Here is a 63,833-nt window from a genome sequence, read left to right on the forward strand (position 1 = left end):
CGGTGGGACGGTGGAAGTAAGTCTCGCCGTAAGGAAGGCGGCCGATGTTGGTTCCTTTGGCGTAGCTGACAAAGTTTCCGGTGTCGGCGAGGGAGTCTCCAAAGCTAAAGATGGAGTTGAAGCAGCTGACGGCAGGGTTGGCATAGAGAACGAGAAGGAGAGCGAGGAGGTGGGGAAGTGGAAGCAAGAGATAGGAGGTGGAGGAGGCCATGCGAGGGGGAACGTGGATCAGAAGGGAAGAGAGGCTGCACCTCGATACAAAGGAGGGCGTATGCCAGCCGCATATTATAACGGGCCGGCATTGGATCGAACGCCTCCCTAATATATGGCAACGCCAACCGGGACAATGAAGAACTAACATTTTGATCACTATGATACCTTAAGTTCCCAAACCTTTTAGGAAATTAATTACTCATCCGATATGCCAGCATTTGGCATCACAGAACAAAGATTCGGGCACAATAAGTGCGCGCTCGAAGTCCCAGGTGCATTGTATATTGGCCAACAAAAACCAATAATTCCATGAATTTGACCAATTTAGTACAAACATAATAACATATTGGCCAGTATTCTAAATAATATTTTTCCTTAAATAGATTGTTTGTAATCGATGACTAAATTTGGTTAGTAATTTTCGATTTTCCATGCTGATCTGAATTTTGACATCTTGGTCATATGTGATGCAGGAAAATTTGAATTCATTCCAAACTCAGACACCTACCATGTAGGTCAGAATAAACCCAAGAGCTAGGTTCATTGGCCCTCCATTACTCACCTGGATTACTCTATCTCTGCAGGGGTTTGTCTATCAGCACTAATTTTTGAGCGAGCAGAATATGCATTGGAGCTTCAATCCAGATCACATATTATGGTTTAAAAATTTTTATGTTCCGTCTCATCCTAATTTTGATCTGATTAGGAAAGAAGTAATTCTTTCGATCTGCTAACTTAAATCTCTTGAGAAGAATTTTAACCAAAATAGAAAAATTAGCAAAATTAGGGCTTTCAAAAGTTAGCCAAAAAAGGCATCTTTCGATATCAAATGGATGAGTTATGACTTCCGAAAGTGGACAAGCGTCATCTTCAGCACGAAAAAATGACTCATCTTCCTTCGTCTAATGATTAATGTAGTTCCACGATGAATGTAAAAGTTTGGAGTGTTTCAAAATTTGTGCAGAAAATAATCTACGGTCATATTTGTGCATTTTGAATCCATGCTTGTGGGGTGGAGAGTTTTTTTTTTTTTTTGCTTGAAAAATCCTGACCAGTGTCAATTCAGGTTTGATAGGTTCTTGTTTCCAAATGATATATAAAAGCTATCTTTCTTCGTCTTTCAATTTGTATATATATATATATAAGCTATAGTCAGTCAATTTGGAATTTGCACAAATATTGGTGGCCATCACAACCATTAGGTCCATTACCTCTTCCAACAGGAAGGTCCAAGCTATATATGTAGATGTTGGGGAGAAACATGTTTCAACTACAATAGGGAGGTAATGCTCCCTCCACAGAAAAGGAAAATCAAAGTTAGAGGACCTTTGATTTTGCTCTCGTCAAGGCAACTGAAAATGCTCCAAAGTTGTTTGGCCAATGTCAGACCATCCCAGACTGATGATGTTCCTTCATGAAAACTCACCAACAATAATTCGTTTTCTATTATTTCTTTTTATCTTTTCATCAACAATGGTGGGCTAGCTGATTTATTCATATCAAAATTCTTTGGAAGGCCGCTATTCCAAAAAAAGTGAAAATGTTTCTATGGCTGCCTTCCATCACAAATTTCATACGGAGAAGTTTTGGCAAAGGTTGGCAAGTCAGTATGGGATGTATTTTGCATAGAGCAAATTCGGAATCTATCTCACCTCTTTTTTTTTGATTAAATGCCATTTTTTTTCCTGCATTTGGATGGCATTGAACATCAGAGGATAGCCCTGAAGCTCGCATGGGATTGGAAAAAGGTTCATAGTTCGATCAAAGAGAGTAGCTGATCAACTAATGCAGTTCTTTATTGAAAAATTTGGCACAAAAGGAATGCAAGGATCTACATGCATGAAGAAGAGCTACTCTAAATATGCTGCTGTGCAAAAAGTTCTACATTCTTTCCAGAGCTGGGGTCGGCTCTATTCTCTCAAGATGCATGGCCATAAAAAGTTGTGGAGATTATAGGGGGGCTAGGTTTCTGTAAATGTTAACAGATGGTGGTGTTGATGTTAATCTATTGTGAATTTTTCCCCTATACTGTACTGTTATTGTATTATGATACATTCAAGGCGGCAACTTTTGCCTCCCTTTACAATAATATATATATATATATGGAGGGGATCGCTGAGTGGGCAGAATTAAGTTTTCCTCGCATGTTTTCAGGTTAGCAATGTGGCTGTGCATGCCCGCGTGTTTGCGTTCGTGCGTGTGTGCAAGCATTAACTTTCTTGAGGCCTTTGTCTTTGAACTTCCTCGACTTTTCCATACGTATGAAGGTCCCTGTGAACTTTAATTTCCGTACTGATGGAGCTAGAAAGTATCACCGTTTTCTTCCAACCCCCACCCCACAAGTCCTTTATTATTAATTTTTAAATTGGCAGCTAGAACCATAGTTGCTGGGATTCCTATTCCCAGAGGAGTTTCAAGGGAATCCAAATAAGGGAACATATCTTTCTTTTTTTTTTTTCTTCTTTTTTTGTTGGTAAAACGACAAACAACTCATTGAGCCAGGAAGTGCGTCTCCTACTGGATGAGAGAGAAAAAGAGGGAAAACAATTAAATAATCTCTCTCCGCGTTTGTGTGTCTCATTAATGAGTTTAAATAGACATTTCAAGGGCTTTGTAAAATCGTTCTTTATTCTCGCACCTCATACGTTTTTTTGCCTCTTAATGATAGAACACGAGCAAAAGCTGAATAAAGAATGGATTTCTATGTATTAAATATTAAATCACTGTATGTTTGATAAATTCAATAATGTAAATTTGATTAAAAGTAATTCTTTCTAGGGATTTTTCATGGTTTTTTAAAATTTTTTATACATTTGTTTTAATATTCTTGATTCTTTGTAACGATCATGTTTTCTTTCTCAGATAAGCTTCCTCCAACCCTCCCCCCCCAAGAAACCAAAACCCCACAAAAAAAAAAAAAAAAGGAAAATCCTTTTGCAACGTTTTCTACATCAGTTTTCTTTCAGGGCAAGGATGGGTGGAACAAAGTTTTTGTTTTTTGCTATCGAAGCTCTCTGCTGAAACCTCTCTCTTTCCTCTTGTTCTTGTCTCATTGTATGTCTGCATTAGAAGGTTCTGAGATGAAGAAATATAAATGTTATTTGAATTTGGAATTTTGCTGCACCAAATCCATGGTAGTTCTATAACAATGACCAAGAAGAAATGTTCTTAGCTGTCCTAAAAGCCACATGGTAATAGTAAAATAGGATACCAGGCAAGGAACCTGAGGTCGTATATGTTGATCTGGTGGGTTGGTGAGAAGGACCTAAGGGACTTTTGATGGGCTTTATATTCGATTCATCGCCATCATGCTTCAGGTTGCCTTTTTAAATCATTAATTTGTTCTATAAATACATTTTCTAGTCATTGTGTCATGGGTGCATTAGAACTCTTACATTCATTCATTGTTTTAAAATCCAGCCATTGGGCCATCGGCCCAAAAATTGCCCCGTATCATTTTCGTGCTGACGTGCTGTACACCATTTGGATATAAACTTGCAGTGTAGATCACCAAACTGACACCATGCTTTAAAAGTTGTGCAAAGCATGATCCAATGATTAAGATCGTGAAAGAAAATCAATTTTTCTTTTGCATGAAAGATACAATCCAAACTGCTGGAACAGCTGCTGTGCTATAAATTCAAAGTAGGTAATTTTCTATAGTGGGTTAGACCGGTCTAACAATTAGTGTCTTTTTTTTTTTGGCTTTTCAAGTAAAGGTCTAACAATTTGTTTGTTCTACGAGTTGTCAAAGGATGGGCCGCTCAAGTTATTTCATGCTCTCATTGATTAATGGAGCATAAGATAGAAGAGGACAAAGACTGAAGACGTAATCTTTCTACCGTTGACATATGCGATTATGGTTATCTCTTTTTTATAATTGATGTTATATGATTGTGGATATGCATATATGATGAATAATTTTATTATGCTTAATGGATGATGATATTTCTCATTATATTATGATGGTATTCTTTCTAGCAAACGGCTTTCTCATTAGATTACAGATTTTTACATTGTAGAGTTATTGACTTGATATAACGATATTAAGGGGAAGATATTTTTTTAAGAAACTTTTTGAATTTGATGTCAAGTATTTATTTTTGATCCTTGATAAAGAAAAATATCCATATATATTAGTAACCCGCTTTGGGAACATGGTGCCCTCTCCCCCTCCCCAGGGATATCTCTTGGTACATCGGATTCGTTTACAAGTTTCTTTTTGTTGAGGAATTCTCTCTAGATTTTGTGGCGTTTCTTCATCAGAAGAGAATGACGCTTTCCATGGCCAGCTCCGTCACCGGCGCAAGCTCCACTCCCTGAACTCACAGGTCCCAAAAGTGAGACAATAGAGTCTCCCTCTCTCTCTCTCTCTTTATACATGTATATAGCTCGTCCCCATCTATCAGCTTTAAATCTGCTGAGGGTTGAGTTTCCGGTCACTTTGGTCTGAAACCAAACAATGGCTTGCATGGACCTAATTCAGTATTGGTGCTAATGCTGTAACTTGTATAATTGCTGGGATTATAATAGCTTATAACTCTGGTACGGTTGCTCACTAATGCTGTTAATAAATAATTAATATAATTTTACTAGAAAATTTGTAGTCAATGATCAACAAGTGTTTGCATGTCTCTTATACTTGTTTCTGAGCTTAGTGATCCCCTACCTTTATTTCTATAGTCTGTTAAGATCAATGAAATTCAACATGGTAGAGGTGCACTTAGTTTAGATGCTGAAAGATCATGTTGAATCCTTAGACTCGAAGCTGTTTATAAATCTAATAAAAAGTACAAGACTTTGGAAACCATGGGCGCACTTCTATATGAGATTTGATGGATAGCTTGATGAGAAAATGACAAATATCTGAAGCTGACTAGGAATTTTAACTTGTTGACACAGACCAAAGATTGTTTTGCTGGAATAATTTCTAAGTTACTCATGTGTCCTAAAATAATGTTTTAGGTCAAATATCTTGATTATATTGTCAAGATTGTGATTGATCATGTTGAGGGAGCTGCACAAGTTTTGGCACGCTACATATTGTTTGGGTCCGCTATTTATTTGCACTAGATTGCATAGTCTATAGTCTAGATTGGTTCCTTCTTGGTTGTGATGGATTGATGAACACTAATTTCAAAAAACAGTCGGGTAATTGATTTTGATGGCAACAAATGTATTTCAAAAAACAGTCGGGTAATTGATTTTGATGGCAACAAACATTTGTGCTGGATGTGTGTTGCTGGCGTATACTGTGATGGAATTTTTACCATGATGGGTTCAAAAGTTTGAACTTCGCTGACTTGTTTTTCTGGAGTTAGGCCTGAGAGAAACCAAGCGAGAATATATCTCTGTATGCGGTTGACTTCCTTCTTGGCAGTGTTCTCAGCATTGCTATTTCCTGTAATTTATGCATCCAATGGTCTATGTAATGAATCCCTTGGGATTTGCGTGCAGGTTTGCATGTGAAAAGTCAGAAGTGGGATCTACTCTATTGTTTTGGTGCTTGTAAAATAATTAAATGGCATTATCGAGTAGGTTTCTTCTGCTGTCTTTGTTTAGATGCACCCTTCGGACCACAATATTTTGTGGTTCAAATGTTATTTAAAATCATAAATTATAACGCCAATCAAATCACATAAAAATGTTAGTGATTATAATGTAAATTTTTTTATAGATGGATAAAATTTTTATAATCGAATCGATCATGAAAAAAATTATGATCAAACATGATTCAAAAATATCCATCAAAAAATTAAAAAATAGGTGATCACGCACGCTTACACGCATGCATTAAAATACTAAGAAAAAAAAATGAATAAATCTTAGAGGTATTTGAACAGTTTAGATAAACATCACATAATCATCATTTTTTTTTTTTATGGATGTTTCAATATGTGCACGTGACAGATAATGACAATTTAATCATAATTTTTTTCACGATGGATCTGGTTATAAATTTTTTTCTCCATATTAATGGCTGCTCATCGCTTCATTCCCTTGTGCTACACGTCAATACATGACTGGTTGATCACATCCGCGGCCTTGGCTGCAACCATCCACCCTTCGATCTTTTGGTGCGCCAATCATTGACCGTCATATCTGGTCAGCGAAGTGAACGGTTGCTCCTATACGATTTTTCAGTCAAAAAAACTATCATGATTTTTCGCACGCATGACTCCTAGCCGCTGGACATACGTGGCCAAAACACCCACAAAATCCAGGCCTTCGACTTGAAAGAGCAAAGGAAAAAAAAAAAGGGATAAATTATTGCATAGACCAGATCTAATATATCCTTCCAAATCGCAAAGCATATGTACAGAGGAGAATAAACACCTCTCATTTGATTTTAACTCGTTTAAATACAATGAAGTAATATGGCGAGTGACTATTAGACTGACCAAGGGACCTGATCTACCTAATAATTAGACATATATCCCAAGAGAATAGATGGCAAGATGCAAGTCACAAGACATGACTTCGTAGTTGCCAATGAACTAACCTTTTATATATATATATATATATATATATATATATATAGCTCATGTTCAATGATCTAGTATAGTTCCCATATGGAAAGATGTTTGTTCAAAAATTTCTATCTTCTGGAGTTGTATGGCTTTTAAAATGAGGAATGACGGCTCGATCCGATTTTGAAAGAATATTTGAATCGATATAATTTCTTTTTGTTCTTATTTCGAAGAGCTTTATGATTGTGTTTTGAAATCGAATAGGCCGATTTCATCGTACTGGAGCTAGAGGAATTTAAGATGGTGTATCAAAGTTTAAAAACTATTGACTGTTCTTTAAGAGACCCAGTTGTCTGTCTTGCCATCCATTCTTCTCTCTCTTAGGCTATCTCGTATTATAGATGTACTGGTTTGGAAGCTTACACAAAATGACTTATTCACTGTTGACTCCTATAAGTTCCTTAATTATGGTGGTCTGAAATGTCTCTCCTCAAAAATTTTTTGGCAAGCGCTAATACTTGAAAAAGTGAAAGTTTTCTTGTGGTTGGCCACAAAGAATAAGCTACATACAGAAAAAATTCTTGCGAGAAAAAGTTGGAATATCAGCTCTGGATGTGTTCCATGTGGCTCAAGTTCAGAGTCGGATATCCATTTATTTTTCAGATGTTCTCTTGCAAGGAGTTTGTAAACAATAATAAATTTACAGCTGAATTTAAGAGGTAAGCCTTCTTTGTTTCTTGACATGTAGACCATTTGGAAAAGAAAAAATAAGAATAAACTTAAGAGCAAGGCAAATGATCAATTATTGGCCACAATATGTTGAAAAATTTGGAGGGAAAAAAATAATGGGATATTTCTAAAGAAGAAAAGATCTGTTTTCTTTGTTTTGTAGAATATTTTTTCAACTTTTTATGATTGAGAACACCTTTGTTCTATAAAGAATCAAGATAATCATAAGAGACTTTGGATGAAGCTAGAAACTTTAGCTACTATTGTAACAAAATGTAGATAATCTTTTTTTTTTCTTCCTTCTACATCTAATTTAATTTTTTTAAATTACTTTTTTTAAAAATATAATTTTGATTTTTATTAGTAATAAAAAAGGACAGCATCCTGCTACCTCTGTTTTCAGTCAAAAAAAATTATCATCCATTACACATGAAAACGAACCTCCACCTCGCTCCAAATGGATGATGTGGTAGTCAGTTGCCGCGCTAAGGAATAGTTTGCTCATAGAGAAGTTTGGCTGCCGTCACAGAAGTATGAAGCCATGGACCTAATAATTCAAGAAACAGAATCCCGTCCAACCTCCAATTAAAATAGCACGCATCAACACTAGATTGCACGACATGGATTGTGTCGAGTAGCTACAACAAAAATTGAGTTCCTCGCTAACAAATATCAGGATCAACAAAATATTTTGTAAGAAAGAGATTAGAGAATGAAAACAATACAAAAAGAAGGTAGTTTTCTTGATATGGAACAACACAATCGGCAATAATCCGTGCCGGGCAAGGATCCGATTGCCGTCCAGTTGAAACGCAATTATCTTCTTTCGGCTAAACCACACGCTGGAGTTGAGAGACGCCTCGCTCCAGCTGAAGGCAAGCTTGAGCTATTGGAGCAGTGGCATATGATCCTTCTAACAAGCCACGGGCAATAATCTTGTAAACCGCGTCAGTTAAGTGCATTCCATCCCAACATACATGCTTTGATGGATCGCTGCAGACCGTACCCCCAGGAGCTCCACACATTACAGCGAGGTTGAAATTATAACGACCACCACCTCCACAGCATGCAGCTAGAGGTGCATCAATTCCTGCAACCACATCAATCCCATTCACTCAGCTTCAAAACCACCATAAGGGGAAAAAAAAATGCTGAATATGTTAACTGTCACATATAGTCCACTAATATTATTTGCTTCATATATTTAAGTATTTGCTTAATTCATCCTGCTGTTGAGCAATTTGCCACTGATTACTGATCACAATTAATCACCAGTGCTCTCAAAATTCCAAACCAATATGACAACTGCACCGACTCTTAGGTGTTATCTACAAACATAATAACCATCAATTGTTGCACAAGTATAACAGATATTGTTTTTTTTTTTTTTAAGTTATTAGATAACATATAACACAGACCTACAAGCACAAGTACTTGAAAGCCACATAAAGTACAAAGTAATCATAGGTGCTTGCAAGATATACTGCATGTCCTTTATCTCACTTATCCATTATTTATTAATCCCTAGCGCTTTTTCATGAAACTCTATAATCAATTTTCCAAGAGGAGAAAACTAAGGGGTCAAAAATCACCAAAGACCTCCTCTGCTCATGAAAATCTCTGTTTCTGTCATCCTGCCTGAATTTCTTTCAAGTCCTGTAAATTTTCTTGATTCTGAATAAAACATAATGGTGGCTGGGTACAGCCTCCATTATAATCAGAAAAGAAAAATCACCGAAGACAGAGAAGTCATGGAGGCCTAAACGTTGTGCTGGAACAAGACTGAAGGACGAAAGTTATGCCAGATTTACTTTTATTGCATGTCTTGCTTTAGTTTTCTGCCAGGTAACTCTAAAGTTTGTGCTAAATACTTCAGCATGCATCATTAAATTGATCACAATATGTACTAGAGGTATCTACTGAAATCGCCCCTTAATCAAGATTTATTTGGGAAAGCCTACCTCACATTATGTAATACATGGCCTACCAACCTCCTTTAAAGGAAAAATTTTCCAGTGCATAGACTGCAGAATTCTAACACTAGGTGCAAAGACAAAAAAAAGAACACTCACCGTATTTGAGCGGATGACGGTAGATATCCATCGCGGCTTCGTAATAGTCGGCATAGATGATGGTGGTATAGGGGTGAAGACCTCGGAGCCGATCCACCTCAGCCTTGAGGAGGTTGTTGTGGTACTCCGAAAACTCGTTCAACCGCTTGATACAACCTGTCTGTGGGTCGTAGTCTTCTTTTCTTTGGCTCTGGTGGATCGTAAGATACGCCGAGACGCATCCAAGCGGGAATATTCCCGGTACTACCAATGTTTTGGCCCCGAGCTCGATCAAGCTCTAGCAATCAAATTGAGGGCCTCAGTACAAAATTCAGAGGCTGTGCCACCACGAAATCTCAAAATGGATACAGATCTAGTGACAGAAAGAAAGATTGAGAAAGAAGTATGCTCACATTGATAGCCCAACCAGTGATGTTGATGACGCTGGGAACATAGGTTCGTATCTCGTCTAAGGTTCTGAACTGGGCGAATGGTTGGTTGTAGTCATTCCCTCCAATCTCTCCCATGAGGACAAGGGACTTGCTTAAGAAGCTTTCACAGTCTGCCGATGCGTGCAAAGAGCAAGACTCAATAGATCAATCTCTCTTTGCTCAAATAGTTGGATAGACTCACTTCAAAGAGAGCATCAATATAAGAAATTTTGATTCATAAGATATAATTTGGAGTGAAGAAAATACTAATCATCACCTGCCAGATCACTGCTCTATTCACTCGGGACGTAGAAAATACTAATTTGGTGCGGGTTGTATCTTTCGCGCGAAAGAAAGATGGATCGATATCAACTGTTGGATCAAGCCTTACACAGCTCTCAAAGCACTATAAAATCTTTCTTTCATCTACCTGCATAGGTCTCGAAGCTGCTATTGAGTGATCCAACAGTTGACGTCACGAAAGAAGGTGAATCATTCTTTCGCACGGAAGATACAACCCGAACCCCACTAACACCACCAACCAGCTATGTATGGCACCAATCACGACTGCCATGTCCCAGATGATCTAGCTATGATCATTAGCAGGCGACTAGTACCAGCAATCTAGGCACGAAGGCGGGAAAACTTTATAGCAGCGAAAGAAGTGGGCTCAAAACAGGTGACTTTAGCATTTTAAAAACTTTGGATCTTGAGAAGGTCAAGTCCTCCGATCACAACCATCTTATGCAGGTACCATTATTGAGTAATCAGATCTCTCTAGTTAAATTCGAAGAGGTTTGTATTTGAAAAACTTGCCTTGGAGTGCTCCACTAGACAAGCATGTTAGCTTTGAACCCAAAGGAAAAAATTAAAAAGAGAGACATGACTAGTAGGGCATATTTTAGCTCTGGATCTTCTGGGGCAAACCCAACTTGAATATTTGGCGAATCGGTTGCTTTCCCGGTTGGTTTAATTAAAGAGGTCCAGTTAAGATCATCTTTTAATTCGGTACGCATCGTGTCCACACCTAATGCAGGAGACTTAACTTCAGAAATTAATCAGAAATATGTTTATATGTTACATGTAAAAATCATGGTACACCTTTTTTATCTTTCTATTTCTAGATATTTTTTTTGTAAGACGACTAAATATATAAATAAACATAATAGCCATTTTAATTGATTTTGAAGTCGAGACCGTGGATAAGAATATACTAGAATAAGATTTTATTTGTTGGTAAATCCAGCTGGCATTACATGAATTTTAAGAAATAAACTAATGGGTGTGAATTTTAAGAAATGAACTAATGGGTCGCTTCCTCCACCGACGCGGGCCTTTCTCTTCCGCCTTTGCATGTGATGCTTGGCACCGTTTAGGTGTGGAAGGCACCAACAAAGAGCCAGTTTCTTAAAAGAACAGGCTGCATTACGTAGCCCGTCTCTTCTTTTTGGGTGCATCGAGTAGCCTGTCTTTTGAAAGAAGAAGGCACCAACCGATCGTCGGCTACTTATCCGAGGGATTAAGTAGCTTGTCTTCAGCTATCATATCATTCAGCTAGCTGTATCAATGATTATATTCAGGATATCCCTCGGATACCATAACCGGATGTCTAGACACACCGAAAATTGCTTGCGGTATCCCGCATATTGGTGTGTTAAAAGAAGGGAGACTCTCAGACTCCCGATCCTAATCCGATTTTCGCGGACGCATAACCCTCCAATAAATCATGCAACCGCATCCCCTAGTTGTATGATTGGGATATCAATTGATCTCGTATCCTTAGATCCCCCATGGATGCCCAACGGTATCCAAATTTTTGGGAACCAAGCCAACAAAATAGAGCATGGAGAAGAGAAGACTTGCCTGATTTGTAGGAGCAGAAAGAAGGCAGCAATTCCTTAAACCACTGGATCTGCGTACCCAACGAGTACTGGGGCCATGTGAGAGCCATCCCTTTGGCCTTAAAGAATTCGCCGTCGAGGGCCGTAACCCCGGCCACCGCGAAATTTACCCCATTCCGGAGATCCTGATTGCTGGTTCTCGCAAGATACGGCGGCACGGGCGGCATCCCCATGGCCTGAGCTGCACCCACCATCACAATTTGCCAATTCCAACCAGGATTAATCGCTCTGTGGATAAAAATTGGGGGAGAGAAAGGAAAGGAGTGATGAGAAGTGCATACCAATGAAGTCAATGATTACTCGCCCATCGGAGAAACGGCCAGTGGGGCGGCGGAAGTAAGTATTGCCATATGGAGGATGGGCAACTGGACCTGCCTTCTCGCCCAAGGCAACGAGATAGTTCCCGGTGTCGGCGATGGAATCCCCGAAGCTGATGATGGAATTGTAGCAGCTGGTGGCGGGTTTGGATTTTAGAAGGATGAAGATAGTGGCAAGGAGGGGGAGTTGAAGCAAGATCATCGCTTTACAGAAGACCCGGGCGGTGGATTTGTTGGCGGTGGAGGCCATTGGAGAGGTGGAGTGGATCGGAACGGAAGGGGGGTGATTAGATCCAAACAAGAGCGATGTTTTATAACACAGCCCGTTAAAGGGCTTAAGGATTTCCTTATTATTTTTCACCCAACAACACCTACTATAGAAGACGGTAACTCTTGTGGTTCGATTTTGTTGTAAAATAATCCGATTCGAGCGCAGTGCACGACAGACTTTTTTATTTACTTTAACATGCAATTGACTGCATGATCCTATCACAACCGGTAGCAGTCGTTTTCTAATGGCCCAAGGGCTTGCCAATTTGCAAAGGAAAATGCTTTGTCTACCAACCAGAGTATTGAAAACGTGTTAAATTTTTCCTTTATTTTGGAGTCATCAAGGGTAGAGATGGATCAACTCACCTCGTATATTGTGTTTTTTTTTTTTGGTAAACACCTCGTCTGTGATGTTAAAAACCAGATTTACACTTTCTTTCTCGAAAAATAATGCATAAGCTTCATGCAAATGGATGTTTTTTGTTACAGCGTTGCTTTGCGTACCCTAGCGTGCCGCTGGATGAGATCCAAATGCTTTTCAGGGGAATTGGAGGTTTTAGTAAGGGGTTTGATTAAAAAGGGTACCAGGTGGCATCCTATATGACTAGCTGTTTTGTGGACATTTGAGACAACTTATCTTCAACCTTTCATAATTTCGGATTATCTTGTATTTGAATCTATCTACATGTATCTACTTTAGGATGATTTAATTTATGTATCTCACTAAAACAAGCCAAAAGAAAAAATAGAAATCGAGATTTTGATATCTTTGTTAAGCCCATTGGTCTAGCAAATATCCAATCTAGTCAGACATTTCATATATGTAATAAGATAAAGGTAAAAAAGAATAATGACTTAATTGATATTATTTTTTTATTTTTAAAATATAAATAATATTTTTATTTTTATTATTAAATATAATATGAATTATTTATAATAAATAATTATTTTTAAAATATGAATATGACGATGATGATGAAAGCTTGAAACTAGCAGCGCACTCTAGAACTTCTAACTTCAAGCAATTCTGGATTCAAAAATGATTTAATTTTGGATGGTACATACTCGTTTCAAAATTTCACATAATTTCAATTATTTTTTTATTATAATTAATTATCTTCGTGAAAAAAGGTATCCACGTGCTAAAAGCTTAGTGGTACTCTTCCATGATTTGCGAATGAATCATTTCAAGGTCCAAATCATAACACCGTCCTTTTGTCTGGTGCCCAGGAGGAATAGTCCGAGTTACCTAATACCCAACTTATGGAAAAATTATTGGTCAATGCGTCATTTTTGGACCATTTCAATCAAAACCAGACAATCATAGGCTCGTGGAGGAAAAAAACTCCTCAATAGAAAAAAAAAAAAAAAAAAATTATAATTTTCATAAATTCATTTACTATAATTTATTTTTTTTGTCTGTTTTTTCTCTCTTTGAAGTCAGCTTCTCTAAAAAGAGATGACGCCTCCCTTCTCCTCTTTCATCTCTTCTGAAAAACATCTCCTCGTGTCCTCTCAAAGGTCCACTCGAGCCCCTACTACCGTCGCCGGCAACTTCGAGCTCCATAAATTATCTGCATTCTCTCAAGACTTCATCAACCTCCAACTCTCACTAAAAAGGCTTATCGATAAAGATGAAAAGCTATAGAACAGCTCCAGTGAGGAAAGGACGGCGCACAAGAGGCCAACGAAGTAGAACACTTGTGCAAGTAGATGCAAAAAGGCGAATCCTCTTAGCTGACAAAGAAGAACTCCTCTTTTAGCTCCGGTTTTGATTGCACGCTCTTATTATTGAATTCACTTTCTCTATTTTCATTGGCAATTTCTTTTTTCCTCCAAATTTTTGATGTGGCGGAAAAATTATCAATTGAATGAGGCCCACCACATTATTTTTGGATCAGCGTCACAAGCTTGATGGTTCTTATAAAAATATGATGTGGTGGATTTGGTTGAACCAATACTTTTTCCAACTTATGAGAGAGGGATCCTCTGCACTCTGCTTTTCCTTGGTAAACATACCATAACTTGAATAATATAAAAACTAATCTGTGAACTGGATATTAAGCAGCATTGTCAACTAACTTTTTAAATAAATATCATGTGATTCTAAGGAAAATGGTATATCCTGTTTTGGAACTAGAAAAAGAAGAAAACAATATCAAAAACTTGTCATTAGACTCATCACTGGCTCTCCTGAGAGCAATGTTAACTGGTGACCACCCTCCCGGCCGTCTTGAATGGTACTAAGGGGAGAGGAGGTCACGATACAAAAGCTCTCAAATGTCATAAGCGCTCGAAAAGATCCCATTATTCCGAAGGCCACAGTAGAAAGGCCCCTTTAGCAATCTATCATTTAAGTACGGGACACCATAACAAAGCTATTCTGAAATGTAGATTTCATTAAAAGAAAAAAGAAGGTAAAGACTAAGATATCAAAAGATTGGTCCATATATTTAATTCCAAAATCCAAATCTAGTTAATATTTTCAGATAAAACATTAATATTTGATAATTATTAGTTTATTTAAGATTGCAAAAAACAAAAAAAAAAAGTTTTAGAAATCTTGGTCAATATAGTAATATCAGATAACATTGATGAGTGGCATGTATCTCATAAATTCTGGACTGATCATTATTAATTAATTTTCTAATTTTAATGATTGCACATTAACTATTGGAGCCAACAAATCCCTAATTGTCATCCTTTGCAAGAAGATGGCAGCATTTAACCATACTATCTAGGTTGTATATAATGTGTTCCCCCGGGAAGAGATAGGAGGATTGGAATTGCCCTACTATTTGGTGACTTGACCTCAATCTGTTCGACAATTATAACTGAAAAGCTAAAGTAAAACTAAAAGTATTATAATTTTGATTCTATGCTCTATATTGTATATTATGATGAACAATAGCCTAATTTATCAACAAACTCTGAAAAAAAAAAAAAAAGAAATATTTCAATATGGTCATTGACTCCCTTCTTTGTAGAATCATTGTCAACTAGTTGTATAAATCAATAATAACAATGTTAACCCAAATTAAACATGTGATAATGTCATAGACCCAAAATAAGCCCTCATGAATCCACCACAGGCATGAAAGGCCAGGCGTCTGGTTGTTGGGGTGGGATCTCCATGTCTTTTTTTGAAAAGCCAGGAGGAAAGGGTGTTTCCCCCGAGATTCATTCATTAAGAAGCTGGTATGTACAAGGGTTTATGGGTGATATATTGCGGGAGATGCTTGGTATGACCACGAAGGTCAATACATATGGGGGTGGGATCTCCATGTCAAGCATTGCCCAGATCATTTTATTTGTTCTCAACTCGCTCATTCACTTTGTTCTGTTGAATTCGTGCATTGCCATTCTTGTCTCGAAGAAGGGAGATGCTATCCAAGAGTGTAAAATTGAGGAATAAGAATTTTTACCAGTATCGCTATAGTGCTTCACTTGTTGTCTACTTGTCTTGGTGTATTACTCACGCTTCCCAGTAGTTGCCCCTCCACATTAGAATCATCTTAGAAGCGTCTTTTGCTTGGAACTATCAATTAGTATACTTAATTAATGAGCAGAATGTTGTATTTGCGTGCTTTCACAGCCGGACCATGTAGTGTGACAGGTGACAGCATGATATCAAATGCACTGCGGGCATGGCACTAAACAAAGTTTTACTTTTTATCTTCAGTTTCATGTAATGTTTTTAACGTTAAATCCTTAAGTAGCTGGATCAGCAATAAAGCCTAACATCTAACAAGCATTTCTACATGTATTTTTCAGATGGTTGCTTTAAATCTAAATGTATTAATGAGTTATTCGGGCCAAAACCACAAGTTCCAACTAATATTATCATAGGCTTTCTCAAAATCCAATAAGCCTCCGTACAATGTGCAATAATTTTTGCACTCATTTGAAATTGCCGCCCCGCTCCTATTGCCTCGATTTGGTCCTGTGATGTACCACTGATGTGGTGTACGCGGCATAAGGTATAATTTCTCAGTCCATAGGCCAATTTTGTTTTTATCCGTTAAATAAAATCTGCCCTACATGTAATCGGGTCCACTGTTTCATTGATCCTACCCATAAGAAGACCATCTGTTCTTGAACTAACTTCTCTCGGTTGGCCCCTCCTCTCATTTTTATCAAGAAAAAAAAAAAAATCTAATTGTACCATTGACCCACATAAAAGGTTTATGTAGTAGTGAATTGGTATTCTTTTTTCGACGGATTAGAACAAATACGATTAGCTGGTGCACTGCAGTTGCTAAGTTTAAAACAGTTTCAATAGGATAGGGTACAACATGATGGATCATTTGTTCTCGGCTTCTACTTTGATCAAGAATATGTTCGAGCCTGCTTAAATCATCTTTCCATTCAAAAATAAAAAGAATCCACTTAAATCGCCAACCCCGTTCTGGTCGATAAAGCATCAGACCACCTTTTTTGGAACAGAGCATGAGCTTTAAGGTGTTAAAAAACGCATCCCGAGGTCACAAAGGTCATGTGACCACGTGTGCTCACCACTCAACACGCATTCAAAATACTACTGCAACCATGTCATTCATGTGGATGACCAAAACAATAAATTACAAGACTGAAAATAATTGCGTAAAATAAAGACAGAGGATCTACAGGAAATGGCCCCTTACGTGACATGGTCACAAAACCATACAAATTCTTTGAAACAAGATCCAGCGGCCTAGTGAGCCATTCTTAACTCCTTCACTTTGTTGGGTGGAATAAAGGTTGGAGCTGACTGGCATCTGACTCCACTTTTGAGCATGCTTGCAGTATGGGAGGATAGGCATATGGTCCTTCTAATAAACCACGGGCAACGATTTCAGTAGCCGCTTCAGTTGGGTGCGCATCATCCCAAAAAACAAACTTCGATGGGTCCTTGCAAACCGTAGCCATTGGACCCCCACACGGTAAAGAGAAGTTGACGTTATAGGGGCCACCACCTCCACAGCAAGCATCCAAAGGTGCCTTCTTAAATCCTGCGGGTCCACAAATTTCATTCTCTCAAAAAGATGACCGATATAGTATAGAGAAAATTCAAAAAAGAAAAAAAAAAAAAAAAAAAACAACAAAGCTTTTGTGATAGGTTGGATGTTATCCAAGCTGTCGCGGTTTTGGACAGCAGACCACTAACGGTATGTGGTGCTATCAGGGCTATAACATGGTCATTATTAAGATTTGGAAGGCAAAAGGGAAATGCCGACCAAATTTCTCTGGAGAACGGAAGACGCTCATTAGGGCTTCGTAATAGTCGGCATAGATGATGGTAACATGAGGGTGAAGTCGTCGGATCCTGTCCAACTCGTTCTGGAGTAGCTGATTGTGGTACGCCGAGAACTCATTAACCCACTTGATACAGCCTGTGTCTGGATCGTAGTCTTCCACAATTTCACTTTGCATCCAAGTAAGGTACACCGGGACACATCCAGATGGGAAGATTCCCGGTACTACCAATGTTTTTGCCCCAAGTTTGATCAAGTCCTAGCAATCAAGCAAAAAGATCTTTAATTGAGAAGCTGGTGTCGCACTACCTACCGCTAAATTCCACTAAAATTAGGCTTTTAGTAACACAAATAGATGATCGAGGGAGAAATGAAACTGACATCGATCACTGAACTAATGACTTCAATGATATTGGGAATGAAGGTTCTGATCTCATCGGCGGTTCTTCCTTCATTAAACGAGTAGCCATGGTCATTCCATCCAATCTCTCCCACGAGGAAAAGCGAGTTGCTTATGATGCCTTTGCAGTCTGTCAGCATGCGGAAGAAATAAAATTGAATAAATTGTTCTTCCTGAATTCAAACCAACAAAATCGTGTTGCAAAAAGAAGTTTATGTATCGTATCATCAAACTAGATTCGAATAACGACAGCTACTATGAGACATAAAAACCAAAAGGGGCTAAGAGTGTGAGACAAAAAAAAAAAAACTACAAGAAAAAATGGGAGGAAGAAGTTGCTCTCACCCGAATCCGTGGAGCATAGCGAAGGCAGCAGTTGCTTGAACCAATTGAACTGAACAACCAACGAGTACTCCGACCATGTAACGTTGAGCCCTTTGGCCCTAAAGAAGTCGTTGTCGAGTGCGGTGGCCCCGGCGACCGCAAAATTCGCTCCATACCGGAAATCCTGCGCATTGGTTCCGGCCAGATACGGCGGCACGAGCGGCAGTCCTAAGGATTGTGCTAAGCACCAGCCATCACCAAAACTTGTTTAATAATTAGTTCATGACAAGTAACGAAACGTTTTGGGAATCAAACTTAACGAGCATGGCTTTTAGAAGAAGAGGAGACATAAGGAGGATGAAACACCTATGAAGTCAATGATGAGCCGCCCATCGGAGAACCGGCCAGTGGCATTATGGAAATAAGTCTCGCCATATGGGAGATGGGCAAATGGGCCGGCATCGTCGCCGAGGTAGTGGAGAAGGTTTCCGGTGTCGGCAAGGGAGTCCCCGAAGCTAAAGATGGAGGTCAAGCAGGTGGCGGGGGCGGCAGCGAAGGTGCTCTTCAAGATAGAGGTGTCATAGGTGACGACCAGGCGGGTGCCGAGAAGAGCGAGGAGGGCGGTGAAGAGAGGAAATTGAAGGGAGTGGTGGGAGGAGGCCATTCGGGAGGTGCGATCAAGACGAGCCGGGATGATTTAATCACCCGGAAAATAATGCCCCGGCACGGTATATGTCTCGTTTCATCGCATTGGGATACCGAAATCATCGGAATGAGAAATTATTAGATAGATCTAGCCTACCATGAACCAATATTTTAAAAACCGGATCTGATATTGAACTATTTTACTGGCCAATTCCGGGTTCCATGCGGCGTTCACAAAATGCTGGCATCAGCATATTATCAAAATTTAAAGTTTTATTATTTAATATTTTTAAAAATAAAAAATAAGAAAAAAATAAAAAAGAATGCCCTTACCGTGGTCCCTGATTGTCAGAAGTGCAGTGGAGGCTTTTTTTTTGGGTTTCTATTTGTTTATGGGTTTGGGCCATTGGGCATTCGGATTTGGATAGTAAATTAGTAATTCGAAATTTGAGATCTAAATATCTAAGTCCAAAATTTTATGCTAGATATCAAGTTTCTATAATTTATCCGGTTCAAACGGGTCATCCAGTTCAATCGATTCGGTCGGTTCAAACGTTTCATCCGATTTTGGACCAATCTGACATAAGGGTATATAACGAACCGGTTAGTAAACAAATTTCCTTGGATAAATTCTGCCCCTAACCAACTTAACGCTCATATTCCTTTGTTGCAGGATTTATGGCAATGGCGGAGGGAAGTACAATCGCTTTATATTACTCATACTTTCCGTGAGACAGATCAGGTAGCGGATTACATGACTCATATTGCCTTGAATGGGGATTTTGTCTGGCATAATCGAACGGATTTAGACCCTATCTGTACTTCACTTATTAAGGCTGATGGCTATGGTGTGCAGTTCAATAGAAGATACCCTCATTAAGGGGCTTTTGGCCCTTTACCGGAAATTTACGCATGCTAATATCTTTTGGTGCAGCGTAGCCAAAGGACCTATTACTGTTTTTCTGCCTGCTTTGGCCTTGGGATTGCATCCTGGGGCTGTTTTCCCTCTTTGCTTCACCTGGCTGGGTATATATTCTGAACCTCGGCATACATTCAAGAAGCTCAAGCAAGAAAAAAGGAAAAAATAAAAAGAAAAAAGTGAATGATGAGAACAGGAAAAAAGAAAAAAGAAAAAAATAAACAAAATTCAAGTTGGGAACTTGGAAAAAAGAAGCAAATAGAGAAAAAAAATATGGAACAGATCTTTGCAGAACAATTGGAGTTGGAGTATTACTCTGTGTTTGGTGATCTCTAACTTTTCTTCTGGTGGTGAACTAATGGAGATTTTGTGTTTTATGTGGATCACAATCGCCCATATCTTTTGTGTTTGGTACAAAGTTATTCTTAAGCAGCTGTACCATGCCTTCTTTCTGCTGCAGATAGATGCCCGGGATGGGGATTCAATAGCATATTATTATTCATGGTGTTACTGCTTCCTTAAAGCTTATTATGCTTATTTTACTACTAATGAATTTGTCAACGGTTTCATCATCTACATATCTTTCTTATTGACTGGTTTGGAAATTGTATCTGCTGGACAGTCTCTCATACAGATGAAAAAGGAGATTACAAAAAAACAAAAGGAAGAAAAAAATTGAGAAAAATTGTAAAGAATATGAGGAAAAAATAGTGAAAAGAAAACAAAAAAAGAATGAAAAAAGGAAAAAAAAAGGAGAACGGAGATGAGAAAAAACAAAGAAGAATGGAAAAAAGGAAAAATCAAAAGGAAATTTTTAATGCTAACGGTCTGTGTCCTTTTTTGCAGGTGACAGTGTTAGTGCATCCAATATCTCTTATTAGGCCCGATCATTTATCTCAATGTATTTCCTGCTTCTGCTTAATTGATGTGTGCATTTTTCAGCTTTGGTTCCATTCTGATTGGATCATATTTGAGACATGTTTAATCATTATGGCTGATGGGATCAATGACAAAGATGGGTCTTTGCTTCAATCTACTTACATATCATGCCTGGTTGCTTTATCAGTGAATACAGTCTTCTCCAAAACCAATGACAATTTGCACCTTCATCAGAATGTATCTCTATGCTGGATCAATTATACTCTTACTTTGCTGTTTCTACTACATTTCTATGGAGATTTATATTTAAAATGGTTACTATGGGTGCTCTTCGACTGATCTTTAGGGGCTCAGATTTACATATATCTTCTCTTACTGTTTATGGCTGCCTATTTCACAGTTATTTCCTCAATTCTCAAGTGCATCGTTACAGCTGGAAAGATGGTATGAGTTGCCGTGGGGAGAACTTGACTAAGTTCCTGTTAGTCTTCATGTGCCTGTTCCTATGTTACTATTCTGACAGGGACTGCTGTGGTTACTTCACACCTCTGATCAACTCCTCAATGCATCTCCATTGTCAATCATTTATCTTCACATTAGGGAGCTCTCAACAGAAACCAGCTCGACTTTTGGGTCCGTTTTCTTGTTATTTACTTATGTACTCCTTCAGGTTTTTATGTAATCTCTCTAATCATGTTGGGGATGGGAAGCTTTTGGGTTTCTGTAGTTTTGATCACACTGCTACTGTAAATTCGGTTGGGTACTCTCTTAATACTCTGTATAGCACTTTTTATGGTATATACAGCCTTATTTTCTACCAAAAAAAAAAAAACAAGTTTCCGATACAATTTGATGGACCGGCCACTCCAATCCAATTCTGACAATATTGCCCTATAACCTAGCCCAATAGAATTGAACACATTAGCCTCTTCTAACCTACTTCTGCCCGAAGTTAGAGAAATAAATAAATTAAAAAAAAAAAAAAATAGCAGATGTCCTTCCCCTGTCTGTATCTCAAATGGGGGAGGAAGGGGGAGCTCACATCGAAACGTGGATGAAGGACCTGTCCTTGTCGCCCCGGAGGCGACAAGCCAAAGGCCGTCGGGAGAAAACTAGAGGTTATCGTATGACTGGAGAGGATGCGAAACGTCTTATTTAAGATGCCGTCTCTGTGTCAGCCCCATATTCAAATAGTACCAGAGCCAGAGGCATTGGAGCAGACGACGGTGTCCTGGGTAGAGTGCTCGCCATGGATGGACGCCTCCAACAGGGTGTCGAGATGGCAAATGATAACCAACCGGCTTTTGGTGTAAATAATGGAGTTAGACTTTGGGTCGTCAGATATCGAAAACCCCCGGCCGTGCTTCGTTGAGGGTGCACATGCGTAGAGCTCCGAGCACTCCGCTATTGGATACAGGAGGGGGCGAGGGCAGAGAGGATGCCGGGGAGGCGGCAACAAGAAGAAGAGAGATGGAGTGGGACACTTCCTCCAATTTATTAATAAAGAGATGGAATGTACAAATCACATACAAACGGGAATGTTACCGATGAAGATGAAACAAGGAAGGTGCAAAAGGGATGCACGTCATAACCGGTCCGATGAGCACCACCAAGATGAAAGGGTGCTCCAAAGCTTTCAAAGCCCTTCGATCACCTCGTCTTTACAAAGATGCTCTCATTGGTGAAAATTTTGAAGAGTCCATTGAAGAACAGAGAACATGGAAGTATTCCTTCTTAGAAAAAGTCTCACATTCCGTCCACACCAAATTTTGCAAAATTCCCAAGCTCTTCTTAGCCAGTAATGGTTGAAATTTTTAGCACTTCTAGGAAGTCCAATGCGTGGAGGTTGGATGGCTATCCTCTCAGATGGGTTGGGTTCGAATTCGCAGCGGATCAAATGCTTCCTGTGAATGGGCATTTAATGAGTAAATGAGAGACCATGTCATTCATATTCGCAAGACCACTTAACACTTATTCATAGAACTACTGCAATCATGTTGTTCATTTGCATGACCAAACCAATAAATTACTAGACCTAAAAGATTGACTATAATACGAATAGTGGATTAACAGGAAATGGCTGCTTATGTGACATGGTCACGAAGCCATATAAGGCCCTCAGTACTCAAAAACAAGCATGAAGGACCAAGTGTCTTTTTGTGAGGTGAGGGACTTCAGGAATCTCCACGGTTACATGATGTCATTCATTGCTCATATAAATTCTTGACTATGGGATCCAACACCCTAGCGAGCCATTCTTATTTGCTTCACTTTGATGGGTAGAACACATGTTAGACCTGACTGGCGTTTGACTCTTATTTTAAGCATGTTTGGATTATGGGAGGATTGGCATATATATTTACAAGGGGGTATGTATATATAAAAAAATTCTTAGATTGTTTTATGTAAATATTCTTCTAAATATTAGATTTGCATTAATACTCTTTTAAAATTAATATTTGCATGCATATCCTCATTAAATATTATTTTTGCATCAATACATTTGACATAATAGTCCAACTAACGTCATTAACTAAAATCATATTTATTTAAACTAAAAATTAATATAAAATTATCTTTTTTATTTGAAAAATATGTAATAGGTTAACAAGTCTTATTGAAAACTTATCCAATCAATTAAACTTCTTTTCTTCCCAACAACAAAATCTTTTTTGTTATCTGATTATCGAATCGATCTTTTTCCTAAACAATATTATTATTGAAAATATTAATAAGCAAGCACTAGACTGATTAAAGTATTAAAATAAATTAAAATAGATAGAAATAAAATTAATTTTTTTATGTGTACATTCTCATAAATATATTAAATTACATGAATATCTTCGTAAAATTACTATTTATACGATAATAAAGATATACATGCAAAATAAATATTTTATGGATGTGTGTGTGTGTATATATATATATATATATATATATATATATATATATATATATATATATATATATATGTAAATACTAATTTTAGGAAGATACCCATGTAAATTCTAATATTTTGGAAAGGGGTAAAAAAAATTTTAAATTCTCTTTTCAGTTATTAAAATATAAAATTGAGAATTAAAAAAACATGGGCGGCTGAGTCAAACTTTTACTCATTTCCCCAGCAATTACTCTTATTTCTATTCTAGTTATTTAATTCCTCTCAGAACTCTTACAATGATTGTCAATTACATCAATCAAGGGTTGACAGTACTCACACAGAATCATGTAACAAAGTCAAAACCACATTAGCCACCAATTATCTACCACAAGATGCCATGCGCCGGTTGGCAAATGGGGCCGAGATCCCTCGTAACCGTGTAATGCCGTTGTTCGCTCTCTTACCTTGAAAGCTACTGCAACCGAATGGTATTTTACTCTAAATGTCTGCATGTTTGGATTATGGAAGGAGTGGCATACGGTCCTTCCAACAAACCCCGGGAGATGACCTCGTAAGCCGCCTCTGTTAGGTGCGTCCCATCCCAAAACACAAACTTCGCCGGATCGCGACACACCGTAGTCTTTGGGTCCCCGCACCTTAAGGAGATGTTCATATTATACGGACCATCACCTCCACAGCACGCATCCAGTGGTGACTTCTTAAATCCTGCAATCACGCCAACCCCATTAGACTTTAAAAAAGAAACAAAAAGTTGAAAAGAGCATTAAAAAACAAAAGCTGCACCGCTTGCAATCTTGGAAATAAGAATTATCGCCAAGTGAGGCATTAAAGTTTTTTTTTTTTTTTTTTTTTTTTTTAAGAGGGAGAAAACGGAGAGGTACAAAAGAAATGCTGACCAAATTGCTGTGGAGAACGGAAGATGCTCATTAAGGCATCATAGTAGTTAGCGTGGATGATGGTGGCATGAGGGTGAAGCCTTCGGAGCCGGTCTAATTCCTCCGAAATTAGACGATTGTGTTCTTCCGAGAACTCGTTCGCCCACTTGATGCAGCCCGTCCGTGGGTCATAGTCTTCTCCTTTCTGGCTTTGAAACACGGTAAGATACAAGGAGACACATCCAGATGGGACGATCCCAGGCACTACCAGTGTCTTTGCCCCAAGTTGGATCAGGTCCTAATGATCAAATAAAAGGCCTCATTCGAGAAAGCTTGGAGGGCACCATGTTCAAATTCTAGAATTTTTTTATTGGACTTTAGTAAGACAAGTGTAAGATTGAGATAGAAATGAGCTCACTGTGATGGCTGAGCTAATGACATGGATGATGTCAGGAACAAGTTTACGTATCTCTTCTATGGTCATTCCTTGGACGAATGGGTGATTATAGTCGTTCCATCCTATCTCTCCCACCAGGAAAAGCGAGTTGCTCATGAAGCTTTTGCAATCTGTCAATGTGCCAAGAAATAAAATAATGGATCATTTTTCTTCCTAAATTTTAACTAATAAAGTGTGTGGTCCGCCAACCATGCAATCCAACCACCAAGCGAGAACGGTCGATGAACTGTGGCTTTCCCCGAGAGATTTTTTTTAATGTACCAAAAAAAGACTTTATTATCCAATTCTGCATTTTTCTGATTTACATAAATATACATATCTGGATCGATCAAGTCTATATCCAGATCGATTCAAATCCAGCTTACTTGTTTTGGCAGGTTCAAGTTGAGCTAGGGCCCTTACAAAATTGGAATTTAGTTACACGGTATTGCTAGGCGTACTCCAGTATTCACCAAAGATGAATGCCAAACTAGGTTTGGTGTCCCATCTAGATACACATTGGTTATGCATCGGAGTACAAAAAGCATTACTCTTATTTAAAACGAAATATGCATAAATGTAGATCAAGCATATGATTCATTAATTATCTTTCATATGTAATATATTTAATTATTGGAGCCAATTAACTAAGTTTTTGTGTCTTAGATCTACCTCTCATATATAGGTTCGAATCCTCAATACATGTTTTCTGATGCACAGCTACACAATCCTTGATGGCTGTCACATTATCCGATTATGGATATCGATAGCTATCAAACTGGATACATCGGATCATGTCGCATTGCATGCCATATATTGTGTATTGCTCTTGAACGTTTAACAATCATCTAGCTCCACATTTAGATAACATGATTGTAGTCCAGAGGCATATGACTCTCTACAGTGCAAAATATGTACGGCAAAAGATCCCGACTTGTCCTACATAATATGCATGATGGTTTTTAATATTTAAAATGATTTTTTTTCTTTTGAGTAAAATAGTGGAAAAGGCCCCTTGTATTTTATTATACAAATGAAATCAGCATTATATAGTGATAGTATTATATGTTAATAATGTACTAAACTTTGGTCTTAAATTGTCACTTGGTCTTCTTTCTGTATTGCACATAAACTACATGATTTGCCCAAGGTATCATCTAAACTACTCTAATTGATGACATTATAACAAACAAGGTTCACAATAATGGTCAAAACTATGGTAAAAAATATAAAAAATTATTAGTAAAATTTATACTGATATTTGATAATTATGATAATAGGTCGCATCAGTAAAAACTACTGTTGTGGTTTTAATGACTGTTGATATGAGCATTTTTGTGATAACAATCTTGAGTTAATCTATAGTAATGGTTTATAACCATCGATATAACTTGTTGCATCAGATACAACCATCATTATAAATACAATCAAAATCAAATATCTCTTTTATAAATTAATTCTTCATCTATAATCAAATATTTTTTATTAATTAATGCTAAAAATGAGTTGGATATTATACAAATCTTTGCACAAAAAATAGGACTACAAAAGATCCCAACTCATTAGACATAACATGCACGATGGTTTTTAATATTTGAAATAGTATTTTTTTTCCTCTTCCGAGCAAAATGATGGGAAAGACCCCTTGTATTTTATTACACAAATGAAATGAGTAATATTTAGTGATGCTATCATATGTTGAACAGATCTCAAATTGTGTCGCCTTTCCTATCTGCAACGGGACGTAAACCACATGATCTGCCCAAGGTATCTCTAAACTACTCTAATTGGTGAGTAAAGCATACAATGCATGTCTAAATGTGCACATGTGCTCGTTAAGTCAAAGGTCTTTATAAAGGAGGGCGGAGTTAAGAGTTATAATTTTTTCTTCTAAAAGAACTTCCAATTGCAGCATCATTGACAAATTTAGGGAATATCAAAATGCATTAGTGTTTGGAGTATGCACCCCCATGGCATTAGAATAATTTTGAGTAAATGTCAATTAATTTGATGTCATCCTCAACCTCAAGTGTGGTATCCCATCCCTTGTGGGGCAGGTAGGTAGCGATGTGGAAAAAGGGGGAGAAATGCTAACCCGAATCCGAGGAGCAGAGAGAGGGCAGCAATTGCTTGAACCACTTGATCTGGATTCCCAGCGAGTACTCCGGCCATACGACTTTAAGCCCCTTGGCCCTATAGAAGTCGTTGTCAAGTGCGGTGGCTCCGGCCACCGCAAAATTCGCCCCATGCCGGAAATCCTGGCTATGTTTTCCGGCAAGATACGGTGGCACGAGAGGCAGCCCCATGGCTTGTGCTGCAGCCACCATTACCAAATCTCGCTTTAGTGTTTAGCTAATCGTAGGAAATATAAAATTTAATAAACCAAGATAACAACTATGATCTATAGAAATTTGGGAAGAAAGAAGAAGAGAGGAGATCAGGAGGATTAGATACCGATGAAATCAATGATCAGTCGCCCATCGGAGAACCGGCCGGTGGCGCGGTGGAAATATGTCTCGCCGTACGGGAGCTGGGCAACCGGACCTGAATTGTTGCCGGAGTAGTGGAGAAAATTTCCGGTGTCGGCGAGGGAGTCGCCGAAGCTGAAGATGGCTGTGTAGCAGGAGGTGGTGGGAGAGGTGTTCTTTGAAATGAAAGGGTGGTAGGTGGTGGCAGGGATAGTGTTTACAAGAACAAGGAAAACAGCGATGAAAGTGGCGAGGAGGAAGAGTTGAAGCAAGAGACGGGTGGAGGCCATTGGAGAGGCGGAGTAGATTGGAGCGGAATCAAGTGATGTCAGATAACAGAGATGGTTATGTATTAGTTGTTTGAGACCCCCAAAACAAATAATGTCTAAGAAAGGAATCTTTGATTCTGGACAACCTCCGCAACCCTAACAAGCGAGGGCCCCAGCCACGGGCACAGCCCTCAGGTCCACCTGGGTCGAAAATCCTTGTGCTGATCGGCTCATCAAACGGCAGCTGACGCGAACGATGTTGCACTTGGTTGCTAGATTAGGCTAAAATTTAGAGGATCGGATTAGAATTTGAGGCCCTTACAACGAATCCTGACTCTTTTAAACCTTTTTCTTTTTTTTCCACATTAATAACGAACTCCGTAAGTACGAATCAGTACATCGCGATTTATACTCATTCTCTCGCTCTTGCTCAAGGTAGTCTTCCATCGTCCTTTTTATTTTTTCCCTTTTTTTTTTTTTTAATTGTCGAACCGGTGGCCTTGCACGGTGCGACGGCATTCACAATGTGATTTGCAGCATTGGTGGCTAACCTATCTTTCTTGTAGACATGAGCTAATTGAAAAGACACTGCGTTCAAGATAATCCTCTGAACATCCATGATAAGTGGGTGGATATCAGTTTGATTGTGGTGGCTTTTTTTTTTTTTCTCTGAATCCATCTAATAACTCCTTTCCACGCTGCGATAGACATTGAAGTTTCATATAGGTTTCAGATGCATAACTTGATCAAGTGAAAAAATTGGCATCATTAACGTACAAAATTGGAAAAATGCCGTGGGAGACTGGTTCCAGTAGCTCGTTTGTCACTTCGTCGGGTCGTGTATTTTATTCCCTTCAACTAGCGGGTCCTCCTTTCCATAGTCGAATTACTTAAGAAGAGTCTATTGACTTGGAAATATCAATTAATATACATGTCCAGCTGGAGGATCGTTAGTTGCAATGCAAGAACAAAAATCATATAGCGCCGGCACCATAAAAGATCATATGGGGTTTATATAGTATGCTACGTATCTACTAATATTAATTTTAAAATATAAATCTAAAAATTTTAAAAAAAAAATTAATGATGCCGTAATTAAAGCATTCTCTTTTTTCTTTATTTTCAATACATAATAATATATACTATATGATCATATGGTACACATTAAATATATAACTAAGTGATACATACTACAAGCTTTTTCGATATATACTTAGTAATGATCCAATACACACCTACAATTAAATTGATACATAATTTATCGAACTTAGTATTCACCAAGATACAGCATATTACTAATTAATACATATCTAGTAAAATATTCATCCAACATCCTAATATATATATTTAGATAAAGCGATATATTATTTTTAAAATATAGTATTTATTAATACACAGTATATAAGTAAATGATATATACTAGATAGTTTATTAATATATATTGTAAGCTTTCTTAATACACATCTAACAAATGATCCAATACACACCTCGAGGTTTTTTCTCCTCTTCCAAATCTTTCTTCTTTTCTAAGATCTTTGTATTTAAAAATTTATGAAAACTATATATCATTTCTTCTAAAGGTGTGTATTGAACCGTCGGATGAATATTTTGTATGGTGTGTATCAATTGTCCATATACTATATATTAGTGAATACTAAGTTCAATAAATTATGTATCAATTTATCTGTAAATACATATTAAATCGTTATTGGGTGTGTATCGAAAAAGATTTCAGTATGTATCAATAAATCATCTAATATGTACCATTTACTAATGTACTGTATATTAATGGATGCTATATTTTAAAAACTGTGTATCGCTTTATCTGAAAGTGTGTATTGAAACGTTGGATAAATATTTTGCTAGGTGTGTATCAATTAGTTGCATATTCTGTACTAGTGAAACTAAATTCAGTAAACTATATATCAATTTAACTGTCTATAGATATATATTAGATCGTTGCTGCGTGTATATTAAAAAAGCTTACAGTATATATCAACTGATTATTTATTTAGTGTGTATCAGTTATATGATCGTATAATATGTATTACTATGTGCTAAAAATTAAGAAAAAAAATATTTTAATTATAAAATTAATAATTTTATCAATAAAAAAATTATTAATTTTTTATTTATATTTTAATATTAATAATAAAGAAGATGTGGTACATTATGAAGCCATCCCATATCATGTTTTATAGTGCCCGCCCAATATGATTTTTGTTCGTAATGCAGGTTGTCAACATTTAATAACATTCTTTTGCAGCCTTCACGTCCCCGCCAAATGATGGCTCATGTATGGCAGCGCTGCAGCAGCAGTCCACGGGAACAGGCTAAAACAGAGGTGGAGCATTCATCTTGTTAACCACCTTACACGTGTCCTAGGATTTGGCCCGGCCCAAAGGACAGGATCCATCTGGTAATTTCTCACAGTACACTCGGTTCATATGGGGGAACGGCAATCAAAATTTGAAATTTATGCCTTTTCTTGTATAAGAAAGGCATAGTTTTGAAATCTTTAGATCCCTAGGTTATGCTCCATATTTCACGATAAAAAAAATGCAATTATTATAAAAAATATATGTACTTCTATTAAAAAAAGAAGGAAATACGACCACTATAAAGGAAAATATGCATTCATTAAAAGCTACACCAACAGCATCCAAATATTTTAAAACCTTGCAATATGATTTAGATGATATTTTTTTTATCATAATTTTTGAAATTATTAATCGTGATTTTATAATGTCTAATGTTGGATTGTATAACATAGCTTCCAAAACTTCCTAAATCAAGAAACTTCAGATATTTCTACTGTGACTAAAAATTTTCAAAATCATGTTTTTCGCTCTACCTCCAATTCTTTCCATTTTTTAAGCTTTCTCTAACAAATAAATAAACGCCTTCTAAAATTAGTTTTTAAAATTTAAAAATTTTGAATCATAAAAGAAAAAAATTAGGAGTTTTGAATCTTAAATCTCCAAGCACACTCTCAATGAAATAGCATACTGCAAAATTCCCAAAATTTTGGTCGAATTTAAGTTAACCTACTTCTCTCCCAATTGAATTATTTGATGCGCACTCCGTTGACGAATCCCACGATAGAATCATGGGCCAAAGATCGCACAATGTGATTGTTGCGAACTACAGGGTTGGCTTAAGGCGTGCATTTTGGCATGCTCAGTCTTGCCCTTCTACTGTTCCTCTCTTCCGTACAAGGAAACGGAAAACCAACAAAGGATAACTAAAACTTACCAACCATTCCCCGAAGCAACTGTGATAGGTCCCCTGCCCACCAGCCCTTAATAAGCACTGCTGTTCACCACCTACCACCACTCACCTTCCACGCCATTCCCACTCCAGCCGACCCTCTATCACCTCCACCAGCATTACATGGCCCGGAAGAACTTTTCAATCACCCAGTTTGGGGAGAACCCTGTGAATTTCCAGGTTCTCTCCTCTTTCTGCCACTATTTAACCAGCCATATGGCGACCACAAGTTTTGGTAAGCTGAGCATACCATTGAGAGCTAGTTTTATCAATTTCAGCATTAAATAAAAGAGTCATGACACAGTAGGAAGGCCAAATTTTAAAAATGCGTAAATTGAAACAAAACCTCTCGATTAAACTGAAGCATCAAGTTAAGGTCTACAAAACCAGAGCATGCAATCAGAATAATCAAAACAGGCTGGACTTACCACAGTTCATAGGCTGCAAGTCCAATAAATGTATTCCTCATTGTTTTTCTTCCGCAAATTGCATGCCTTATTGTGACCGAAGCTTAAAAGCTTAGTTGGCTGCAGCTGACAGCCAGCTCAAGAAGCTCAAGGAATAGATTAACACAAAGTAAAATGTATCGAGAGAATGACCCTCAGGTACAGATGCAAAATTATCATGGTTCAAGGAACCTTGCAATTCAGACAACTTAATTCTCTTTGGCAAACTTAATTCCCTTCTCAATGGAGGCCTTAAGCTCAGCCTTCAGGTTCTCCAAACCCTGTTTCTCATAATCTGAGAGGGTGCCCAATCCAAGTACTTCCTCAACACCATTCTTCCCAAGCCTTACCTGTAATGAAACAAAAAGCACCACGAAGTCATAATCTAAATAAAGACCACACTAGCGTGCTCCAAGCGTTTTGCTGATCCAAGCAAATTACAAGCAGACAAAAGGCATCAAGAAAGATCAGGATCAAGATTAGCCTCAACTAGACCACATTTAAGTACCCCCACCAATCAATAAAAGTCACGCCACTTAATAAAGCACTAAAATGAGCAATCTCATAAACAGCCAGATTCAATAATGAAAACAAAGATATGCCACTGAAATTATGAACAACAGCATGTTTTCACCACTGTATGCACACAAAGCCGTTACCATGAAGATACAAAACATGTACACAACTAAAAATGTTTGAGTTGGATCCCAAATCTATCACGTGTTACCACAGAAAATAAATTTGGCAGTCATTACTGCACATACAGAAGCCATTGACCTAGTGATTGGAGAATATCATGAACATATGAAAAACCATGACTCAGCACTACCATGCAGAACATGGATCACAACAACTTGCAGATGATACCATGATAGAAAATACGGTGCATATTACAGTCGCTGACAAAAAAAATATTATAAAACATTTTTGCTGTTGAGATAGAATCATATTTAACTAATGGAAACAGAGAGAAGAAAGAACAAGTTCACTGATCATCCCTGCAAAGTGCATCTTTTCTTGTCATAGACACAAGGTTGGGATGGACTGGTCAGATATGTGGAAAGCCACAATCATGAGCAGAATCTATAGGGAAAAATCTTTGAAAATCAAAAAACTATAGTAAAATAATAGAGAAGGTTCTCCCATGTTTCAGGTGAAGATGACAATGGTCAAAGCAGAAAGGATGGCTTCTTGAACTTCAAAAGATTCCCGGTTCAAGATAACTTCACCAAGATGGTACAGATTGAGAATGTCAAGCATAAGTTTTTGAGCTATCTGCCTAGACTTGCCAATTCTACTGACTTCGTATGATTAGTGAAGTGCTATCTGATAATTCCTTCTTACCATTAGGCTGGAGGTAGAGAGCCGCATTTTCCATAACTGATCGTAACATTGTTGTAATCCTAGAAACAATATGGAAGCTCCACTACAATGGGAATGACTCTGAGACCAGCCACATGAAGCCAGCCTCAGAGACTGAAGCTACCCACCCCTTAAGGAAAGAAATTGCATATCCCACACTCTTGCCCCGTGCACCCCAGCACCCAAAAAATACACTTCTCTTCCCACAGTCTCTTACTCAACTTCTAGACTTCCATGGAAATAAAAATTTTCCAACTTTTTTTCTTTAATTAGAATTCTCATAGATCCAAAACTCTTTAATTAGAACTAATCCTCTACGATTTAAAATAATTCCCTCATGAATCTTGCATCGAATAAAAAAAAGCCATTGCATGCCATGAACATGCATGTGCATTCCACATGTCGGATTCTAGAGAAAATAATTGGGGTATGATTGAGGTTTTTAACACTCAAACTACCAGATAACAACAACGACATTTTGAAGCATGTGTTTAAGTTAGCATTTATAAAGTTGTCCAATGTTAATATTAGTCACAAACATTAAACAAAGGTCTAAATTGACCCTGCAACCCGATTCGTCATGCAATCACTCAAAGTGGCAGCAATCATAAAGCAAGGCTATTAATTAAGCTGTTCAAGAAATATTTTATGAAATGCATACAATGTAATCAGGTGGTAAAACATGAAATAAAACCAGTACCAGAATTTTTTTCTGAATAAGGAAGAAGCAGCATTTTGAATACACCAAAATTCAATCATAATTATATTCATCCAAAATAATTCAGATAAACTAGATAAAATTACCTTGGAGGCAAAGAAGGGTAGTTCAGTTATGCTTGACTGGACAAAAGAGCACTCAACAATATCTGGAACCCCGTTAAGACCCTTCAAGCATGCATCAGCAAAGATGGCTCCAGCATATCTGCATCAAATCTATGGGTTAGTCCAAAGAAATATAAGCATCCAATATGCCCCAGCACAAGCTTAAAGAATCAGAAAAATAAAATGACAACTCAGAAGTAGAGACATATAAAACAGTAGACAGGAATACAATAAGAAAAGACAGAGTACCTACACTAGGCAATCAACGGATTGAAATTTCAGCAAATCTGAAATATTCATGTCATTGGATCAAGGATAAGTTCATTCACGTCATTAATTTTGCAACAATGTTCTTTAGTGTCTAGGCTACAAAATTACAGAAGTGATTAAGCACATGCAGAATGCAAGCAATACAGTAAATCTTGACCTCAACCATCTACATGGCATTATCCCATGTAGAAGTGATCACTAGAAATAGCAAGATTTCTTCAGAGTATGAGGATTCTCTGAACTATAAACTTAATATCAACATTTTGGACTGCTGACGAATTCCAGGCTGAGGCAACAGCAAGCATATAAGCAGGTAAGGAGCTTACCACATTGGTTAGACGGTTGAACTTATGCACCCACAGAGCAACCCTCCAAGGTTAATCTAGATATAAAATATTTTAATGATTTAGGTAATCATCCCTTGACAACCCTTGTACTTGCTAAATCGTTTGGTTGTGGTTTTGATATAATTCAAGGGCCTCCTCCATAATGACCCAAAAAATGGGGAAAAAAGGCATCCTTTGACATATTGGTGCACATGGAGGATAGCAATGCCCAACATAATAACTACAAAATAATAATTAAAGAATAGATTCCTTTCCTCAATGGCAACAGATGAATGCACAGCTGTACATAATGGGATATAAACACAAGCCATGCAACTATGATAGTAATGTCTATTTTACAGAAACTAAAACTAAGTAATGTCCATTCTACAGAAACTAACAGTATGCAAATAGATTCTGGTTTGCATGAGTAATACAAAGACAAATAGGATTTCATTAAAAAAAAAAAAAAGCATATACGATTACATAAATAAACAAGGAAAAGCACAACAAGACTTGCAGTACCAGTGCTGCCACATATTAGGCTACTGCATCATGCTGATACCGAACTGATATTCAGTATGGAGGGTATACCGAGTGCCATTACTAGCATTGTACCAACATAATACTGACATTGGGTCCAATACTGAGATTGCAAACGTTGATAAATAAAATTAGACAAATCTTTAGTTAGCTGACAAGTTGATTAAGTGGAGGAATAAAACATGTGTGCATACAAGTTGTCACCTGATTAGAATTTTTGGTTGACAATTTCTCAGTCAATATCACCAGGACTTCTGCATGATTACTAAAAGAGGACAAATTGTAGAGAAAGCCAAATCAAATAATTTCAAGACCTAACGTGGGTGCAACATAAAGTAACTACAAAACACCCGTTTATGTTATAGTAAGATGCATACGATGGAAATTCAAAAATTCAATTCAAAATTCATTTAGATACTAGATTTATCTTATATGATATAAATAACCACAAAAAATAGAGTCATCCTCAAGAATATAGCACTCAACAATTAAATGAATGGTAATCTTTTGAAACTTGTTCTACCTAAAGTAGATCGGTCAAGTGAATCGCAAATTGAGGCAGATATTACTTCATTAGCTTATTATTTAGTTTGACATGCATTTCAAAACAAATAAAAACAGAAAACGAAAAATTGCTAAATGCAATAAATAAAGTGTGGAAGCCATCAATATGACATGATTTCCCTTTTCTGAAAAATATTGGCTGAACAGTGTGGAGCAGTCTAGCTGCCCATCAGGCTTTTATAAAACCAAATGAAAAATCATGAATAATCAGTTGTTGCACCGCCTGTTAAAGAATTGGCAAAATAACATTTAAAGGAGACTTGATTATGCACAGCTCAAGTTAGTTAATTACCACAGAAAATTAAGCAACCTCCGTATAAGTAATAAAAAAAATCATGACCTTTTCTATTTTTGGAAGTGTTCAATAAATTATATCATTTATAATCAACTAGTATGAGTTGTTTAAATCAAATCATCTGAAAATTTCAAAGATACAACAAATCTTAGAACCTGATGATAATTATTAAACCCAATATAAAGTCAATAAAAATATAACATGCACCATTCATTGTTTCCAATAAATTACATTACTTTTAGTCCACTATTATGAGTTGTTCCAGTCAAAGCATCCAGAAATTTAATAATAAACAAAAGTTGGAACATGATGCTTGCATATCAATGTTGACAACCTGTACTTAAGCATTAATCTATGAAAGTAAATAAAATCAAGCAAAAACCGAACCACAAAGAACATAAATATGAAAACTTTCAGTTATAGCTTGCCCCTAATCATATCATCAATCTATCAAAACCAGGAGATACAAGAACTGGAAAATAAAGAAAAAAGAACTAAAAGAAAAAAGCAATAGACTAAATTATGAAACTAGCAGTAAAAGGCAAAATTTCTAAAATCAGTTCATACATGCATGATAACTAGGTGATCATAAAAGTCTGAAAAGTGCAAGTTTTTGGTGAATGCAAAATATTTTCTATGTTGGTTTCAGAAAATGCAATCAATTCAGTTGGAACCAAAGGTCCAGCAAAATAGCTCGATTTCTGATTAGAATGTCTGAGGGATTGTTCAGTTGTTTTAATCATCTCATCAATTTAAACAAAAAAAATACTCGTCATAAAAATCAGTATTCTTTCTTGGAAAAAAGGAAGTTCCAATCCCTGCACGTTTGTGTAACTGCATAAGGTGACTTTTCTTCTGTTGTTTATAGATTCAAGAAAGTTAGATCATCCAATGCACTCGACCACTGGGTTTGAAACAGTCTGCTTGTAGATTAGGGTACAAAGACACTGGTTCGATTGTTTTCCAGGGCTATCTAGTCTCACAGAGGACCGAGCCAAGAACATGTTCTTTCTGAGTCCAATTTAATCATCCTCCATGTTCTGGCTAAAGCATCAGTTACATTTCTAGAGTAACAAACTGTAGCAAAACAATCTAACTTTTGCCTTGTATGAGAATTAATCACTCATCATTTGCAAATAATATTATTGCAAATCATGTGATGCATCTGGATAATTTAAGAAATGAATTATAGAATCAAAGTCATGAATCACTACAAGGAAAAGTCAGTGCATCAAAACAAAATTGCTGCTTATGCCAAGAAAAACCTTGATGCGTAAATTAGATTTCTCCCCCAAAGGCATCCATACACTTATGATAAATATTGAATGGCAAACTCATATGGCAAACTACTTGCTATCTAACTACAGAATCTATTCTTTGGATGGGTATAGCAAGGTAATCATGGATCCGCATATAGAAAAAACATAAAACAACATCACATATAACTTCATGGGTTTTCCAGACTTTACGCCATAGACAAAGTTGCAGATCCTTTCCCAGCCTTTGCCTCCACCACTTCCGTCCCTCCATCCTGTGTCCTCTTCGTGAGAGCTTTTATGTCGTCCTCCGACAATGCATTGGTTGCAGGAGTTGCCTGTAAGCACAAAACAAATTAAGAAAAGAAAAATCCCATTTTGCACAAGTATTCAAAGAAAGGAAATTAAATTCTTGTATTTATACAATTAATTATGGAAGAAAAAAAGATCAAAGGAAGCATAAAAATCGTCAAATCTCAAATATAAATAATCACCTGGGAGAACAGAGGCAAAATTGTTATACCAGCATGCCCACCAACCACAGGGACATCAACATCTGCACGTAAGTTCTCAGTCAAAGATAACAAATGAAGACGAACATTAAGAGGTTCTAACAGGTTCCAAGTTAAGGCAAAAGCATTACCAGCAACCGGAATGTTCGCCTTCCCAGCATAGAAAGTCTTGGCCCGGACCACATCGAGCATGGTGACACCGAACAGCTTCTTCTCATCATAGGTTCCGGCCTTCTTGAACACCTCAGCTGCGATTGGCACCGTGGAATTCACCGGGTTGCTAATCATATTAACAAGAGCCTAATTCCGATCAAAACAATAGCAAAGGGAATTACGCAAACCCATGGATTAACAAAAGGAACAAGAAAAGAAAAAAGCGGTGGCGTGATTACGTACGTTGGGGCAGTACTTGGCGATGGCAGTGCAAAGCGATTTAACGATGCCAGCATTGATGTTGAAGAGATCGTCTCGGGTCATGCCAGGTTTCCGAGGCACACCAGCGGGGATGATGACAACGTCGGAGCCCTCCAGGGCTTGGCCCAGCTGCTCCTCAGCCATGTAACCCTTAACCTGAAGCAACAAAAAGAAAACGATCAGATCCAAAACCCTAGATCAGATCAGGACCAAGAAAGGTAGGAGGGAGGTAGATCTGGAAACCCTAGAAGACCTCGGCGCGGGTGTTGATGTGGCTGACGTCTGCGGCAACGCCGGGGGTGCCGGCGATATCGTAGAGGGCTAGGTGGGAGACGAGGGGGTTGAGCTTCATGAGGAGGGCGAGGGGCTGGCCGATCCCGCCGGCGGCGCCCAGGACCGCGACCTTCCGCTCGGGAGCCGACTCCGCGCTGAAGGATCTGCGGAGAATATGAGAAGAGGGGGCAGGGCAGGACGGAGCTCCTCCCCTCCGGAGGACGGACTCCACGGATCTAAGCAAAAAGGTCCTCATTTTCCAAAGAGAGAAGAAGAAGCAGGACGACGGCTTCCACCAGACAGGGAGGGCAAAAGAGTGGGGGGTTGTGGTTTTCGGGCACTCCGCTGGGCTACATATGAGGCGCTTCTCCAGTCTCCACTTGTCCAGTTGTCCGTCTGGGCGTCAATTTACGGCTACCGCCGTATAATTATTGTCTGGACTGTAGACCAGCGCAAATCTCGAAGCACATGCACGGTGGATAACGTGCAATCGGGAATTCGTGACAATACAAGGGTTAATGTGGAGTCTTATCCACCATGGGATTTTGGTGGTCTAACTGGACGTGGTCCAGGCAATAAACAGCCAGGAAAGAAGAACGGCGTGTGGCAAATGGAGAATGGGCAATATAAGATTATTTAACTATACTCAAATCATACGAAAAGATGTGAATAATCTTTTCCAATCAGCGGGCCAAATCAGTAGATAATTAGGTTAAAGTTACTGGAGGAGGAGGGCGAAATAACTTTAATCACCCTTTCGGCTCCTATTTCTCTACCGATTTTCTTCGTGGGTAACATTTTCTACTCTTTTTTTGTTACCATTCTTTCGCTTTTTGAAGATGACGCTAATGATGGATCACCGGTACCAATCAAATAGCAAATTATTTGTTAGTAACTAACTGGCCAAGAGATGAACACCAAAAGTTAAAAGTTATCCGGATGATTAAATATTAAGCATGCAAACAATTTTAATAAGAGCAAATGCATTATAAGGATCTTTTGCTGCTAAAAAAATGCAAGTATAGATGCAACAATTTTATAACTCCAGAATTTTAAACCAATCACGTGGAGAACACGTGCTAACTCGTGCCGATAATTAGGGCACCATCCTTGTACCATAAATGTTAGGCAAAAAGAGCCACAAACGTAGGGCATGGCATCGGAGTTGCGACATCTAGCAATGCTTCTTTTGAAAGTTCTCTACATTTCTCCTTGATCAATTCCTGGACGGCATGGCAACACTCGAACACAAAGCCGTGTACCTTTCCTTCTGAAGCATGGTTTAATAACAGCCATGCAAATGAAATACTAATTGTCCGGATAGCTTCTATGCACACATGTCTGGAACTGAGCCCTGTGGAGACTCTTACTAGTTAGTCCCATTAGAAAACACCAAATTTTTATAAGCAAATAGGAACCATCAGCTGAAGATTTGCCAGCTTCTATTTAATGTATTTATAGTTTGTTAGCAAGAGATAAAATTGCAAAGGCGTACTATTGATCCTGGACATGGGGCAATTAACAAAGCAGCTTGCACTAAAGCAACAGAAACGCCCGCCTACAGAAGTATTGCTAAAGCTTATCTTATTACCAGACAGATTCACACAATGATTTTCTAAGTTACTGTAGCAGTGAACACAGCTACTTATTCGTCATGCAGCATCATCCACCCCACTGAATCAGCTTTGATACAACATTCTTAGCCCTATTAGCAATTACATAATACCAGATTTTCTGTCATGTATTCATCCAGCTATTGCGGATTTGGAGGGCGACTATTGGCTGCTGAGACTCTAGATCCCCACTCCAGGAGCTCCTTGCTTGTATCATCTTTATGCACTATGACCTCAATAAAGCACAAGCTATCCTTTTGCTCTCCAGTTGCCTTCGAAATGGCATCTAGCAATTCTTCCTCTGTGCGCACCTATAGTAGTTCAATAGAGAATTTGCTATGTAAACAAACTGCTCCTTGTGGTCATAAGATTTTATCGGAAAAATTGAGTAATTTCAGCCATCATCAAACAGGATTGGCTTCACAGACTCACCTTGGAAGTCCAACATCCGCCTCGTCCATTGTTAATGGCATCAACCAATCCAGTATAGTTCCAGTTCTTGATCACATTGTAAGGACCATCATGGATCTCTACTTCAATGGTGTAGCCACCATTATTGATGAGAAATATAATGCTTCGCTGCCCACAGCGGATCATTGTAGAAATTTCCTGTGCGGTCACCTAAAGGAAGAAGAAAGGAATTGTTGAGCCATGATATAAAAGCTAAGAAATTATTTCCATTTTGTTCTTTTTTCGAACGTGCAACAACAGGCACCTTGAATTTTGTTCTTTTTTTTCATTTTTCTTTGGGCAGCTAAGAAACTCTATACTGCAGCAGGTAAAAGCCCCTTTATTAAAGACATGGTCTCTTAAATGGTGTAAAAGAAAACAAAGCTGATTGCCTGATTCTATTGTTACGACAAAATAAATGATGGATGTGTTCTGTTTTTCATGCTTTTTTTCCTTCTTTTTTCTTCTTTGTGCAACTAAGAAACTTGATACTGCAGTTTGTAAGAGCCGACTTTGCAAAGACCATTGGTCTCTTACACGCTGCAAGGAATGAAAGATTGCAATGCTGATTCTATTCATTCTAAACAAACATTGGACATAGAAAAACAATAGCTCGCACCAATCAAATTTTAAATTAAGAAATTACCTTCTATAATAAACATAATGGAGTATTGATTCATTAAATATACCTGGAAACTTCCATCACCTATGCAAGCAATTACACGTTTATCCTTGGCAGCTTGTGCATATCCAAGAGTGGCACCAACCGACCATCCAATAGACCCATACTGCATCTGGAACTCATATCTGTGTAATGTTATGAAATTACGGAAAAGCCCAGTTCAACCATATGCAATAATTTGGCATAAACTTCCAAAGAAATGACTTACCCACAATTCTCTGGCAACCGAAGCTTTTGACAATTGAACCAAGAGTCACCAGTCTCTGAAATAACTGCTGTGTCTCCACTCAGCATATTCTGCTCAAAGAGTGAGGAAGATAGAGAAGATTAAAAGTCAAAATGGAATAATCAAAACACTTTGATCTCTAGAGTTTTTTTTATAAACTGAGGCTCACTGGTGAAACCCATATATATAGACTCAATATACAAGACAACAGTGCCATTAAACTTAAATCTTAGTCAACTTTTCAATCGAAATAATAACTGGAAGTCTGGAACATAGAAAAACAAAGGCATGATTCTGATCCTATGAGAACAGAATTAATTAACAAATTAACTAATGACAAAATTCATAAAGGCTTGCCTGGATGTGCTTAAAAAGGATGTTGACCCTCAAAGGCTCATTGTTCTCACGTTTGAGAGGAACGCAGGGGGGTACGAAGATCCGTCGATAATTTTCCAAGGCTGTGGTGTTCTTCCTGAGCTTCTGTGCAAGTGCAGTTAGGAAGTCGGCCATGAAAACCCAACCAAAAGAAGGCCCATTCCCAACAGTCACTCGATTGGGTTGTACAATCACTGCTTTCTCTTTCTTGATTAGCAAAGAATAACCCACAGAGCTGTAGTCATTAAAGATTGGGCCAGCAAAAACATATGCATCAGCTGACTCCACAATCTCGCCACAGAAATTGGTGCTCACTGCACCCCAGTAGGTCCCAATGAAATGGGGGTGGTGTTCTGGTACTAGCCCCTTGCCAGATGGCATAATAGCTATTGGGAAACCACAAACATTGACAAGTTCTACAAATGCTTGCTGAGCCTTGGCTACCCTTAGTTTGGGCCCTGCAACCAACACTGGCTTCACAGCCTTGTTCAGAAATTCTGCTGTTGCCTCTACTGCAGCTTCTAATCCCATTTGGTTGCTAACCCTGCATATAATGCAAATAAATCTGTTAGTCCTAACATGAAAATTCATTAATATAACAATTTGCGCAAAAAAATGTCCTGAAAATTTTAACTAACTAAAAGAACATCTTTTGATATGATTACGGATTTCAGATAAGTATGAGGTAACTCAAAATGAAAAAATAGCTTTGTTGCACTAGTCTATTAGAAGAAACAAATAAAAACCATACGCATCATTTCCTCTAAAGAAATTATCAAATTTTAAATAATCCACAGTGCAAACATAAAAATAAACCTACGATTTGAGGTAAGTTGCTTGGTCCTTGACAGAGATGAATATATTAGAACAGTTGGCTGCACAATTACTACTGCTTCATGCCTATGACATCTACTCAGTAAGCACATCATCCTTGTCAATAAGTAAAGTGAAATGATGATATGAAAAAGCGCATTTTTCTAGTTCTTTAAAGAGAGTCCAAATATCAATATCTTCCCATAGAATTTTCACATGTCTCATTCCATAAGATTAATAAACCATATCAGTAATCCTATTGTAAGAATGCTTCAAATGGCATGCAAAACTAGCTGTTTCAGTCACCAATCTCTGAAATCTACTACGATCTGAAGCTTTTTCAGAACAAGCAGGAAACCTAAAGCATCAAAACACAATAGTGATTAAAAAAGACCAGAATTTTCCCTAGCGAGACCAGACCAAAAACCTAGCAAGAGAGCCAACTGTCGGACAATAATGGAAAGCCTTTACCACCTATACTACCAACCTCCAACCCCAAATCATCTAATATAGTCATAAAAATTTCAAATCAAAGTAACAAAGCAAAACCCCACAACCGGAAACAAGAAAGTTAGCAAGAAATCATACTTAGGTGCAAGAAAAAAGGGCACCGGCTCGGAAGCAAAAGTCGGATGAGGAATGCCCGGCAAGTTGCAGCTGATGCTGATGTAAACAGGTTTGGACTCCTTGAGCGCCGTCGAGATCGCCGTATCGATCAGCTCATGTGCATCATCCAAATTATTCACCACTGCCTTCGTAACCAAGGAAACAAAGTCGGCACTCCGTATCGCATTAATTACTGGAGAGGAAAACCAAGAAAGAAAATGACCTGGAAGCAAGTGACGGTCTGGAAGCAGCGGAGCTCCTGAGTGAAATCGGGAAGGCCGATGGTGTGGTGGAGGATGCGATTGGTGCCATAGTCGTTGGAATTGGGACCGCCGACTATACAAATGATGGGGAGGTTCTCGCTGTAGGAGCCGGCGATGGCGTTGATGACGCTGAGCCCGCCCACGCTGAAGGTCACGACGCAGGCGCCCACGCCGCGTGCCCGGGCGTAGCCGTCGGCGGCGTAGCCGGCATTGAGCTCGTTGCAGCACCCCACCAGATTGAGCTCCGGCTCGGCGATCAGGTGGTCGAGGAGGGTCAGATTGAAGTCGCCCGGCACCGAGAACACGTCCCGGACGCCGATCTGCACCAGGCGCTGGGCCAGGTGCCGGCCCAGCGTCCCGGCAGCGCGCCGATTAAACCCACTCGCATGCCCGTTCTCCATTCTGTTCTTCTTCTCTTCCTCGGGAAACTTTTTGTGGGGCTTCGGAACAAGAATATATGCGTGCGCGATCTGGTCTCCGGAGAAGAAAACGGAGGTCTACGAGGAGAAAGCTTAAAACCGTGGGCGACTGCGGCCCTTTGCGGCAGTTTTGATTTGAGGAGTTTACGTTAGCGCATATTCGGTGTTATCCATAGAGGATGTATAGTATTCAATGGAACTACATTGGGTTTGCTTGTGAGAGATGATGAGGATGGATAAGTGATACTTTGAATTTGTACTCTCTTTTTTTTTTTTTTTTTGGATTGTAGAAGGGCTCGGGCTGTGTCTTTCGTGCCTAAAAAATTATTGATCCTTTTTTTATAAATATAGTTTTTTTTGCTCATTTTTGTATCATCTTTAAAGCATTATAAAAATCTTCCTTCTACCTACAGATCACAAAACTAATATTATATTTTAAAAGTTGTGCAAAATATAATCGATCAATTTATATTGAAAAAAAAGATCAATTATTTTTTTGTACAAAAGATACAATCCAGATTTGCTGCAGAGTGGAGGTCGGATACTAATTATTTTAGTTCTAAGAATGAGTTTATGGGATGGATTGGTGCTGGGCTTCATGAAAGGATGAATGAGTTGGAAAAAAAATTATATGGGGTAGGTAATATAGGCTATCATATCGGGTGGGTACTAAGGCCATCATATGGGATGGATCTAATTTCATATCATTTTTCTTTTGCATCTTAAAAAGAAAATATAAAAATCAAATAGGGATTGCATTTCTCGTATTAATGATTTTCGTTAGTTTCATAACTTAAATAATAAAAATAAAAAATAAAATGCATGCTCAAGAGAGATCTTTCATGACCATCTATTTTCTCTTTTTTTCTCATCAAGTCTTTCCATCCATTATCTTCCTCATCAAGCTATTTCTCCTATCCGTAATATTTTCCTCCCGAGTCTCTTTCTCCTCTTTCAAATCTCATGCGCCATCTCTCCTATCCATGAGATCTTCCTCGAGTCCCTTTCTCCTCTTTCAATTTTTTTTTTTTAAGATCTTTACGTCTAAAGTTTATAGAAACTGTGTATTTTTTTATCTAAAGATGTATATTGAGATGTCAGATGAATATTTTGCTAGATATATATTAACTAACCATATATTGTATACTAATAAATACTAAGTTCAGTAAACTATATACAATTTATCTGTAGATGCATATTGGATCGTTGTTGGATGTGTATCAAAAAATTTACAGTATGTATCAATAAATCGTCTAGTGTGTATCATTTAATCATGTGTACTGATGAGTGCTATATTATAAAAATTATATATTATTTTATCTAGAAATATGTATTGGGATGTCGAATAAATAATTTGATAAGTATGTATTAATTGATTATAGATTATGTAGTAATGAATACTAAGTTTGGTAAATTATGTATCAATTTATCTGTAGGTGTGTATTGAATTGTTACTGTGTGTGTATAAAAAAAAGCTTACGGTATGTATTATCTGACTATATACTATATATTAGTGAACTCCATATTCTAAAAATTATGTATCAATTTATTTATAAATATATATTAATTTATTCAATAATTAATTTATTCAGTATGTATTATATGGTCATGTAGTATGTATTGTTAAAAAATATATATTGAAAATAAGAAAGAATGAGAATACCTTAATCATAGAACTAATAACTTTATTAATAAAAAAATTATTTTTAAATTTATTTTTTAAGATTGATATTTAGCAAAGCCCACCCTATTTGATATTTTATAGTGCTCGCCATATGATTTTTGTTCGATGAGCTATGCTTTGCATTTTGATTGCATAAGAGTTTGTACTTTTTTTTAATTATATTGTGGGGAGGTTAGAATACTAATTATTTTTGAATAAAACTTCTATAGTCGGGTCAATCACGGAAAAAATTATGATCGGACATGCTTCAGAAACATTTATCGAAAAATGAATGGCCGTATGTGCGTTAAAATACTAAGAAAAAAAGAATGGATAAATCTTAGGAGTATTTGAACAGTTTAGATAAATATTATATAATTATTTTTTTTTATGGATATTCTAATATATGTATATGATAGACGATGATGATTTGATTATAATTTTTTTTATGATTGATTTGATTATAAAAAAAAAATTTATTATTTTTGTTCTAAGAATGGGTTTGTGGCTTGGGTTGGTACTGGTCTTTTTGGAAGGAAAACGCTTTGTTGACCGAGTTCTGGAGGGTGAAGCGGGTGGAGATGTCGGGGATTGACCAACCAGCTCTAGAATTCTATTTTCTGGAGGGGGCGAATAATAGCTACACAAGAATAGTCGCGCCGCCCGATAGCCATGTCAAAAGGCGGGATTTGAGAAGAAGGGTCAAATACGGGATGCTCAGCCTCTGATTTGTAATTGAGCCCGCTTCTAGCAGATGGTGGGAAATCTATGGTTTCTCCTTACAGAACTTAGGCAGGCAAATTATTTGATTGATGGATGGAAGGTAAAATATTAAGACTAAAGCATCTGACGTGACGTATTGAGACTACAAGATCTATTATTGAGCATGATTTATTTTAAAATAAATTTCATTTTTTGAAGACCCCCGGCCACCTAATAATTAAGACTAAAGCCTAGTTAATTACACTTTTAGGTTCGCTTGCATCATCTGCTTGCTAAAACGTCTAAGTGTTGATGTATAGAGCCACCAAGATTTTTTATATCATCACAATTGTATACAATATATATTTGTTCTTACCTCTGTAACTGTCACATGCTAGAGTGAAATGCATACCCTGGATAGAACAAACCAAGCGTATAAATCGGAAAACCATGTTACCATGCTAAATGTTAGCAATTGTAAGTGCTTCATGTGAGCTAGAATCTTATGAGCATATTCTATAATTTTATATCTAAAACAATTCAGTATGATACCTAACATGGTTCCGTTGAGATCCTCCAATCGAAAATGAGCATATCATAGGCCTATTTTCCATGTAGCAGAAACGTAGTCTCGGTTACGACATCAAATTTGATACATGGCAAACTTTGAGATGCATCTCGGAACCATTTGAAATGCCAACACAGTTTGGGCTGAATGTAATACCCGGCTCATTTGGGCCTTAAACCCAACCCAAAGGCCCACAAAGCCTAACAAAAAAAAAATGAAGAAGACTCTCGAGAGTCTTCTTCTTCCTCCCGACTGACTCTTAATTGAAGTCAAAAAACATCCCGAAGAGGAGTCAAACTTCTTCCCTCCAACCTTATTTAAAGGGGAGACTTTTCTCTCTCCCCCCACCAAAGAAACCAGGAGCCAAAACGGTGAGGATTGTCGAAAATCGCTCGCGGAAGCCGTCACCGTGCTCACCTAGATTTCTCGTCGGAGAGATCACCGGAGCTCGAGGTAAGCACCGGCTTCTCTTCCTCTTTTTTCCTCCTTCCTTTCCTTGCCTGTGTGCACGATCGCCGGCGACCGGAGTCGCCGGATTTTGCTTGGGAGGACAACCCCTATTACGTCCCTTTTTTTCTTGATTTTCCGACACCAGTGGTCATCATCGACCGTCGGCTTTGGTCCATCCGGGCTACGGATGGGTTGTCCTCCTATCATCGGCCATCGTAGTGCCGGTTGCGGCCCTGATCGGCCAGTCAAAAGGGAGGACCACACGGTCCCCTGTTTCGTCCAAAAGAAACCATGAGAAGAAAAAAAGAAAAAAAAAGAGAGAAAATTTTCTCTCTCCCTCTTCTCTCTCTTCCTTCAGTCTAAATCTTTACTTTCTCTCTCTAGAATATTGAATTTTCTCTCTCTACTTTCTCTCTCTAGATTTTTCTCTCTCTTGATGGATTTCTCTCTCCAAAGTTATCCTTCTAAGATTAGCATAGTGAAAGGCTTCATTTTGATGATTTTGATCGAGTTTAGTGAAGAGTCTGATCCCAAGTGGAGTTTTGATTTAAGATTTATTTAGATTTAATTTTGAATTAAAATTAATATAAAAATATAATTTTTAATAATAGGTACTGAAGAATCTCTTAAAAGTTAATCGATCTGTTCGTTCAGTGGTCAGTAAAAGATAAGTAATGAATCATCTTCTCAAGATATTTCATATTTATTCTGAAAATAAATAATTATTTTTTAAAATTATATATGATTTATAAAATTATGTTTTGAAAGAAAAGTGCTTTTGAAACATTATGGTTCATCAATTATGCATATGTTCAGTGAGAATTATGATATGTTATAATACAAAAATATTTTGATACAGAATGGATTTATGCTCTCAGCTTAACTATATTTCAGTGGGTCCCGTCAATGAAAATCATACGTTGGTATTCAGTGGACCCTGTTAGTGGGATTTGTGCGTTGGTATTTAGTAGACCCTACCAGTAGGGGTTATGTGCTAGTATTTAGTGGACCCTGCCAGTAGGGGTTGTGCGCTGGTATTCAGTTGACCCCATCAATGAGGATTAAACGTTGGTCATAGTCGAAGCTGTTGAGTTATAAGTATTTTGATTCGAATCGATTTTATGATTATATTATTTGTAAATATTTGAAAAGATTGGATTTGCATTAAATTAGCATAAAATATATTTTTATGTTTATTCACAGCATTGTTCTTGAAAATTATATAAATATCTGACATATCTAGTTGAGATATTTGTTACTATTGGACTGTCTAGCTCATTACCTTTCTTTTTATTTTTCAGATTCAGATAATTAATTTTAAGCATGGGTAATAATATTGGGACAGAGCTTTTAGAAGCGAGATTTAGCATTGTTAACTTTATTGAAGTTAGATCTATTTTTAATAGAACTTTATTGGACGTAAGATATTTGATTTAGTTATTTGAATTAAAGTTGAATAATAATTAGTTGAATTTTATTCATCTGTGATGCATTGATATTGTGATGAGATGCCTTGCATGCTTTTTGTGGGGCTTCGGAACAAGAATATATGCGTGCGCGATCTGGTCTCCGGAGAAGAAAACGGAGGTCTACGAGGAGAAAGCTTAAAACCGTGGGCGACTGCGGCCTTTTGTGGCAGTTTTGATTTTAGGAGTTTACGTTAGCGCATATTCGGTGTTATCCATAGAGGATGTATAGTATTCAATGGAACTACATTGGGTTTGTTTGTGAGAGATGATGAGGATGGATAAGTGATACTTTGAATTTGTACTCTCTTTTTTTTTTTTTTTTGGATTGTAGTAGGGCTCGGGCTGTGTCTTTCGTGCCTAAAAAATTATTGATCTTTTTTTTATAAATATAAATTTTTTTGCTCATTTTTGTATCATCTTTAAAGCATTATAAAAATCTTCCTTCTACCTATAGATCACAAAACTAACATCATATTTTGAAAGTTGTGCAAAATATAATCGGACAATTCATATTGCAAAAAAAGACCAATCATTCTCTCGTACAAAAGATATAATCTAGCTTTGTTGTAGAGTGAGGGTTGAATACTAATTATTTTAGTTCTAAGAATGAGTTTATGGGATGGATTGGTGCTGGGCTTTATGAAAGAATGAATGAGTTGGAAAAAAAATTATATGGGGCAAGTAATATAGGCCATCATGTGGGATGAATACTAAAGCCATCATATGGGGTGGGCCCAATTTCATACCTTTTTTTTTTTGCAACTTAAAAAAAATATAAAAATCAAATAGGGATTGCATTTCTCATATTAACGATGCCCGTTAGTTTCATAACTTAAATAATAAAAAAAGTAAAATGCATGCTTAAGAGAGATCCTTCGTGACCATCTATTTTTTTCTTTTTTCCTCGTCAAGTCTTTCTATCCATTCTCTTCCTCATCAAACTATTTCTCCTATCCGTAACATTTTCCTCTCAAGTCTCTTTCTCCTTTTTCAAATCTCATGCGTCATCTCTCCTATCCATGAGGTCTTCCTCAAGTCTCTTTCTCCTATTCCAAATCTCTTTTTTTTAAGATCTTTGCATCTAAAAGTTTATAGAAATGTGTATCTTTTTATCTAGAGATGTATATTGTGATGTCGGATGAATATTTTATTAGATATATATTAACTAACCATATACTGTATACTAATAAATACTAAGTTCGGTAAACTATATACAATTTATCTATAGGTACATATTGGATCGTTGTTGGATATGTATCAAAAAATTTACAATATGTATCAATAAATCGTCTAGTGTGTATCATTTAATCATGTGTACTGATGAGTGCTATGTTCTGAAAATTATATATCATTTTACCTAAAAATATATATTAGGATGTCAGATAAATAATATGATAAGTATGTATTAATTGATTATATATTATGTAGTAATGAATACTAAGTTTGGTAAATTATGTATCAATTTATCTGTAGATGTGTATTGAATCATTGCTGCGTGTGTATAAAAAAAGCTTACGATATGTATCATCTGACTATATACTATATATTAATGAACTTCATATTCTGAAAATTATGTACCAATTTATTTGTAAATATATATTGACTTATTCGATGATTAATTTATTCAGTATGTATCATATGGTCATGCAGTACGTAATGTTAAAAAGTATATATTGAAAACAAGAAAGAATGAGAATACCTTAATCATAGAACTAATAATTTTATTAATAAAAAAAATTATTTTTAAATTAATTTTTTAAAATTGATATTTAGCAAATTATAAAGCCCACCCTATTTCATATTTTATAGTGCTCGCCCATATGATTTTTGTACGATGAGCTGTGCTTTGCATTTTGATTGCATAAGAGTTTATATTTTTCTTTAATTATATTGTGGGGGATTAGAATATTAATTATTTTTGAATAAAATTTTTATAGTTAGATCAACTATGGAAGAAATTATGATCGGACATACTTTGGGACATCTATCAAAAAATGGATGGTCGCGTGTGCGTTAAAATATTAAGAAAAGAAGAATGGATAAATTTTAAGAGTATTTGAACAGTTTAAATAAACATTACATAACCGTCTCTTTTTTTATAGATGATCTAATATATGTATATGGTAGACGATGATGATCTGATTATAATTTTTTTTATGATTGATTCGACTATAAATTTTTTTTTTATTATTTTTGTTCTTAAAATGGGTTTATGGTTGGGTTGGTACTGGCCTTTTTGGAAGGAAAACGCTTTGTTGACCGAGTTCTGGAGGGTGAAGTGGGTGGAGATGTCGGGGATTGACCAACCAGCTCTAGAATTGTATTCCCTGGAGGGGGCGAATGGTAGCTACGCAAGAATAGTCGCGCCGCCCGATAGCCATGTCAAAAGGCGAGATTTGAGAAGAAGGGTCAAATACGGGATGCTCAGCCTCTGATTTGAAATTGAGCCCGCTTCTAGCGGATGGTGGGAAATCTATGGTTTCTCCTTACAGAACTTAGGCAGGCAAATTATTTGATTGATGGATGGAAGGTAAAATATTAAGACTAAAGCATCTGACGTGACGTATTGAGACTACAAGATCTATTATTGAGCATGATTTATTTTAAAATAAATTTCATTTTTTGAAGACCCCCACCCACCTAATAATTAAGACTATTGCCTAGTTAATTACACTTTAAGGTTCGCTTGCATCATCTGCTTGCTAAAACGTCTAATGTTGATGTATAGAGCCACCAAGATTTTTTATATCATCACAATTATATACAATATATATTTGTTCTTACCTCTGTAACCGTCGCATGCTAGAGTGAAATGCATACCCTGGATAGAACAAACCAAGCGTATAATTCGGAAAACCATGTTACCATGCTAAATGTTAGCAATTGTAAGTGCTTCATGTGAGCTAGAATCTTATGAGCATATTCTATAATTTTATATCTAAAACAATTCAGTATGATACCTAACATGGTTCCCTTGAGATCCTCCAATCGGAAATGAGCATATCATAGGCCTATTTTCCATGTAGCACAAACGTAGTCTCCGTTACGACATCAAATTTGATACATGGCAAACTTTAAGATGCACCTTGGAACCATTTGAAATGCCAACACAGCTTGGGCTGAATGTAATACCTGTTCCATTTGGGCCTTAAACCCAGCCCAAAGGCCCACAAAGCCCAACAAAAAAAAAAAAAAAAAAGACTTCCGAGAGTCTTCTTTTTCCTCTCGATCGGCTCCTAATCGGAGTCGAAAAATATCCCACGGAGGAGTCAAACTCCTCCCCTCCAATCCTATTTAAAGGGGAGACTCTTCTCTCTCCCCCCACGAAAGAAATCAGGAGCCAAAATGGAGAGGATTGCCAAAAATTGCTCGCGGAAGCCATCACCGTGCTCACCTCGATTTCTCGCCGGAGAGGTCATCGGAGCTCGAGGTAAGCCCCGATTTCTCTTTCTTTTTTCTCTCCCTTCCTTCCCTTGCCTGTGTGCATGATCGCCAGTGATCAGAATCACCGGATTTTGCTTGGGAAGACAACCCCTGTTCCGTCCCTTTTTTTCTTAGTTTTCTGGCACCGGTGGTCACCATCGACCGTCAGCTTTGGTCCATCTGGGCCACGGGTGGGTTGTCTTCCTACCGCTGGCCACCATCGTGTCGGCTGCAGTCCTGATCGGTCGGTCAAAATGGGGGACCACACGGTCCCCTATTTCGCCCAAAAGAAACCACAGGAAGAAAAAAGAAAAAGAAAAAGAGAGAGGATTTTCTCTCTCCTCTCTCTTTTCCTTCAGTCTGAATCTTTACTTTCTCTCTATGAAATATTGAACTTTTTCTCTCTACTTTCTCTCTCTAAATTTTTTTCTCTCTAAATTGTTTCTCTCTCTTGATCGATTTCTCTCTCCAAAATTATCCTTCTAAGATTAGCTTAGTGAAAGGCTTCATTTTGATGATTTTGATCGAGTTTAGTAAAGAATCTGATCCCAAGTGAAATTTTGATTTAGAATTTATTTAGATTTAATTTTAAATTAAAATTAATATAAAAATATAATTTTGAATAATAACACTAAAAAATCTTCTAAAAGTTAATCGATCTGTTCATTCAGTAGTCTGTGAAAGATAAGTAATGAATCATCTTTTTAAGATATTTCATATTTATTCTAAAAATAAATAATTATTCTTTAAAATTATGTATGATTTATGAAATTATATTTTAAAAAAAAATATTTTTGAAATATTATGGTTCATCGATTATGCATATGTTCAGTGAGAATTATGATATGTTATGATACAAAAGTATTTTGATACAGATTGGATTTACGCTCTCAGTTTAACTATGTTTCAGTGGGCTCCGCCAATGGAGATCATATGTTGGTATTCAGTGGATCCTGCCAGTGGAGGTTGTGCGCTGATATTTAGTAGATCCTGCTAGTGGGGGTTGTGCACTGATATTTAGTGAACCCTACTAATGGGGGTTGTATGTTGGTATTCAGTGGACCCCGTCAATGGGGGTTAAACATTGATCATAGTCGAGGCTGTTGAGTCATGAGTGTTTTGATTCGAATCATTTTTATTATTATATTATTTATGAATATTTGAAAAGATTGGATTTGCATAGAATTAGTATGAAATATATTTTTATGTTTATTCACAATATTATTCTTGAAAATTATATAAATATTTGAAATATCTAGTTGAGATATTTGTTACTTATTGGACTATCTAGCTCATTACCTTTCTTTTTATTTTTCAGATTCAGATAATTAATTGCAAGCATGGGTAATAATGTTGGAACAGAGCTTTTAGAGGCGAAATTTAGCATTATTAAGTTTATTGAAGTTAGATCTATCTTTAATGAAACTTTATTAGATGTAAGACATTTGATTTAGTTATTTGAATTAAAGTTGAATAATAATTATTTGAATTTTATTTCACTGTGATGCATTGATATCGTGATGAGATGTCTTGCATGCTTATGGAAAGAGTTCTTCATAAGTATGCGACGGTTGCTATGACCTTGGACTCGCGATCTCAAGTTGGGGGCGTGACAATTAATGTGGTATCAGAGCATAAATGGATAAACTATATAACATATAGAATCAGACATGAGTGTAGATAGGTAGACATTAGGGATATTGGGACAATGACTTATACCGATCATGATATAATTTAGAAACTTAAATAGACATATGTGTACTAGTGGACTGAATCAGAGTGCGCAAGGAAAGCATAGTGGTCTGAATCGTTCTCAAACTGGTCAGAACAGTAATTTGATTTGATAGATATTACGATAAAAGATTCGATTTTGAAATTAGAGGATGATATGATTTAACGTAAAGTAATCCGAATTTTTGAGGGCTTAAGGAGAAAAAAAATTTTTTTGAGGACGAAATTTATTTTTAGAGGGGAAGAATGTAATACCCGGCCCATTTGGACCTTAAATCCAGCCCAAAAGCCCACAAAGCCCAACAAAAAAAAATGAAGAAGGCTCCCGAGAGTCTTCTTCTTCCTTCTGACCGGCTCCTAATTGGAGTAGGAAAACATCCCGGGGAGGAGTCAAACTCTTCCCCTCCAACCCTATTTAAAGGAGAGACTCTTCTCTCTCCCTCCACTAAAGAAATCAGGAGCCAAAATGGTGAGGATTGTCGGAAATCGCTCGCAGAAGCCGTCATCGTGCTTGTCTCGATTTCTTGTCGGAGAGATCACCGGAGCTCGAGGTAAGCCCCGGCTTCTCTTCCTCTTTTCTCCCTCTTCCTTCCCTTGCCTGTGTGCACGATCGCTGGCGATCGGAATCGCTGGATTTTGCTTGGGAGGACAACCCCTGTTCCGTCCCTTTTTTTCTTGGTTTCCTGGCACCGGTGGTCACCGCCGACCGTCGGCTTTGGTCCATCCGGGCCACGGGTGGGTTGTCCTCCTATCGTCGACCACCGTCGTGCCGGTTGCGGCCCTGATCGGCCAGTCAAAAGGGGAGACCACACAGTCCCCTGTTTCGTCCAAAAGAATCCATGGGAAGAAAAAAAAAAGAAAAAGAAAAGAAAAAGAGAGAGAATTTTTTCTCTCCTCTCTCTCTCTCCCTCTTCTCTCTTCCTTCAATTTGAATCCTTACTTTCTCTGTCTAGAATATTGAACTTTCTCTCTCTATTTTCTCTCTCTAGATTTTTTCTCTAGATTGTTTCTCTCTCTTGATGGATTTCTCTCACCAAAGTTATCCTTCTAATATTAGTATAGTGAAAGGCTTCATTTTGATGATTTTGATCAAGTTTAGTGAAAAGTCTGATCCTAAGTGGGGTTTTAATTTAAGATTTGTTTAGATTTAATTTTAAATTAAAATTAATATAAAAATATAATTTTGAATAATAAGCACCGAAGAATCTCCTAAAGGTTAATCGATCTGTTCATTCAGTGGTCTGTGAAAAGTAAGTAATGAATTATCTTCTCAAGATATTTCATATTTATTCTGAAAATAAATAATTATTCTTTGAAATTATGCATGATTTATTAAATTATGTTTTGAAAGAAAAATACTTTTGAAATATTATGATTCATCGATTATGCATATGTTCAGTGAGAATTATGATATGTTATGATACAAAAATATTTTGATACAGATCGGATTTATATTCTCAGCCTAACTATGTTTCAGTGGACCTCGCCAATGGAGATCATACGTTAGTATTCAGTAGATCCTGTCAGTGGAGGTTGTGCGCTGGTATTTAGTGAACCCTGCTAGTGGGAGTTGTGCGCTGGTATTCAGTGGACCCTGCCAATGGAGGTTAAACATTGGTCATAGTCAAGGCTGTTGAGTTATGAGTGTTTGATTTGAATCGATTTTATGATTATATTATTTGTGAATATTTGAAAAGATTGGATTTGCATTGAATTAGCATGAAATATATTTTTATGTTTATTCACAGCATTGTTCTTGAAAATTATATAAATATCTGGAATATCTAGTTGAGATATTTATTACTTCTTGGGCCTCATTATCTTTTTTTTTTATTTTTCAAATTTAGATAATTAATTATGAGCGTGGGTAATAATGTTGGGACAGAGCTTTTAGAGGCAAGATTTAGCATTGTTAACTTTATTGAAGTTAGATCTATTTTTAATGAAACTTTATTGGATGTAAGATATTTGATTTAATTATTTGAATTAAAATTAAATAATAATTATTTGAATTTTATTTCACTATGATGCATTGATATCGTGATAAGATGTCTTGCATGCTTGTGGAGAGAGTTCTTCATAAGTATGCGACGGTTGTTACGACCTTGAACTCGCGATCTCAGGTCGAAGGCGTGACAGGATCAACTCAAACCCAACCCAACCTATACTCTAGATTGGGTTGGGCTTTTTCTTTAGGTTGGCTTCGGTGAACATCAATCAAGCAGAGGTTAGATCAGATTTAAGGTTCCAAGCTTGGGCAACCCAAACCTGTCTCAAATTTGATCAGCTCTCCTTCAACTCAATCTCTGTTTTTCTCTCAACCCAACCCAATTCAATAATAGTCTTTAATATATTTCATATAAACTATCTCTTCTATCGATCTAAACGAAAGTGTATTTACTATATTTTAAAACTTAAATTCCGAGTTAATGATGATAGACAAGATTCAAAGACCTATATGATATGTTAGCACAAGCATTGAATTTTTCTCAAGCATGTAGCAATATGTGAAAACGGATAGAACAAACTACATTATGACCAGGCCAGCACTATGTTATGACTCCATGAGTAGCAGTCAGTTATTTCTATGTCAAAGCGGATCATTGGCTCATATCTCCCATTAGGTGGTAAAAAGATCAGTAACTAGTTCACTAATTTGAAGACGGTCAAGAACGTTTAGTTTCAATCCAGGGATAGCTCAAGTGCGATATATTTAGGAAACCCCATGCTGCTAACTCCAAGCCGTACCTAAGCTTCAGCTGAGAACAAGAAGTTGTGCATGGCTGATGTCCTTGTCCTGACGGGGCTTGTAGAACAGGGAAAGTCCAACCAGTCAATGGACTTCGTGTTTCCAAATTAAGAAAGTTCTTGTCCGTTGTTCTTATTAACAACTCTACAAAGCAGTTTAACTGGAATGATGTACAACATAATCTTGGCAATTTACAATTCCAAATAAACCATTCTTATCTTCTATGGTATGCGTTATCCGAAAGCCCACCGGCCCGCAAGAGGACGAAGGATATGAGGTCGTCTTCACACATCCACTCAGAGAAAACACCCATAGACTAAATGGTCCCCATCTCCAAATGCAATTAGAAGAAGAAAAAATTTGCATAATTACAGAAAAGCTGACGCGGAAGGTGACGCAGAACATTGCTTGCAAGACAAAAACCTTAGCCGGGAAAGATGAAACGAAAAAGAAAATGTGGCGTGTAAGCTTGGTGGTCAGGTTATTGTTGACCGTATTTGTTCCACCATCATTGAAATATTCGTTTTAGAGAATCTTGCTAACTTCGGACGATATATACCAAAAGAATTGTAAAAACCTGGAAACGACGGAGCTGTAGTTCTCGATTGGAGCCCTAGAATACAACACGAGAATAAACTTTCTGTAGTGATCAGGTGGGTCTTCCCTTCTTCTGAACAGTTTTCCATGTGATGGGCACCAAATTAGATGCTTTTACTTTAAGAATTAATAAATTTTGTTTAACAAAATTAGCGGAAGAACTAATCACTGCCGTCCATGAGTTGTCTAGATCGGAGGTTGATCGGTCGAACATATGGGAGGAGATTATTGTAGCGGCATAATTTTAGTTTCACCATGAAGTGTAATGCCTCGTTACCATAGTTTCAACAGATCCATCAGAACACAATGGATGCACTGGCCTTTTTCATATGGTTACCAAGAGGAATTTGGTGGTGGGAATTTTACGATCAAAGATAATTGCATGAGATGGTCAACACTTAAGCTTTCTCGACAATCGAGTAGTCATGAAAGTGAGAGAATAATGCAACACTACTATGAAACTAATTCTCCCATTGCTAATATGTAACACTACTATATATCAAACTCATTCTCCCGTTTGCTAATGGTACGATATCCTCAATGTATTTTGTAATTATGGAAGGGAAACTTCTTAATATCATTTTTTCTAAGAGTCATGTGATTGGATTGGTCACCACATTCTCTTTCGAGAAGATCGGTTTTATATAAGATTTTTGTGAGGACTCATACCAACGTATATTTAATTCCAACATCGGTTATTCACTAAAAATTTTAGATAATCCAAATAAGATATTTTGACTAGTTTTTTTTTTATGAGATTCTAAATTATGACAAATGATATCAAAACGGACCTAGTCCGTAACTCATATGAATTAGAAAATATTACAGTATGGTTCATTGGGTTGACCACAAACCAACCATTGTATTTATAAATGAATATATGAATTTAGACTTTGAACTTAACGAGGATATCAGGACTTAAACGAAAGGAATATGTGAAAATTCATACGAATGTGTATTTAATCTTATATTGATTATTTATTAAAAAGATCTTGAATATTTATATAAGATCAAAAAGTCTAAATAATACCTTTCGACTAGTCCTTTTAGATAAGATTCTAACTTGTGATAATTTATGCGCACTATTTAAGCATCCTATTTGATTTCATGATGTTTTCTTTTCGATCATGCATGGCGATAATAATCGGTCAGCATTTCCAATGGCTCGTTAAGAAAAGGTGGATGTACCTAATTAAGCATATTCCTTGACTGAAAGTTAGGTGGCTTGGACTTCCGGTTTTTCAAAGAATAGGGACCTCATTGTCTCAATCCTCTCTCTAACAAAAGGAGATAAAAGTAGAGAACCAGAGATATGTCTTTCCCTTTTTTTTCACCCGCAAGTAGATTCCTTGGATCTACACGCCGGAGCACTTTGTTGTCTAGGGGCTGCAGCCTAAGTCGTTAGATTAGTATATCTGGAGAACAAAATTGCACTACTAACCTACAATCAATGGAAAATCAAAACTCTATAAGGCATGTGGGAATGGATTCTCTCACCATCAAGAAGCATTCAATCAAAACTCTACAAGGCATATGGGAAGAGATTCTATTTTCATAAAGAAGCATGATCCCTTCTTGGAGAAGACATGTTCCATTCAAGAGTTATTTTTTCCCCTTTAATATTTAGAATATAAAGTGGGAGAAGGGCCCAACCAATCTATTCAACGAACACAAAATTAAAAATATTTACAAAGAGGGATCCAAGAGAAGAGAATTAAAAAAAAAAAAAAAAAAAAAAAAAAAAAAAAAGCAAGGTTTTCGCGACTCTCTTCATATCCGGAATTAATTTTTTTTAAAAAAAAGGCTAGAATTAAAGTATCCGTTATCCAGATGCTGCGGCGACCACTCCTACTCAAAAAGCATTGGCATAGAATTACAAAGGACAGCTGTGTGGATGCCATTCTGGAGCACGTGTTTGTTAAACAGTTGGCGAAAGAAAATCCATCTAGTCATCAAGTACGTGGTTTTAAGTTGTACCAAATACCATGAATCCTTCCGCGGAATATATTTAGCGCCTAAATAATCAAGATTTGAAACGGAGCATGGGGAAAAGTTTAATTATGGTAATGTTCCTTTTTCTGCAAAACTCTTCTTCGTCATCCAAAAACTATGATGTCCTTTCTTACCGGCTAAGTAGACCGCTACCATTTAAAAATCGTAGCTACCTATAAGACGCCCCCTTTTAAGGGGAAAAAAGGAGAGAGAATATATATATATATATATATATATCATCAAACTGAGGGAAGAGAAAGAAAAGGATAAAAATTTGGGACACAGAAAAAATAAAATAAAATTCCTTTTTCTCTCTAAATATCTCCCCTTCCGGAGGAAATAGAAAAGATAATTTGGAGAGAAATCACTTCTCTCCATTTTTCTTCTCTTCTTTCCTAACTAGAGAATTAAAATTTCTCTTTTCCTATAGATTTGTTTTTTTATTTTATTTCCCTCGTTGTTCCAATTCTGTGAATCCAAACAGGTTGAAATTTTTTAGGTCACAGAGAGAAAAAAAAGAGAGAACTCTATATCAACCACCTAGCTCTTTTTTTTTTCTCTAATTCTCTTTAACCCTCTATTTTCTCCTCGCAGAAATTTTGTTGTCTGCTTTCGCTTCTTCCTCTCCAAATCTATCAATCCAAACGCGTTAAGTTGCTCCAAATGATAAACAGACATAGCCAATATACTGATCGCCATTCTCTATACCTTTTCCTCCTGGCTCCATCCTTGATGAACCCATGACACAGAAATGATGCAGACCAAATGAACCTCTAGCAGTAATTTACCACATCAACTAAAAATCCCTAGCATTAATCTCACCAAGAAGGGTGGAAATCTACGGAATCCAAGAAACCAACACTCAAAATATATAATCAATTTACAAGAAACAAGAGAGAATTATTTGGGGGGCAAATAATAGAAGGAAAAAAAATAAAAGAAAAGATCACATAACCGTAGCAGCATAAAAACCCCATCTGAAAGAAAACCCATCCCGCAGCAAGATAGAACAGGAGAACAAGAAGAAGATCGAAGCGGAGATCAACAGGGGATCTGAGAGGTGAACCACTCCATGACATGGAGAGGGGCTTTGATGAGCTCGATGGCCAGCTCCACCAGCACCGTCACGCACAGGCAGCACGGGCAGATGCACGACAGCAACAACCTAAGAATCCAAACAAAAAGAATATCCCTTCAATTTCTAACAAAAATCTTGCGCAAGATTTGGCTCATAATTCCTTCCAATTTATTTATCGTTAAAAAAAATTAGAGAAGAGAGAGGAAAGAGGGGGAGGAGGAGGACTCCTACCCGACGATCCAGATGACAACGCCGACAATGGAGACGAGGAGAGAAAGGAGGGCGAAGGGGAGGCCCAGCAGCCACCCCAGCGGACGGCACTCGCAATCGCAATCGCAACACATCTTCTTCTTCCTCTCTCTGGCTTCTCAATCTTCTTCTTCTACGATGTTTGATTCACCGAGATGGGATTGGATTGGGACTCTTCTTCGGTGGCGGAGAACAGGAAGAAGAACACGTTTTTCTGGGCTTTAAGAAAAGATTAACGAGACAAAGAAGGAAGGGAAGCGAGGAGATGTTTCTTGGGGGGGTTTTCTTAAGGTAAAAACCCAAGGAGAGAGAGTGGTAGGGCTCTTATCGGAAGTTTCTGGCTAAGCAAGGCGGAGATGGAAGGTAAGGACTGAAGAGAGAGAAGGTTTGTGATGAGGTCAACGAAGGGACGGATTTGGTGACGCAAATCATAAATCTGGATTTAATTGATTGGTTTGCGAGTAATTAAAGTCCCATCAAGAAATGTGTCAATCCACTCAACGTCTCCATTACCAGCGAAACGATAAACAAAGATTTATTTATTTATATATACAGAAATTCTTGCAACTCCTACGCGGAGTCGGCCACGTACCTACGCGGAGTCGGCCATTTTGCTTACTCAACGGGCTAGAATGATGATAAACTTTGGATCCTGGCTCACTTACCCAAATGAGAAAATGGAGACCCTGCTCCAAGTGCAGACGATGTGTTCTAAAATGTTTTTATAACTCGAGGAAAACCGTCCTTTTTTTTTTTTTTTTTTGGTAAAGAAGCGCAGATGCGATATTAATACATAGAAAAGAAGAAATGTTTAAGATAAAGGGAAAACAGAGGTTGCAAAAGAGTCCAAAAAAATTCATTTGATTCGCGGGAAGTTGATCGAAAAAAAATGTGGTTAACAAAAAAAAATTAAAAGATATTGATTAAGTTTTCAAAAAAAATAAAAAAATATATATTTTATAGAAATATAATTTTTATATTTTATGAAAAAAATATGATGTAAATTTTGACTTCCAAAAGATGAAAATTGTATGCTCTCTTTTTTTCAAAAATATTTTTTTAAATCATCAAAAAATTCACAATGGAAATAAATATTTTTTTAATTTTAATATAATGTCTCAAATCTCTCATTACAAATTATGATAAAAAATACTATCAATCATAATAATTTTTTATTTACAAACAAAATAAATGTATAAAATATAATAAAATTTTTTTCATATTAAAAATATAATTACTATTCTGAAATATCACTTTCCTGTGGTTAATCAAATATATTAAAATTATTTTTTTAAATATTAAAAATTAATTTTTTTAAAAAATAATATTTTAAAAAAAATTGTCACTTGAAGGAGAGAGAAGGAGAAAAGCCTATCATGTATAAATAAATTTTTTTTTTATCATGTCTCCTGTCATATCAATGGAAACCATAAAAATGAAAGTAGGATGACACTCCTTCTATCAATGGAATTTGTCTATCTCATGACTTAAAAAATACAAAAAAAAAGCATATGTGAAATGACATTTGTAAGGTCATCCATTTGCCTCTCTCTCTTTCTCATCAAACCCATCCTTCACTCATCCAGCCTTCCTCCTCTTCCATAAATCTTTTTCTCCTCTTTCGCATCTTTTTCATCGTGAAAGCATGCATCCCAAGTATATATATATATGTAGCTATAGACTATATATTGATAAATATTATATTTTAAAAATTATATAATAATTTGTTTAAAAATATATATTGGATTGTTGCTAGATATGTAGTAATAAAAAGTGTATATCAAAAAATCTATTAAATGTATACCACTCGAATATTTACTATGTACTAGTGAATATGATATCCTAAAAATTGTGTAGCAATTTATCTGGGGGTATATTGATTTGTCTAAAGGTATATATTAAGTCGCTATTAGGTATATATCAAAAAAGTTTAAAATATACATCAAAGTTCAGAAATCCGTCAAGTGTATATCATTTGGACATATACTGCATACTAGTAAATCCAATATCTTTAAAATTATATATCAATTTATCTGGATATGTATTAATTTTTATGATGTATATTGAGTTGTTGTTGTATATGTATCAAAAAAACTTAAAGTATTAGGAATTTATTAAGTGTGTATCATTGAATGTAAACTAATAAATATGATATTTTTGAAACTATATATGAATTTATCTGAAGATATGTATGGGTTATTGAATGATTGATTTGCAAGCTATCTAACACTTGGCTATGCATTATATACTAGTAAACGCAGTTTATGGCCATAGGGAAGAAGGGATTTCGTATTTCAAAGGAGAAAAAAGAAACTTGGGAAGGAGAAAAGCCTTACAAATAGACAGAGGGAAGGACTTGACAAGGAAGAATAAAAGGATACTAGCGGATGATCTCACTTATATATTTTCTTTTGTTTTTATAGTTACTAAGCAAATGAACTTCATTAGTAAGAAGAGTCTCCTTTCGTCTTGACTCTATGATTTCTACCTTAAGATGTAATTGGGCCTTAGGATTTGACAACAGATTTGTAAAGTCATCCAATCATTCTGGATAACACTTGCATCTTCTATCTCCATCATTCTGAATAATATTTCCATCCTCTATCTTACTGTTCTTATTGGCATAGAGTCAGCTAATACTTATTTCGTAAATATCGTTATTGCTTCTTCTTCTTCAAAAAAAAAAAAGTTAACGACCGGTTGGCCTTCTACCTCCGTAACAGGATATATGGCAAAAAAAAAAAAAAAACCCGCATATAATCTCATTTGATGCACACACCAGGGTATTTTTTGTAATTTGTTTTACCAAAGAAGAATACCGCTGCATATAATCTCATTTGATCCACACGCCAAAGTATTCTTTTTATTTGTTTTACCAAAAGAATTTTTGTTCGTTCCGGTTCTCCTTTGTTTCCTCTGAATTGATTTCGTGAAAGGGAAATGCGCCACATAATTAAGCGTTGAAAAAGTTATACACCTGCTTAAAAGAATTCTTCTAGAATTCCGTGGGAACACAGCATTGCTTGTCTTTTAATATTTCTCTCTTGATGCTACTATCTTGCAATTAGCAAGAGGGAGCCAGTTGTATATAAATATGAGCCAAGGTTTCACGGAAGGAATAATGGAGGGTAGATTGATCAGACACGATATATCGTCCTTCCAAAAGACTTTGGAAGTAAGTCTACAGTGAGAAATTTTTAATATGTTTTAACTTTTTTAAGGATTGAGCATGATGCTCTGTGATAAGCCGTGAATTAGTAAAAAAATTGTGCCGGTGCCGGAGCTTTTTGCACATTTTATAAATAAGCGTGCCTTAGATTACCTGGTAACGTTAGTCAAGACTCATAAGAAAATATCTTATAGGATTGAGTTCCTCGAGCCCCATAAAAAGTTTATCATGTTCTCTATCCACCCCCCACACCCCCAAAAACATCAAAGAGAGAGAGAGAGAGAGAGTTTTGCACGCGTCCATGATCAAGATGCCTCGAACCTTATCACAGTTTCGAGCCGCAACTTAAATAAATACTAACTATGGAGCTCTTATGCTGTAAAATCTCAAAGATTATCAGAGGGATCTTAGTGATGTGGTATCAAGAGTTGATCCGAGTTGATACATTTCACAGATATGA

General features: G+C 37.0%; 7 protein-coding genes across 7 annotated transcripts in view; all 7 read right to left on the bottom strand.

Moving 5' to 3' along the window:
• Window positions 1-287, bottom strand: part of LOC109505853 (GDSL esterase/lipase At1g28570-like) — a 5,137-nt gene extending 4,850 nt beyond the window's left edge. The window contains exon 1 of the mRNA XM_073251278.1: window positions 1-287. This exon is cut by the window's left edge and continues 39 nt beyond it. Coding sequence (XP_073107379.1) covers window positions 1-211 — 211 coding nt within the window. The 5' untranslated portion in view covers window positions 212-287.
• Window positions 288-7,966: 7,679 nt separating this feature from the next.
• On the bottom strand, window positions 7,967-12,436 carry LOC105038476 (GDSL esterase/lipase At1g31550). Its single transcript, XM_010914283.4, has 5 exons — window positions 12,077-12,436; window positions 11,758-11,976; window positions 9,877-10,025; window positions 9,485-9,761; window positions 7,967-8,502 (listed from the first exon to the last, which is right to left on the bottom strand). Exons 1-5 carry the CDS (start codon window positions 12,360-12,362, stop codon window positions 8,243-8,245), a joined length of 1,191 nt encoding a protein of 396 aa, XP_010912585.1. The 5' UTR covers window positions 12,363-12,436; the 3' UTR covers window positions 7,967-8,242.
• Window positions 12,437-16,892: 4,456 nt separating this feature from the next.
• Window positions 16,893-19,095, bottom strand: LOC105038486 (GDSL esterase/lipase At1g28570). The gene is made up of 5 exons (XM_029263805.2): window positions 18,707-19,095; window positions 18,362-18,580; window positions 17,998-18,146; window positions 17,599-17,875; window positions 16,893-17,373 (listed from the first exon to the last, which is right to left on the bottom strand). The coding sequence occupies exons 1-5, from the start codon at window positions 19,002-19,004 to the stop codon at window positions 17,099-17,101; spliced, it is 1,218 nt and encodes a 405-aa protein (XP_029119638.1). The 5' UTR covers window positions 19,005-19,095; the 3' UTR covers window positions 16,893-17,098.
• Window positions 19,096-23,810: 4,715 nt separating this feature from the next.
• On the bottom strand, window positions 23,811-27,822 carry LOC114914022 (GDSL esterase/lipase At1g28580). Its single transcript, XM_029263800.2, has 5 exons — window positions 27,451-27,822; window positions 27,092-27,310; window positions 24,979-25,127; window positions 24,582-24,858; window positions 23,811-24,390 (listed from the first exon to the last, which is right to left on the bottom strand). The coding sequence occupies exons 1-5, from the start codon at window positions 27,752-27,754 to the stop codon at window positions 24,158-24,160; spliced, it is 1,182 nt and encodes a 393-aa protein (XP_029119633.1). The 5' UTR covers window positions 27,755-27,822; the 3' UTR covers window positions 23,811-24,157.
• A 3,515-nt stretch (window positions 27,823-31,337) lies between these two features.
• Window positions 31,338-38,448, bottom strand: LOC105038457 (malate dehydrogenase, mitochondrial). Its single transcript, XM_010914269.4, has 7 exons — window positions 38,067-38,448; window positions 37,796-37,969; window positions 37,531-37,699; window positions 37,382-37,443; window positions 37,101-37,225; window positions 33,616-33,733; window positions 31,338-31,799 (listed from the first exon to the last, which is right to left on the bottom strand). The coding sequence occupies exons 1-7, from the start codon at window positions 38,340-38,342 to the stop codon at window positions 31,659-31,661; spliced, it is 1,065 nt and encodes a 354-aa protein (XP_010912571.1). The 5' UTR covers window positions 38,343-38,448; the 3' UTR covers window positions 31,338-31,658.
• A 1,197-nt stretch (window positions 38,449-39,645) lies between these two features.
• On the bottom strand, window positions 39,646-43,643 carry LOC105038446 (pyruvate decarboxylase 1). The gene is made up of 7 exons (XM_010914261.4): window positions 43,075-43,643; window positions 42,834-42,997; window positions 41,415-41,976; window positions 41,040-41,128; window positions 40,839-40,956; window positions 40,132-40,320; window positions 39,646-40,010 (listed from the first exon to the last, which is right to left on the bottom strand). The coding sequence occupies exons 1-7, from the start codon at window positions 43,513-43,515 to the stop codon at window positions 39,840-39,842; spliced, it is 1,734 nt and encodes a 577-aa protein (XP_010912563.1). The 5' UTR covers window positions 43,516-43,643; the 3' UTR covers window positions 39,646-39,839.
• A 16,080-nt stretch (window positions 43,644-59,723) lies between these two features.
• Window positions 59,724-60,540, bottom strand: LOC105038439 (signaling peptide TAXIMIN 1). The gene is made up of 2 exons (XM_019849861.3): window positions 60,187-60,540; window positions 59,724-60,042 (listed from the first exon to the last, which is right to left on the bottom strand). Exons 1-2 carry the CDS (start codon window positions 60,297-60,299, stop codon window positions 59,919-59,921), a joined length of 237 nt encoding a protein of 78 aa, XP_019705420.1. The 5' UTR covers window positions 60,300-60,540; the 3' UTR covers window positions 59,724-59,918.
• Between the last annotated feature and the right edge of the window lie 3,293 nt (window positions 60,541-63,833).

The sequence above is a fragment of the Elaeis guineensis genome, chromosome 2 (assembly GCF_000442705.2).
Source record: "Elaeis guineensis isolate ETL-2024a chromosome 2, EG11, whole genome shotgun sequence".
NCBI classification, from domain to species: Eukaryota; Viridiplantae; Streptophyta; class Magnoliopsida; order Arecales; family Arecaceae; genus Elaeis; species Elaeis guineensis.

What these genes read in the sequence shown, in the direction of transcription:
- LOC105038476 (XM_010914283.4), bottom strand. Translation starts at nt 12,362, where the DNA reads ATGGCCTCCACCGCCAACAAATCCACCGCCCGGGTCTTCTGTAAAGCG. An exon ending in AGTAATCATTGACTTCATTG is followed by an intron (nt 11,977 to 12,076) that starts GTATGCACTTCT and finishes TGGTGGGTGCAG; the next exon opens with CTCAGGCCATGGGGATGCCG. An exon ending in TTTCTGCTCCTACAAATCAG is followed by an intron (nt 10,026 to 11,757) that starts GCAAGTCTTCTC and finishes ACGCATCGGCAG; the next exon opens with ACTGTGAAAGCTTCTTAAGC.
- LOC105038486 (XM_029263805.2), bottom strand. Translation starts at nt 19,004, where the DNA reads ATGGCCTCCTCCCACCACTCCCTTCAATTTCCTCTCTTCACCGCCCTC. An exon ending in GCTATGCTCCACGGATTCGG is followed by an intron (nt 18,147 to 18,361) that starts GTGAGAGCAACT and finishes GCATGCTGACAG; the next exon opens with ACTGCAAAGGCATCATAAGC. An exon ending in CCGTTCTCCAGAGAAATTTG is followed by an intron (nt 17,374 to 17,598) that starts GTCGGCATTTCC and finishes GTGGACCCGCAG; the next exon opens with GATTTAAGAAGGCACCTTTG.
- LOC114914022 (XM_029263800.2), bottom strand. Translation starts at nt 27,754, where the DNA reads ATGGCCTCCACCCGTCTCTTGCTTCAACTCTTCCTCCTCGCCACTTTC. An exon ending in TCTCTGCTCCTCGGATTCGG is followed by an intron (nt 25,128 to 27,091) that starts GTTAGCATTTCT and finishes GCACATTGACAG; the next exon opens with ATTGCAAAAGCTTCATGAGC. An exon ending in TCATTAGCTCAGCCATCACA is followed by an intron (nt 24,859 to 24,978) that starts GTGAGCTCATTT and finishes TTTGATCATTAG; the next exon opens with GACCTGATCCAACTTGGGGC.
- LOC105038457 (XM_010914269.4), bottom strand. Translation starts at nt 38,342, where the DNA reads ATGAGGACCTTTTTGCTTAGATCCGTGGAGTCCGTCCTCCGGAGGGGA. An exon ending in ACATCAACACCCGCGCCGAG is followed by an intron (nt 37,970 to 38,066) that starts GTCTTCTAGGGT and finishes TTGTTGCTTCAG; the next exon opens with GTTAAGGGTTACATGGCTGA. An exon ending in TACCCTTCTTTGCCTCCAAG is followed by an intron (nt 31,800 to 33,615) that starts GTAATTTTATCT and finishes GTTTCATTACAG; the next exon opens with GTAAGGCTTGGGAAGAATGG.
- LOC105038446 (XM_010914261.4), bottom strand. Translation starts at nt 43,515, where the DNA reads ATGGAGAACGGGCATGCGAGTGGGTTTAATCGGCGCGCTGCCGGGACG. An exon ending in TCCTTTTTAAGCACATCCAG is followed by an intron (nt 41,129 to 41,414) that starts GCAAGCCTTTAT and finishes CTCTTTGAGCAG; the next exon opens with AATATGCTGAGTGGAGACAC. An exon ending in CGGTTGCCAGAGAATTGTGG is followed by an intron (nt 40,957 to 41,039) that starts GTAAGTCATTTC and finishes AACATTACACAG; the next exon opens with ATATGAGTTCCAGATGCAGT.
- LOC105038439 (XM_019849861.3), bottom strand. Translation starts at nt 60,299, where the DNA reads ATGTGTTGCGATTGCGATTGCGAGTGCCGTCCGCTGGGGTGGCTGCTG. An exon ending in GTTGTCATCTGGATCGTCGG is followed by an intron (nt 60,043 to 60,186) that starts GTAGGAGTCCTC and finishes TTGGATTCTTAG; the next exon opens with GTTGTTGCTGTCGTGCATCT.